Genomic DNA, 70,457 nt, shown 5'->3' with positions numbered 1-70,457 from the left:
CCCTTCCTGCATTTTTCTTGAATATCTGATACACTTGGAGAGCAGCTGCTGGGACAAGGGCAGATTCACCTGGTGTTCACCCACTTCCTCAGGGAGGTGTTGGGCTGGTGCTGCTCCCTGCCCTGCAAGGTGAACAGGTGGGGGATTGTGAAAAATGCCTATTTTATGATTGGCTTTTTGCAAATATGAAAATGGATATTATATGTGTTGTGTTAGAAAGTGATGCTGTATTAATTCTCTTAAGTAGTGTGTTAAATATAGTTTTAGGTTATAACAAAATGTTAAAATAGAAATTATGCTACGTAGGATACTTTTTTAAAAAGAAAGGACTCGCAGTGAGATAGCAGCCACAGGACACCTGAATCTTTCAGAGAAAGAGAATTTATTGCCCTCTTATCAGAAGAAACGAACTTCTTCCTGCCTTGAAGGTACTGTTAGGATTCAGAGGAAGAAGTTGACACTGACCAGACAGAATCCTGTGTTTGACTGGAATTTATGCATCATGTATGAAATGTATGAATATGCAACAGGCTATTGTTTTTAAGGGTTAATCCTTTGTTAACGTGGGTCCTTTCTCAGGCTCATGCTGCCCAGAAAAGGCACCCGGACTGTCTGTAACTCTTTGTCTTTATTGTCTCATATTGTCCTAATTCAATTTGTCCAAATTGTTATTACTGTAATTGTATTACTATTTTTAATAACCATTTTATTACTATTAAACTTTTAAAATTTTAAAAACAAGTGATTGGCATTTTTCACAGGGATGCTCAGGTGTGTCCACACAAGCTGCAGAGCTTCTCCAGGTGGAGGTTATCTCATCATCCCTCAGTCCTCTGCTTTCCTGGCTTTGCCATCTGCTGTATCTCAGCCTTTAAAGCATCAGTTCTGGATGCACTAAATAACCACAACTCACAGGGCTGCTGAAAGATCAGCTTGGCCAAAGCAGTGCCATTTATTTTGCTCACAAAACCCCTTCCAGGAGGCCAACACACCCCAGGTGTGCTGGCTGCAGCTGGGCCCCTCTCAGCACCGTGGGGGACAGGCCCTTCAGCCAGCAGCAAGGACACATGGCATCCATCCCTGGGCTTGGAGAGCTTCCACCTCTCCTCCCAACAGGACAAACACAGCTGGGAGCCAAGCATGACCAAGTCCAGCTGTGCAAGGACTTGGCACATCAGGTCCGTGCCACAAAATTCACATTTTGTGCAGCCAGGGGAGCCCTGGGGCAAGAGGCAGCAGGTACAGGAGGTGTGCTGCACCATGGAGAGCAGCTACCTGCCCTGGAGTTGATGGCACTGCTCCTCTGGAAGTGTCAGAGCAAGGCCACATGGGGTAGCAGAAGTGAAACTCATTCTCTCTCAAATTGGTCACCTGGAAGTGTCCAGTCCATCCCTTTTATCTCCAGGGAGTAGAGTGAGTGCAGCCCCCTCCTCCCAAGAAATAAAGTCAATCTGAAACAGAATCTGTGTTTCCATCTCCATCCATTCCAGCTCCTCAGGGAGTTTGTTTAGACAATACCCAGCTCTAAAATGGGCATTGCTAAAGGAGAGGATCCACCCAGAAGAGAAGTGGCCCCAGCCTGAGGAGCATCTCCTTGCAAACAAAGAAATTACACACAGGACCATATCCATCCTGGATTCTGCTCTCATAATACCCATGCCTACAACAACCAGCAAGAGCCCTGCAGCACAGCCAGGTGGGACTTTGTTTGCAGGCTTCATTTCCTGTTGGTCTTTGGGCCTGCAGCATTCACACATTTGTTGAAGTGTTGTGAAATAACAGAGGTGCTGAAGGAGGAAAATGTCTTTGTGGGGATGAAACGTGCCTGGCAGGGCAGAGCTGACCTTGGCTCTGGTGATCCTCTTCTGTTCCCACTGAGGTGGTGTTGAGATTTCCCAGGCAATGGCCCTTGCTGCAGTCAGGTTCTCAGGTAAAGTTTCATTATATTCTCATCATGAAGCCTTTTCCACAGCTGCTTCTCCAGGTTGAAGTCATGGTTAATGTAGAAAATCAGCTTTTTCCAGTCCTTGTCATAGTAGTGATCTGAGTACTTCTTGTACCCCTCTGTGATGTAGCCATAGGCACTGACCTGGGGAAGATGCAGGGCTCACTGGGCATGGGATGGAGGGAGCAGGGGAAATACAGGACAGAGATGCCAGCTGGGGTTTCTCTGGTGACCCTGTGTGGGGTCCAGAGGGACCAGACTGTGAGCACTGGCTCCAGAGATCCTGCTGTGCCCTCACTGCCTCCCTGGGAGATGATGTGCTCCAGGTCACAGCAGGCTTCACCACCTCTATGGGAGCTATTTTGGGGCTGTTTCTCATCTTCAGTCTGCTCCCCCACAGCTGACATGAGCCCATATACTCTCCTGTGTCCCCTGTTCCCACTTCCAGACAGCTCTGGGTGCAAGAATCACTGTGCCCTTACCTGGTCACAGAGATGGAGGGCAGTCAGCAGCAGGAAGGCCCCTGTTGTGGGTCTGTACAGCCTCCAGTAGGGCTTTTCCAAATTTTTAGACTTTAAAAACCTGCAGCAGGAGAGAGGAAAGCACTGAGGAGTTGCTGGCTGTGCTGTTTCAAGCAGGGCACACCTTGTGGCTCATGAGGCATCTCCCCTCCTTGCAGCAGTTTGGGGCCACATAGGGCATTTCAGAGAAGCCACAAATGTGCCCAGACCTCTCCACCACCTGCACTGCAACCTAAGCCCAGCTCTGCCCCAGCTCTGTGGAAGTGGTGGGTCTTGAGGCAGTGGGGGTAAAGAGGGGATGGATGAAAGGATCTCAAGGTTAAAGCCCACTTCTCTTAAATCTGCCCTCTGCTTTGCAGTGCAGAGGTGGCTTTGGGGCTCCCTGGTATATCCTGCTCCCCACCCACATCTAGGAGTGAAAGGAGACACAGGGAAGGTGCAGAGGAGTCACAAAACCTGCCAGGAGCTGCACAGTGTCATGCCAGGAGTTGTTAGGAAAGTAGGAGTAAACACTGGGAAAAAATAGCATGGAGTCCTCTTGGTGTTGGAAAGGCCCCAAGTCAGAGGGGGCCCCAAGGCAGAGCAGGCAGGGAGTGCTGGCCATCTGCTCCAGGGAAGGCAGCAGCTCTCAAGGACACTGAAGGGTACAGACAGCCAAAGCAGGGCCCTACAGGAGCCCCTGTGCTCCATCTCTCAGCCATGTGTGGCCCATGATGGGCAGATCTCATGGTGGCCGTGGCCACCAGGCTGTGGAAAGGGCTGGAGAGGCACAGAAGAGCAGCAGCCAGGCCAGGCAAAGGGGATGCTGAAGAAGAGCCTGTCATGCTTGAGGGCACAACCAACCTCCTGAGTCCAGAAGGAATCTCTGGAGAGAAAATCTGTCACAGAGCCTTCCTCCAAGTTGCCAAGCAATGGGGAATGTGAAAGGCTGGTCCTGAACTAGAGATCAACTACTCTGGCACTGCAGCAACATTCTTCCTACACCTAAAGTTGCAACTGGCCCTGGGTCTCTTTTGGATGCAGAAAACCAAACAGTCTGATGGCTGTTGCTTCTCCAGCTCACAGGTTCTGGATGTTCACCCACCACAAGCATCCCACTGCAGCACCACAGAGAGTTTCAGCTTGAGAGGCTGGCATTTCATGAAAGGAATGAAGAAAGTTCTGGGGAAAGGATATCGATAGGAGGGGTGTAGGACTTGGCAGGGAACACCTAGGTAACAAAAAACCAACACTTCGCTAAACTAAATAACAATAAAGGAACAAGTCTAGTTTTAAAAACATAAAATACAAAATGGGTAACCTGTGCTATTCTAAAGGCAGGGAAAAGGACAGCATAAGGAAATTACAAAATTACAAATTAAACAGCAAACATATTAATAAAACTAAAAAGCACACTACAACATCAGGAGAGCTCAGGCTGCTGGTGTGGCTGAGCTGTGCTTACAAGGGAGGGAGCTGGGAGGAAAGGCCAGAGACAGAGAGAGATTGTGCTGGCCAGGAAAAACGAGCCTGTTAGAGCACACAACCTGCAGCTCACCTGTTTTTCATGTATCTGAGGAAATCAGGGTGAGTCACCAGGTATTTGTCCATTGTGAAATCTTTATCGAATTTCTGCCGGGGCTTCTGCCTAAGGACAGGAATGGGGAGACTCAAACAAGCTCCTACACCTCATCACAGCTGGAAAGGATCAGCCCTGATGCACTTGGTGGTCAGAGAAGAACCACAAGCACTGTGAAGATATTCTGTAACGTTTCCCACATTATGACAAAGCCTCCATAGCCTGTGTGCATTGCAGAGGAAGAGAGCAGGGAGGAAAGGCAACAAAAGGAGACAGGAATAGCAAAAGCATGTGTTTGTATAGGCAAAAATTAGTGAAACCAGGCCTTTATCCATGAGCAAGCCACACCAGATCAACCAGCAGCAAGTGTTCATCCCCAAAAGCCACAAAGCTTTCCCTAAGCTCTGGCCACACATCATTGAAATCAGCTGATGTTGGGGAAGATGAAACAGGAAAGCCTTATAAATATGATTGCCTGGCAAAAGATTTTGAGAATATAGAAACTATAAGTGAGATTGAAATGAAAGCAAGCTTTGAGATCCCTTGGTTACTGAACAACTGGAAAACAGTGGTGTGGCTAGCTGAAGGTGATCCCCTTTTGATGGAACAACACCCTCTGCTTGCAGACAGCTCCAAGGGTCAGAGCAGACCCTACAGCTTGGCAGAAGGGGCCCAAAGAGGAGTTTTTAGGGTTTAAAATGTAACACAGTATGGTAATGTAGTGATTCTTATAGGCTGTATGTAAATGCTGTAGGATTTGTATCTTGTACTAGATTGGTTAGTGAGAATTAGAATATTCAACAGAGAAGATTTATTGTATTGTAATGGAAACTTCGCTCTCTTACCCCTTCTACTCTCTTACACTTTTGCTCTCTTGCCTCTCTTACTCTCTCACCCCCTCATCCTCTCTCCCCCTCTCTTCTCTCAGCCTGCTCTGAGCTGTGGCTGGCAGCTCCCAGCAGGGCCCTGCACCCAGGCCCTTTGCAATAAACCCCAAGTTCCAGACCTGGCTGCAGAGATCTCTGGTCTCCATCTGTCCCACCCCCCAACACTCCTACAAGCTTCCTCTGCAAAGGAGGTGTATTGGCTACAGCAGTGCTCAGAGCTGTGCAGGAAATGAGAGATTTCTGCCTGCAAGTCTGCCAGGGGAGGCAGGCTTTACCCTGGCCTGGTCCTCCACAGGGCTGAGCCCTGGCAGAGGCAAAGAGCCCAACAGAGAGCTCATCACTGGGGGGCACAGGGGGCTGGAGTTGGCTTTACCCGCTGAGGTTCAGGAATCCTTTCCTGATGTCCTTGTTGAACAGCAGAGCCTCCAGCCACTCATAGTCTCTTGCTCCCTCCATGAAGTGAATGTATCTGACATGCTAAGAAAACAAGTGAGCATTAGTGAACAGAACTTCCAAAAAAATGCAAGCAGACATCTTGGCTCACTGAGTTTCTTGGGCACACATCTTCAGTCTGCAGCTCTCAACCAGCCACAGTAGCAGAATGGAGAAAACATCTGATGTGCAGCTCCTTCTGCATGCCACAAGGCTGTGGATGTGACAGAGAAAAAGCCAGATAAACTTTCCCAGGAATTGTTCTGGGGAGTTTTGAGAAGGCTGAGAGAAAAAATTAAAATCTTGCAGCTAGTGTTTTGAACAGTTGTTTTCTCATAAGATGTTTACCAAAGGGTGTCTGCCTAATTAGCTAATGGTGTGAAGGGGTGTTAATTAAGTGACCAATCAAGTCCACCTGTATCAGAACGTTGTATAAAAAGAATGGGTTTCTAATAAGTTTGAATTAGCCTGCTGAAGAGAATTAATGTGCTGCCTTCACTCTCATTCCTGACTCAAAGGTGGCACAAGGCTGGGGTGGCATTGACACAACTTGCCCCTGCAAACACTCACTCTGAGCCAAGGCAGAGCAGGTTCCCTCCCTGAGGGTAAAGCTAAAGGGCTGCCTCAGCCCCTCTGCTCCTCGTGGCAGGAGCAGAACTGAAGCACACAGGCAAACAGCATCCTGTTAAAGCTGTGCATGCACACAGCAGTGTGCACTCACTTTATCCCGTGGGATGTTGCTGAACCCTCTGTGTCCCAAGATCTGAAGAGAGGAAACCAGGGAGTAGGCTGTGAATCCATAAAAGGAGGTTTTTGTTCCCACATCTTTTTCATAACCCTTGATTACAGCCCCGCTCAGCCTGGCAAAGGAAATCAAAGAGGAGCAGGGTTAGGTGACCACTGAAACCCCTCCCATGCACATTCCTGATAGGGAGAGAGAGTGTTAGCCTGGAGGAGGGGTAGACTAGCCCCATTCTGAGTGGCACCCTGATCTGCAGGAGAGCCCCTGCTGTGGGGATGGCTCTTTATGGCTCATTTGTGACCACAGGCTTTGGATATTGAGTAACTTTCCAATTATTTTTGGACTTTTTATCTCCTGCCATCCATCATTTTGGCACTTGGGAATGAGTGGGACACTAGAGGAGATGAAGTGATCCAGCCACAGTCAGGGGCTAGCCACAGTGAGCTAGCTGTGCATCTTCTGAGAAGGAAGGCAGCCTTACCTGAAGACATAGTCATGGGAGTCAATCTCCTGGCCCATCCCAGAGTTATTCAGAATTCCTCCATTCCCCACGACAGCACAGCTGATGCATGTGGGCATGCTGCTGTCATGGTTGGCCAGGAGCAGCTGCTGGTGGGGCTTTGGGGGCAGCAGGGATATGACCTCCTTTACCACTGTGAAGCAAACACAGTGGTGAGTTATCAAGAGCCTTTGGGATGGACACAGTGAAACCACCAGAGTTTCCACCATGAGATCCTCCTAGACTGATGCCTTTGATGGGGAGATGCTGCAAACCTCCAGGTTCCTGTTAGGAGTCTGAAAGTCCCATCCTGACAAGCCCTGAGGGACTCACGTGAATAATTCAGGTCCATGAAGCCAAAGGGGGGTATAAAATGCTCCAGGCGGTTCCATTCACTCTCATTGAAGTATCTCCTGTCCATGAAGAGTGTGATGTTGGGCAGGAAAAGATCCCTCAGCCAGGCAGACTTGGCAGCCCTGGCCCTCACTGATTCAGAGCAGGTCTTGAAAAACAAAAAGGAAACAGTAACGACTGATGATGAGCAGAGGTGATAAACCTAACTGAGTGCCAGTGCTTGCGTGCCCGTCTGTGGCAGGACCAAAGGGAAACACAGAAACTCCAGTGGTACCATTTCCCTTGTGATCCCCATCACCAAGAACATGAAGCACAATTTTAGCACTACATCCATACCCAGCTGGTGAAAAGTCACCTACAAGGGAGCCAGGATGACTCCAAGTCTATGAGAGTAAGTCTCTTACTGTTTTAAATATTTTTAATGTTTCACTGTTTAAAATGTTTTACTGGCTTTGGGCCTCATTAGCTGAAGCAAATTAACATTTGTAATGTTAATGTACATTTAGGTCTAACCTAAATGCATCAAATAAAGCTGTAAGCACTAGGAATATGCTGCAATAATAGATGCATGCTAAAATGAGCAGTCCCTGTTGGCAATGCACCTCACAAGGTCCTAAGAGTCCACCCAAGGAAACACTGATGAACAAATGAAATCAGATCAGCATTGCCACTCCCTTTAAGGGTAAGAAAAAATGTGAAACAATTTGCTCAATGTCATAAATAAATCAGTGAAATGTGCAGCTGAGAAGGGAATCCAAGCCAGCTTACCCTACAAGGGAGGTCTCACTGCAGCTGGCAAGAGTGAGGCTGTGTGTGCAGATGGAAAGCGAACAGCTCCACTACACTGAATTTTCTGTTGAGTCAATTTGGGCTCTACTTTCTTAGACACCTTCCCCAGACACCTACTGAAGGACAAAATAGAGACCAAATGGACCCTCATGCCCAGCTCAAATCCCCTGCATTGCGAAAGCTTTGCTGAGTGCTCCGTGGCTGGGCTGGGCTCTCTGCAGAGGATGAGGATGAGAGCCCTGTCACAGCCTGAGGAGACAGCCCTCATTCCTGTCACCACAGGAGCGCACTGAGGACAACACTGTCAGGGGTTTCATGGTGGCATCATTTCACTCACAGCATATGTCACGTCCAGAAACCGGGACATTCCCATCCTGCTCAAGCAGGTACTGTCCAAGGTTTGGTTCTCCTTGTGCCTCCAGAGCCAGACTGGATCAGTACCAGAGGAACAAGGGAAAACTCAGATCATGCAGGAAATTTAAGAAGGGGAGAGTGCTCCTAATGACTCCCTCTCTCTGCAGAATTACAGATCAGGTCTGGGAGTGAGACACAACATGTGAGAAGGTGACCCACCTGTTCCAAGCCTTCCAGAAACAGGAGTGCCAGAGAAAACTGCTCTGGGTAAGCTTTACAGAGACTTACCAGCACAGGATGGGGGACAGAGACAGCTTGAGACACCACAACCTGTCCCTGCTGCTTGCTGAGAACTTTGCTGGAGTTTACTACTTTCCTAAAGGTCCTGTTCCTGGGCATTAGTAATTAAGAGATGCTTAAATTTAATTAACCCGAGTCTTCCTGTAAATGCAGATGTTGTATATAGAGGTCTTCCTGTCTGGGTCCCACCAGCATCTGCATATACCAGTGAGTGACCTACCAGCTCTGAAATCATCCCCAGCTGTCACAGACATCTTTTATGAAAAATCCTTTCCTTAGGATTTTTCCTCCTGAGAAGCTGAGAGGCCTCAGGAACAAAATGTAAACAATTATTATCTGCTGCTGTGGAATGCAACAAGTGGATCTGTGATTGGTCTCATGTGGTTGTTTCTAATTAATGGCCAATCACAGTCAGCTCTCTTGGACAGAGAGTCTGAGCCACAAGCCTTTGTTATCATTCCTTCTTTTTCTATTCTTAGCTAGCCTTCTGATGAAATCCTTTCTTCTGTTCTTTTAGTATAGTTTTAATATAATATATATCATAAAATAATAAATCAAGCCTTCTGAAACATGGAGTCAGATCCTCGTCCCTTCCCTCATCCTCAGACCCCTGTGAACACCGTCACACCCCCATGGGCAGCAGACAAGGAGCTCAGTGGGGAGGCACCATTCTTGGTGACCATCTGCACCATCCACCTACCGAGGCTGGGGATGAGCTATCCAGCAGGTACTCGTCCTCAAAATCCCACCATGGCTCAGATGTGAAGTTAGCAGAGCTCAGTTTCCTCTTCTGTGTCACAGCAGCAGCCTGAGGAGTAGGTGGTACAGTTTTCATTGATGCAGGAGGTTTTGCTTGCTCTGGGGATGTGTTGTTCTCATGTGCTCCCTTCACCACAGAGGATGGTTTCACTGTTGCCTTCTCCTTGCCTCCCTTCTCCCAGGGAAGTGGTTCCACTGTTGTCTTTTCCTTGGCTTCTTCCACCCATGGAGCTGGTCTCACTGTTGTTTTCCCCTTGTTTTCCTGCACCGCAGGGGTTGTTTTCACTGTTGTCTCCTTGATTCCCTCCAAATGGGGTGTTGGTGTCACAGCCATGTTCCCCTTTGCTTCCTTAACACTCATAACTGGTTTCATTGTTTCCTTCTGCTCCTCCTTTCCTTTCCATCTTGGTGTCTTCTCCATCACATCATTGAGTCTTGTGATGTGTCCTCCCAAAGTCACCTTTAAAATGCTCCTGGAGCTCCCATTATCAGAATAGTTTAAACCCTGTTGCTCCTCGGGGTCCACTTGTTGTGTCTCTAGGGCATGTTGGAAAATGTTCAATTTCCTGAATACAATCAAACGAAAAGCAGATACATCACACACACTTAACACTGAACACTCTTCAGCTCATTTCTAGTGCTCTTGACTCTGAGCCTCTCTCTGTGCTTTAGAGCAATTTCATTTTAAACGTTGCCAAAATGTTATTCAACTTCCTGCACCATTCTAGCCTGTATATTGCTTATCTCCCCACTAGGCAAATCCCAGAGGCACAATTCTCTCCTCAGCTCTTGGCACATGAAACATTCACTCTGGCAGTAGCTGCCAACCAGTACAGCCCAGCTCTGCCACGCACTGGGCACTGGGCAGGTCCCCTGGCACTGTCCCCAGAGCACTGCAGGGTTGGTTTGGAGATCCTGGGCTCAGGACATGGCCCCACCATGGAGGCAGCCATCTGCCTCTCCCCTCTGCCAGCAGAGCCCTGTGCCTCAGCAGCAGTGCATGAAGATCTTCCAGAATTCAGGAAGGGAAGTCTGAGAAGAAGCGAAATATTGTAAATTCAGGCAACCCTGATGAGGGGGGAGATGATGCATCTGACTCCATTGATATCAGAAGGATGATTTATTACTTTATTGTACTATATTATATTAAAGAACACTAAACTATACTAAAGAATAGAGAAAAGATACTTCCTGAATGCTAAAAATATAGTAATGAAAACTCGTGACTCTTTCCAGAGTCCTGACACAGCTTGGCCATTGAGTGAAAACAATTCACAGCAGAATCCAATGAAACAATCACCCGTGGGTAAACAATCTCCAAACACATTCCACATGAGCACAACACAGGAGAAGCAAATGAGATAAGAATTGTTTTTCTTTTCTCTGAGGCCTCTCGCTGCCTTTCAGCTTCCCAGGAGAAAAACCCTGGGTGAAGGAATCGTGTTCAGGGAATGTGAATGCCACAGTGAAACTCACTTCTTTACCCTACATCACCTCTTGAGCTTTTGGGGCCACAGGGCACTTCCTTCTCCCCTCCTCTGCCTGGTCAGGTAATGCAAGGGCATCACACAGCACTCCCCAGGCATTTGTGTCTGGAGGCAGACACTGTGAAGCTGTTAAAATACAAAATCTCTACATTTTTAGCACTTGCCTCTAATATTGCAGCTGCCCTGTTGCCTGATTCAGAGGCACAGGCAGGTACAAGGTCCTCACAGGAGGACACATCTGCTGACAGCAGAAGAGCCACCTGCAACACAACCGTGCTGAAACCCAGAAAAAAAATCAAGGCAGAAGTGGCAGAGTTTTGTCCTAAACATTCTCTCTTCTCTGCACATGGCTGGAGGGTAGAACAGGAAAAAGGAAGGTGAACAGTATCCACAGCTGAGCTTTTGTGTGCAGCAAAGCTGTTCAGGACAAACCATGGCTGTGGCACTCTGATCCCACCCTCGTGTTCAGCCGTTGCATGACACACTCGTTTGGGAACGCTGTGGATTGCTTCCGAAGTGAAAAATGGGACAAAAAGCACTTCTGCAGATAACAGGCTGCAGATAGCAGCTCAGTTACTGCTGAAATTTGATGGGTGTTATACCACTCTGAAAGTGCTCAGGAAATTATCAGCTAAGGAGGCTTTTAAAAATCGTTTTGTATCAGATAAATGTGTGAACCTTTGCAAGGCTAGAAAAGAGAGCTTGTAGCACATGGCCTATCAGCTCTGCCTCTCTCATAATCATTAGCCAGTTTCAACCAAGTGTGCAGCATGTGCTTTCTGTCACAGGCTTTCATGTATAAACTTACTGTCACTGTTTACTGCCCAACAGGAGGAAAGATTTTATATGGACACTCTAAATAAAGAGAAATTTGGTAAGATAGCTCAGGCAGATCTTAAATCTCTTGGTGAATTTCTGTTGTATTTTTAAGATTATGTTTAAAACTTTGAAATAAAGTGCAGAGAACAAATGAAAAGGAGTTTCAATATGAGAAACCATCCCCCACTCCAGGCTTTCCCTATTGCTGTCTTGCAGGGCAGATTCCACCTCAGTCTGTTCCACTTCAAATCCTGTGCCAGAGACCAAAATATAAAAGCAAGGACTCTTCACATCCCCAGCCTTGCTCCCTGCAGTCAGGCCCACATGGCCAGGCACTGGTGCTTACACAGGACCCTGCTCTCCTGACCAGCATTTTAAACGCAGACAAATTGTCAAAGCAGCACGGTGGATTTCAGGCTCCAGAGTCCAGCTGGCAAACAACTGCAGAAGCTCAATGACATTTCCTGTCATTTTCCTCCCCTTTTACAAAGCCCAAGGACAAATAGAGGATAAAGCCATGAAAATGCTGCTTTGTGTATTCTGCGTGACATGCAAGGTACAGAAATAGAACTGCCACACAGACAACCACACACAGCTCATATCTTGTTGTGTTTTACTTAAGTTGTATAAATACAGGCATTTCCATTCTCTGAAACTACAGGAGAAGGAAATGGCTTCAAGCAGCTAAATATGGAGAGCCACTTCTTGTTCCAGCTCTGCCACTGATGGGCTCTGGGATCAAGGAGAACTCACTCCTCTATGCCTCCTCCTTCTCTCCTTTCCCTCCCACCTCCTTTGTGCAGGTTCCAACCTCTCCACATTTGACAGCTGTCCTCAAAGCATGGTCTCAAGCTGCTAGAGCTGAGCTGAACTCAAGTCACCTCCAGAAGAGCTGCAGATGTTCCCAGCCTCACTTCTCCTGCCTGCACCCATAGCACCAGCCCAAACATTCAGCTGAGAGCCAACCCAACCCAGCCAAACCATTTGAGCTTTCTTGGAGAGCTGGGACCAGGTGAGGGTGGTGGGGAGGCTGGGGAGTGGTGCTTGCTGTACACAGCACCAACACATCCACGAGCCATACCTGCGCTGGGAAAGGCTCAGGTGTCTGCAAGGGCTCATGCAAGGAGCAGTGCTCCCTGCCAGTGATGCTGGAGACATTTCACTGCAATTCCCTTCACACTCATCCCTGTAGGATTTGCTTGACCATTTATATAAAATAGATATCAAGATATCATATCTACATGACATTGGTGTGCCAGGATGCACCATATTTTGTGTTAGGAATCAGCTGCTGAACTTGCCATAAATTCAAAGCCATCCCACCAAATTCACTGTCCACCAATGCAATCTGGATTAGAGCTGAACAAGGTCCTTCTGGGAGCCAACAGGAAAAGCAAATACTATGTAGTGCCAAAGTATGAAAACACGTAGCATTAGTGAAACAAAAGCTGCTTTAGACATCTACAAAAGGAAGCCCTGGAAAATAGTAAACCAAGAGAGGCAGGTTTTTGACTGTGGATCTTTCAACACCATGCTCTGCTAAAGTAAAGTGGTCACCCAACTCAGATCAGAAGTGCAAGTTTCAGGGTAAAAAGACAGACAGACAGAAAGTGAGCACAAGCACCCACACCAGGCAGTGCATGCCATGAAGGAACAGGTCCCTTACCTGAAAATCTTTGCCAAGTCAAACAAGGAGCTGGAATTGCCAAGGAAGAGGCAGAACTGTATTACAACAACAAGGCAAATCAGGGCTTTGGCAATTTTTGGGAGCCTTATCCTGGAGCAGCGCATGGTGAGGAACACCTGAGTGGCAGAGGCGCTCGCAGGCACTGCCTCACCAAGGGGTGTGGAAGGACTGGGCTGGTTTTCCCTCTGGATTTCCCACAATAATGTGCACACCCTGTCTCCCAGCATTCCCAGACACTGCACACAGATCCAATTTCTCAGGAAGGCATCAGTTTTGTACTGTTCCTGTTTATCACCAGAAGCTTATTTAACAAAGAGCGGGGAAAGGAAAGCGTTTTACTGCAGACAGTGGAAGTTTCTTGTGTTTTTCTTAATGGCATTGTTCTGCCCAAAAAAGGAAACCTTTTATCTCTAACCTGGAAAAGGCATCACTGGGAATGCATGCAAAGTGTGGAAGTGACCATAGTTACAATCCAGGAAGCTTTCGGAGCACCACCTGCCCAAGGTTTTAGACATGGCCATAAACAAATATTCTTCATGCAGTAATTGCTTGCAGCTCCAATCCAGAAGCAATCCCTGCCCCACAAATGCTGATGGCTAGATACACATCCATTTTACCTTGTGGCTGGGAAGCAACCCAACAAATCAAAGTAAGGCTTGGTGCAAATCCAGCACAGAAAAGAGTTTGTGTTATGAAAATCTCCAGTCAGTGTGAAATCAATCTTTGGCAGTCCAGGGTACATCACCCCACCAGCAGAGGGAAAGATTTGCAAAGATGGACACCACAGCCAGAGAAATGTTTATTTCTACCAGGGATGTAGTTTTACACAAAGGGCTATTTTAACTTTTTAAGTTGTTAAACATTAACCCTGAAATTTCAAGGGGAGATAGCCATATTGCTTCTTATGCATGGGCTGCTTTTGCACAGCTCTTATAAAAAAATGAAGCTCAGATATAAAAAAAGCTTTTGCTGAGAGTATCTCAAATCTCAGAAGCACTCACACTGTTACTGAATACCCAGAGAACTGAAGGTGCCTGTTTTATATCACAGCAAAGCCAGTCAACAGGTTTCAGAACTACAAGACTTTTTTTGTTAACAGGGGTCCCCAGGGGAAGTTCTGGAGGCAGGAATCGTTTTCCTTCAATCTCCTCCATGTAACATTACTGCAAAACCAAGAGCCACAAGGGATAGAAAAATTCCTACAAGCAGAAAAATACAGATTTCTTTGGTTTTAAGGATCTGTGCTGGTGATTGTGGAGAACTTGTCTGTAGCACTGTCTGTTCAGGAGGGATTGTGATTGTGCTTGTGGGAATATCCAAATCTCTGGCAAGCACATTAGCCAAAAGCAGGCTTGGTATTTGCAAAATAGGGCTTTTCACCTTCTTGGTGTAAGAAAACCTAACCCCCTCCTTGTCAGAGTACAGACTTTCTCGGAGCATCATTTCCTCACCATCCACCCCCACTGCTGACATCAGTCAGTCAGAACAGAGGCATCAGGCTGGTTTGCTCAAACATGTGGTCAGACTGGGAAATGGGGATGTACTGGAACTCTCCAGGGATGACCTGGTGAAAACTGAGGTCAAGAGCAGAGCTAGTCTCTTAAACAGCTCTGTAAGAAGTGAGATTCTTGGGATACACAGGGCTCCCAGCCCATGGGCAGGAAAGTACAAAGCAGACAGTGCAAGTGCACAGGGCCTGGCCTCTCAAGGGCCACAGCATCCTTTTCCAAATGCATGTTTCTCTGCAGTCCTACCTGCAGTCCCAGCTGCAGTCTCAGGAGATGCTGCTTCATTTATGGTGTGGACTGGACTGGTGTGTCCAGTCTCAACATCAATGCCCATAGCAGAATTTCTTCCATCCTTCAGTACTGTAAAAACAAGATGACTTCTTTATTTAAACAAACTCCACCTGGGATCATTGAGTGAAGATGGTTTTCTGTCAGCCCTTTTCATCTCCAATATCCATTTAATTCCACATTTAATTCCTAACCTTAAGCCCTAATCCTTAATTACATCCTGGACATATAAAAGGCAGATTTGTTGGGAGTGGTGTTTGGGGTTTTTTCTGTTTTTTTTGTTTGGTTTTTTTTTTTTAATTCATAAACAAACCTGATTGTCATTAAATCCTACACTGTGTGTGTTGAGGGTGTCAGCTGGCAAGCTGGCATTTGAACTGTGCCATAAACTTTTCTGTGTGCACGTTCTTCACCGGGCTGTGCACCAAACCTTGTTTACTTGCCTGTGCCTTGTGTGCTTTCCACTCTCCCATGTCTCTGGTCTACAGAACAGAACATCACGAGATGTGCTCAAGAACAGAACTGTTCAATGATCAAGATCATTGTTCAAGATCAATGACTCTTAGCTGCAGGATAAACTTGTCTTTCAGTGATGTCTATAACCTACCAAAACCAATGTTTGATTGGAAGCCAGTGGAATAAAGCTGCTAAAGAAGCTGGGGGTGTTTGGATATGTTCACAGCATTATTTGATGATATAAGAACTGAGTTATAAGTGGGGGAGAAAAAGAACGACATTGTCTGCAGCATGCAGCTGCTCAGTGGTCATGCCTTGGGGCTAGCAAAGGCTTGGCAACCTTAGGTTCTTGTTTTTCCCTCCCTGTTCAGCAGTCATCTTCAGAACCAAATGCTTTCAGGCTGGGAATCTGGAGGGGAAGAAATTACAAGAGCAAACTCTGCACAGCTGTTTGTCTTGCTTTTACCAAATGAAATTGATAGCCCAAAAACTCCCAAGCTTGCCATAATTCCACACTCACTGGCCATTTTCCAGCTAGTTCCTTCCCTTCTGCATCAAACCTTCTCTCAAAAACTAAACAAGCAGCCAGAGACAACAGCATTTGTTGAAGCAAATGCCCCCACATCTTATACAGTGGCACTTTCAAGAATGCCCAGAGTTCTGTCACAGAGCAAAGCCCCAGTGAATTGTGCCAGGAGTGAGGGAGCAGCTTTGTGAGCCAACTGGTCTGTCCTCTCCATGGGGTGAAATGCTCCAGCAGGGAAAGACACTGTGGTTTTCATGGTGGAATGAGCAAGTGGCTGCTCAGTGCCCACAGAGCAGAGCTGTAGAGATTGCAAACCTTGTCAGCTTTTCATTAGTGCTGATTTGTGTGCTTGGTGTCCAGCCCAGTCAGCTCATGCCCCTATAAAGAAACTGCCTTGGATGTGTGTAGGGCCAGCAGATGACACAGGTCCAAACCAGATTATTTCCCCCTCTCCCACTTGGTGATGGGGCCAGGGGCAGGTTCCTCCAGCACACCCCCCTCCTGCCCACACCCCATGGAATGTCCTTGCCTGGAGCAATCACTGGGAGGTGGGGGGAAAGTGCTCTGGATCTGGCCCTGTTACAGGCTCTGGATGCTGGAATCTGTTTTAGTTCTTTCTGTAAGCACAGTGAGGACTTGGCTTTTGAACTGTTCCCTATGGCCACAGCTGTGAGTGATAATTAACCTCCTTGAACAGAGAGGAGCAGACCAAGTCTGCCATCACACAGCCTTTTCTGCTCCCCAAGCTCTTCACATTCACCCTATCCCACTGAAATGCTCTGCTCCCAGCATTCCTTCCTCAGACACACAATGCTGAGAAGACTGATGAGCCTCTTCATTTGTGAGAATTTTAAAAAAAACACAGAAAAATACACTCCCAGCAACAATGGCTGGAAACATCATCTGGAGTTACACAGGCTGGAAAGAAGCAGGAATCCTTTATCCAAATGCCTCCCTCAGCAGCCTTTTGTCTGTGCCATCCCAGCAGGAAGCCTAGCACATCACCCCAGAGCTGACAGACAGAGGGACAAACTGACACCACTTCTGGGCTAAGATGTGTTGAGGAATTTTTCCCCCCTTTTAAAATCTGTTTGATGGAAAGGAAGAAAAAATTCTGTTCCTTGGCTGGGAATCTCTCAGAGAGCTGGTCCTCCAAGGAGCAGGGCAGCACTGCAGACAGGTGAAGAGGTAATTTATTAAACTGGTTGACCTCCCATCAGAAAAGCAGCTTCTCCAGCTCCTGTCTCTGACAGCTGCCAGGAATAGGAGCATTCAAGGACTCTCCACTGCTCCAGAGGAAGAAACACAAGAATCATAAAGCCCAAATTCCTCTCCATACCCCTGGCAAAAAAAAAGTTGCAGGCATATTATCTCAGCACGTCACATCTGGCAGCAAAACTCAGGCCCTGCAGAGAAATGAATTACAGAATCACATCTCCATGGGGATCCACTAATTTTAGAGCCAGGAGTGAAATATTTCTTGGTAGAGGTCTTTCCCATACTCTTCCCACTGCCTTAACATCAGAAACCATTGCTCTTGACATTTCTGGCAGGACAAATGTGCCATTTGGCATCCTTTGGGGTGAAAAGTGCTGCAGGGAATGCAAGACATAAGCCTGCTTCTTGATTGGTATAAATCATCCTGTTCCTGTCTTACACTTGGGAAAATGTGGCCTCATAGTGTTTTCCTCTCTGCTCCTGACTGACTGGAGAGTGAAGTCAGAGGAGATCAGAGAAGTGCAGTCCCATTTTTAGCTGCAGGAGTGGGACAACCACAGGGTCCTGAGAAGAGCTGCTGAAAATCATGTGCTTCTCTTCCCTTCTCTCCCTTCTGTGTATTGTCTCCTGTGTAACAGTTCTTCTCCTGCTTTATTTAGGTACATACCTGGTGCTACTTATCTCCATCCTTCTCCTGTTAACTTGACAGAGCCTTTTGTTAGCCATGGAGAAAAGGGAAACCTTTGCCATAGCAGATACACAGCACCTACCAACCTCCTACTTGGAAATGCCCAGGCAAAGGAATTGCTGGGCAGGAGAGCAGCACCATGCTGTTGTAGTGGAAATGTGAGATCCTGATGCTCAGGAAGGGCCACACATCCTCTCCTGATTCCCCAGGAGCTCTTTAGTATCTGTTCAATCCAGGTTTGTCTCAAAGATTCCAAGAAGGACACTTCTGTGGCAGTCTCAGCCAGAGCCAAGAGCACGAGCCAGCCTGTTTGACTGATGATGTACAGTGACATTCATCATCTCCTCCATGAGCTGCACTTCCAAAACCTGCCATGGAGAAGTCAGCTTGCACCTCAAGCCTTGGGTCTCCATTTGCAGTTACCAACTGAGAATGATCAGGCCTACAACAGAAATATTGCTGTTTACACACCATGGCAAATGTGGGTGCTGTCCGGCCCTTGTGTTAATCTCCAAAATTACCAACCCCGTGCTTCCAAGCAGATGTTAGCTGGGTCCTGTCTATCCTTCAGTGCCTCCTGAGCTTTCCCTCCCTCTCCCTAAGCAATCCCCACCACTGCATCACACTCAGCTGATCCCCTTTGCTCCACCCCACATGGAAGCTTGCTCAGTATCTAAGTTCATATTCACCCTCTGGTATTGTAACCATAAGTAAAAACAAGCTCAATTAACTAAAATAACATCTTAAATGCATAAAACAATCGAGAGCAAGAAGACACATTGCTCTGTATTAAAATGAGAACTATGAAAAGTTATTTTGCTGGTTGGTTAACTGTGTGTGCTGTCTGTGAAACCATATGGTAAAGTGCTCTGAGAATCACTGAGAAATAACAAGCCCTTGGGTTGACAAACTTTGTGTCATTTACCCTAAAGCACTTGCAAATTACCTTACTGTGGGTCCTTCAGCTGATGTTGAAAGGCACTCCTGGCTGCCAGGAGGATAAGGAGCCATCCCATAGCACCCCACACTTCTCCAGACAGAAGATCTCTGAAATAAATAGAAATGAGACAGAGCAGTAAAGGCAGTTAATCACATCAGAATTTAACCAGGATAGTGCCAACAGTTCTGTTCTACCCAAAACTACATGGGTATCTTTTTGCTTTCAGCTTTATCTGTCAGCTTTTATCTTTCATGGCTCCACCACAACATCCTTGGAGCCCTGATGGCTGAAGCCCCCAGGCTCCAGCAGCCCAAGTCAAAGTTGGTTATCTGTTTTGCCACAGTCAAAACATCTCACCATTGTTCAGGAGACCAATCTATTAAAAACATGTTGATATGTCAAGCACCCCACAAACACATTAAAATAACTGCACAGTTTGATGGATGGAAGTTAATATACAATTTTATTTGAGAATTAGCTTTACCTGAGATCTACAAAATGCACATTTGCCTCTTCCTCCTTGAGGATAAATAGGTGGCATCTTACTTGTGGAATTTCACGTGGTTTGCTATCTCATCTAACCAGAAATAAAAACTTCCTGTCCTGTCACGTGGTAAGTCTTTGGGTTTTGTGTTATCCTGTGAAACAATTCCTTGTCTGGGGATTGCAGCTGAATTGAAGGTCAGTTTTCCCACAAGGCCACTTTCTTGAGTTGTTTAGTGTTCCCTGTACAATACTGTATTCAAGCCAGCTTTGTGCTTCTGTTAACACCACAATTTGATTAGGTCTGACCTTACAACTTCAAGTAACCCAGAAGCCTGCAGCTCTATTTATCCATCTATTGTAAATGGATCCATGGATCCATTTATCCGTGCACCAACACTGTCAGGGCTGCCTGCAGGCCAAACTGAGACACATTCATGCCTGCAGACACTTGGGCCCCAGTTTTATTAACCTGGTTTGAGTCAGAGCAGAGCCAAGGTGATCAAATTTTGTTTCAACGCTGCAGCTGGCAGATGGAATCCATGAAAAGAGGAGAGGAGAGGAGAGGAGAGGAGAGGAGAGGAGAGGAGAGGAGAGGAGAGGAGAGGAGAGGAGAGGAGAGGAGAGGAGAGGAGAGGAGAGGAGAGGAGAGGAGAGGAGAGGAGAGGAGAGGAGAGGAGAGGAGAGGAGAGGAGAGGAGAGGAGAGGAGAGGAGAGGAGAGGAGAGGAGAGAGAGGAGAGGGAGAGGAGAGGAGAGGAGAGGAGAGGAGAGGGAGGAGAGGAGAGGAGAGGAGAGGAGAGGAGAGGAGAGGAGAGGAGAGGAGAGGAGAGGAGAGAAGAGAAGAGAAGAGAAGAGAAGAGAAGAGAAGAGAAGAGAAGAGAAGAGAAGAGAAGAGAAGAGAAGAGAAGAGAAGAGAAGAGAAGAGAAGAGAAGAGAAGAGAAGAGAAGAGAAGAGAAGAGAAGAGAAGAGAAGAGAAGAGAAGAGAAGAGAAGAGGAGAGGAGAGGAGAGGAGAGGAGAGGAGAGGAGAGGAGAGGAGAGAAGAGGAGAGGAGAGGAGAGGAGAGAAGAGGAGAGAAGAGAAGAGAGAAGAGAAGAGAGAAGAGAAGAGAGAAGAGAGAAGAGAAGAGAGAAGAGAAGAGAGAAGAGATCACCCTTACACCATCCCTTCCTACATGTGCTGTAAATAACCATGGTAAGTAAGTGACTGTGGATACTCAGCACCCCAGCCAACTTTTTCTCCACAAGTATGTACATATGGATAATTTTGTCCTATTTTGCACTCACAAAGAAAGAAAAAGATCTCCTGTCTTCTGGTAGGCTTGTTTAAAGAAAGGTTTGTACAAGGGGTCTTGGATAACTCCACCTGCTGATGACCCCAAGGTTGCTGGGACAGAGCCCTGCCATTCCATCACCCCATGCTCTCCTACCTTGCTGGTTTTCCCAGCTTTTACAGAGATGGGGCAACTGAGAGATGTTTTAAAAGATTTTATTCCATTATCAGTCTTGATGAAGGCTGAGACATAAGAGATGTAAAACTCAGTGTCATTCCATCAGAAGCCAACCTATTTCCTGCTTACAATACCTTACAAATATTTTTCAGCCCATTAGCTTTTGCCCCACAATGCTGCTGTTACCTCTAACACCAACCACCTCTATTTTTTCCCCACATGGTCCTGGTACAATGCATCTCTCACAGTTCTAATTCTCTAAAAGATCTGGTCTTTTTGCAAAGCCATATTTTGAAATTTATTAAAATTTATTTCTAGTTCAATCTCTCTCTCAACAATGTCTATTCCATGGCCTTCCTAAGTCAGCACACCTTATGTCAGAGTCTGCATACAGATGTACAAGACTGTGTGAGCTTTCTGTCAGATTTTGAGAATTCCTTACAAATCCATTTCCCACACTACCTCACAACAACATGCTGGCTGAGTTCTGGACCCCCAGATCCCAGCCCCAAGGGTCTGCATGTCTGTACCCCCAAAGACATTGCAACAATCACTTTTCATCAGCTGAGTTAGCCTCCGTGAGTGCAGAGAGCAGGAAAAAGCTCACACTATTCTGAGGCTCTCTGCCTCATTTCTTGTTGCAGAAAGGTGAGCAGGGACATCAGCCCCACCATCACAGGCTTGTCAGTACAAATATCACCAAACTGTCATGCACGATGGAGATCACTCCTGGGTGCAGTATATCCATGTACAAACAAGGGTAATCCACCCTTTAGGAAGAAACCATTTGCCACAAAAGGCCACAGGAGGAGCTGGCTGGCAAGGACAGGCTTTTGTTATGAAACAGCCTGAGAATGGAGGGACCAGCCAAGACAGCACTGCTGCTGGACACCTACATAAAGAATACAGGCACTGCATGCAGGCCCAACATCTCTGCCTGGGCACTCAGACGTTTTACAAACAGGCTGCTCTAGAGTGGATCCCCCACAAGGTCACCTGCTCCCCCATGGGCTCCTCTCACCACAGGTCCCTGCTCCAGCTCAGCCTTGCCAGGGGTTCACAGCCTCTTTCAGGCATCCCCCTGCTCCAGCGTGGGCTCCTGCAGGAGCTGCAGGTGGATCTGCACCCACAGGAACCTCCATGGCTGGTGGATCTGCACCCACAGGAACCTCCATGGGCTGGTGGATCTGCACCCGCAGGAACCTCCATGGGCTGGTGGATCTGCACCCACAGGAACCTCCATGGGCTGGTGGATCTGCACCCACAGGAACCCCCATGGCTGGTGGATCTGCACCCACAGGAACCTCCATGGGCTGGTGGATCTGCACCCACATGAACCTCCATGGGCTGGTGGATCTGCACCCACAGGAACCTCCTGCAGATGGATCTGCACCCACAGGAACCTCCTGCAGGTGGATCTGCACCCACAGGAACCTCCATGGGCTGCAGGGGCACAGCTGCTTCACCATGCTCTGCACCACATGCTGCAGGGGAACCTCACCCTGGTGCCTGGAGTGCATCCTCCCCCTCCTTCCCCACTGACCTTGCTGTTTGCAGGCTTGTTTCTCTCACATATTCTGACTCCTCTCTTCTCTCTGAGTGCAATTACCTCTGTGCAATAACTTTTTATTCCTTCTTAAATATTTCATCACAGAGGTGTTACTGCCATCACTGACTGGTTGGCACTGGACAGTGGCAGGTCCACCCTGAAGCCAGCTGAAGTTGGCTCTGCTGGACATGGAAGAAACTTCTGGCAGCTCCTCACAGCAGCCATCCCTGCAGCCACCCTGCTACCAAAACCTGGCCATGCAAACCCAAAAGGATCATCAAGTGCAACTGGACAGGACAGCTCCAGAAATCCCAGCCTGTGCCTGAAATCATTGTCCAAACACTGCTTGAGCTCTGGCAGCCTTGGGGCTGTGACCACTTCCCCCAGGAGCCTTTTCCCATCTCAGCTGTGCTGCCAGCAGTTTTTAAAAAGTAAAGGAGATGTGTAGGATAGAGTGCCATTTCCTCAGGAAATTTAGGGAACCATCCCATCAACCCACTCAGAGCACTGCCAATTTAAGAGTGCCACTGTAGGGCTACTGAAACCGTCATGGTCTACACACAAAATGAGGCCCAACACTCTTGGCTGTTCATGGGCAGCTTGAAAACAGGGAGAAGATAACCTTCCCCCTAAAAACAAGTTTTCAGAATGCCTCTGCTCCTATCTCAAGGTCACTGGGTTCAGACACAGTGGCACTCCCCTTCTTCACTAAGGTCATACAGCACAAGAACAGCACATGAGGCACAGGAATCCTTTACTACAGGACAAACACAGCCCACAGGGGAGAAAGAACTGGCAAACCCAACCTAAAATTTTCATGTTGTGCTGCCTGAAATAGAAGTTTTCTTGCTCATGCCAGAAGTCAAACTTCACCACTGCAAAGTTGATTTAAAGTGTGTGGGTGTGAAAATTTCAGCGTAGTCTGTACAGAGGAAAGCTGGGGTTTCTATTTTCTCCATTTGGTTTATTCTGGTGTTTCTACTGCTGCCATGCAGTAACTCATCTGCTGGCTTCACATCACAGTGGGAAAACAAACAGGACAAAGAATGGAAGAGGAATGGACAATATCTGGTCAGACCCTTCGAACCTGAAGTATGTAAGCACACAGAGAGGAGAGCCTCTGACAAAAAGACAAAACAACCAGAAAGTTCAGAAATCAGCAGGTGTGAGTCTCCTTCCCAGCCATTCTGACCACATCTTGGAAGTATCCAGAAACTATAAGTCTTCCATTTTAGCTCTAACTTTTGGTGAAGAGTCAGATGCTGGGACAAACCTGAGCAGTCAGTCATTCCATCTCCTTGCAAATCTGTTTTCCCAGGCAGTCTGGTTTATCCCTCCAGTCCTATCTTCACTATGTGCCTCTTCCCACCAAAGGTCACAGCCATCTCCACGAGCTGCTGGGCTGTTTCTCCTCCAAAGTTGAACTGCTGGATTTTTCAGTGGCCCTTGCTGGCATGAAAGGACATGCTCCACATAAACAGAGTGGCAGCTAAAGGGAATTCAGGGTGACAGGAGGGATTTAAAAGATTCTGTGCTTCAGTGGGGAGCCACTACTGTGGTCAGACAGGTTACAGTAAAATGAGAATTTAAAGCATGAGTCTGATCCTGTTTTTCACCTGAAGTCAGGACTTTCTTCAGGTATGAACCACTGGCATCTCAGAGTCAGGCACTCCCTCTGCTGACCTCTGCTTTGCCAGTCTCTGGTTAGGCACACCCTGCACACATCCTGCACACCAGTTCTTGCCCAGCTCACCACAGCTGCTGCAGGGACCTGGCAAGGACACAAACCTGGCCAGGGACACCAGACACAGCTCTGAGCTGTCACACAGGGGGTTCTCCCTGTACCCCATGGACTTGCAGTGGTCATCAGTAACAGCTACAGCCAGCAGAGTGCAGCTTTCTCTGCAGTGCTCTGCTACCACAGTTTGGGGTACCTGCAAAGGAAGAAGCTGACAGGCAGTTCTCTGATTTTGGAAGGCACTACAGTCAAAGCACCACCTTTCAGGGGAGTTACTGAGCCAGTGAGACCTTCCTTACTCACCACAATCTAAACACTTCCCACCACTCCTTTACCACCCTCCCATTTCCATAAAAAAAGCATTCTGAGTAAATTTCTACCTCCATCAGTTATCAGGAGTAGAAGTGAGTCACAGGCAGTCACAAAACAATATCTTACACCACACAGGCTGCTGGTTTTCTCTCTGATAAAAGGGTTATAGCAGCGTTGACAAGGAAGACAAATGACAGAGGCAATGATCCACAACATCCTTTCCTCCAAAAGGATTGCAGTTATATCTTTATGACACAGTTATAAAACAAAACAATAAAGTTCCGAGACCATTAGAAAAAGGTCACACACATTACAGTAGGAAATACCTATTTCAGATCTTATCTGGAGCTGTGAAGACAAACAACGTTCAAACATCAGAGTTCTGGCCTCTGGAACTTTGGCTTCCTCACAGGCATGTGCCTTCCCTACCCCCACAGAGAAGTTTAATCAAGACTGAAAGCTTTTTTTTCCCCCCTGTAACTCCAGGCCAGCTCAGTGCACTCCCTCAAGCCAACAAATACTCATCCCACAGGTGAAGCAGAGCTTAACTCTCGGCGGCTGGGAGAATGGGAGAAGTTTTAAATAAGATGCTAAAAAAACCTCCTGGTCCTGATCAGGAGGAATTGCTCAGAAAAGATGAGTTTTCTCATCAGTGGTCATTAGCTAAGTTTAGCAAGTCTCAGGAAAGCTAGAGAACAGGTGGATCACAACATAAGGGATTTGTGAGAGCTTTGTGAATAGAAAAGGACTGAGCACATCCTTTACCCTCCCGGGAGCAAACAGCACCTGAACAATTCAGCCGGAGTTCTTCACACCCTCTCTGCTGTTCGTACAACACAACAGCACCATCCAGAGGATAAACTCTGCTGGCTCCACCTTCCCTTTGCCCACATTTGCAGGATGTCAGCTTTATTCCGACTGGGAGCACTGCAGGGCTGCGTTCAAGTTATCTTTGGGTAAGCAAACGTGAGCCATTGCAGCAGGGCAGTGACGGGGATCTCCAGAAAAAACCCACTTTCCATAGCCAGGCAGCACCTCTTCTCTCGTTCCTGCAGGGCTGCAATCTCTTCAGCAGTGTAAAGGAGGAAAAACTGCCTGCCCTGTGAGGACTCATCATCCCTCACTTTGATTTCTCACAGGCACAGCCCGTGGTGGTGCAGTGAGTCCCCAGGGAATTTCCCTGCATAATTAAATTAGACACAGTAGGTCATGTACATAGAGCCAAGGATGTCTGATTCCTGAGGTTCAGAAGATGCCTTGGGAAGGTGAAGAACCCACTGTTCTCATGCATCCATTGGGGATGATCCCATAAATGTGTGCAGGCTGCACAGTTGTGTGTCCCCAGGGTGCCCTGGGAGAGGCTCATAGCCTCCCTGCCCCCTGGCCCAGTCCCACTGCCGATTTTGGCCATGTGCTGGGGCTGTTTGTGCTTCCCCAGGGTGATGTCAGCTGCCTGGCTCCTCTCTCCTGCAGCAGCATCCCTAACGACCTGCTTCAACGCCTGAAAAATCACAATCCCCACAGCAGGTCTGGCAGCAGCTTTTCATGGAAAACAAAATCAATTATCCCTTTCCTTTGAGACAAATTAAGATGAAACAAACTATAAAATACTTCCACTTTGTGTTTATTGTTCCCAGTGCAATTTAGCATTCCCAACAGCTGAGCACACCGTGACTCAGGACAGCACAAACCTCAATGGCTGCATTCCTGACCTACCTTGGGAATTAAGAAAGAATTTCAGACAGGAGAATTTCCCCTTTAGGTTAAAAAGAAGAAGAAAAAAAAAACTATCTTACAGCTATTCCAGAAGTGTTGGCTGGGATCCAGTGACTGGATGAGCTGAATAAGATTTATTCAAAATTAAAAAATAAAAAAAGAAACAACAAAACAAAACAGAGGGTCTTCCATGTTTTGCTCTGTCCCTGTCCTAGCACAAAGTCAGATTCAAATCCATGGCACTGGCACTGCATCCCCATCTCCTGAGCTTATCTTTAGGAATTCTTATCATCTACTGCTTCTTCCAGAACTTGTAACCTCTGCTGCTTCATTTGACATTTTGAGAGGACTCACAAGAAAAATTATTCCTATGAACATTCAATTTTATGAGAAAAATTTTGGTCATATTATGGAGAAAGAATTAAAAAACCAAAATACCACTCAGTTGCCACAAGCAGAAGGTAGAAGGCACCACTGTACATTTTTCACCACCTCTGAGGTTGTGTTGGTCAGAAAACTTCCAGAGAAATGCAGGCAGAAAAGGCTTCAGTGCTGAGGGGGTTACTTTTTATACAGCCCTTATATCAAAATGTGATTCACCAAAAGCAAAGGCAGGAAAGGTGAAACTGCTTTTTTAAAATAGGAGCTGCTTGTGTGCCCCACACTCACTGAATTACTGCCCAAATTCCCCATAGGCAGCAGGTAAAAAAACCTTCAGGACAAGTTATTTCACCTTCCAGGGGAAATTATATCATCTAAACCAGATTGTTACCCACATGATTTTTGAACTTTGCTCCTTTGCTCTTATTGGGCTAAAGCCCAACTATTTTAAATTAATTCCCTGCCTGGCAACAGTGGTTAAGAGACATGAGGGACTGGAAGGGTGAGGCAGGAAGGAACTAGTGGGGTGTTTGTTAGTGTTCTGACTTCAAAGCTCCTCTGGAAACTCCTGCTTGCTCTCCTCTGGCAGGTATTAGTGAAGAATTTTGCCTTTGGTTCATTCTGAGAAATACCCCTGAGGAATTTATTTGAAATATTTGACATAGTTTGCAAAGAATCCCAGAATTCCCCTGAACAGCACAGGAGGCAATACAGGTGGAAAATAATTTTATAGATGGAAAAAGCACAGGGTTCATGGTGTGGGGGAGGGCAGACTCTTTCTCATCTATAACTATTCTCATTTTTTTCCAAGAAAAGGACAGAGCAAATCCAACTCTTGTCTTGCAGAGACTTTAACAGCAAGGATGTGCTGGGACAAGCCCAACTCCCTGAACTGACACCAGCTCCAGAGGGGGAAACACCTGCAGGCACATCATGGAGCACAGGGGTCACCAATTCCAGCAGCAACCCCTGCAAAAACCTCATTTTAACAATCTGTAAAGAAATCTCAGATCTCCATCAAAGCTACCTGCACAGCCAGAAGGGAATTCTGCTCATTTTTATCTTCCCCTTCCTTCACCTCCCTCACCTATTAAAGTTCCTTTATCAACTCATTCCAGATTGTTTTTAAATCTGGATCTCTGATGGATGTGGATGATGTCTTCAAGCTGAATTATCTGTGCCCAGGCTGAATTTTCTCACCTTTTGTAAACATAACTGATGTCATCAGGTAACCTCTGATAATTTCTACAACAGAAGATGCTCAGTGAGGAAAAGCCAAACTTTTGCTTCTTGTCCTCTAAGATTCACCCAAAGAAAGCAAGCATTGAGTAAAATTCCATCACACAAATAAACAAGGATTAGGTAGGAAGCAAATATTAATTAGGTGGGTGGTTCACATGAATTTTACTGCAAAGAGGGAACTTTTTGCCCCTCAGTTTGTGGAGATCCCCACCTCACACCCTGTGCACAATAAACAGTGTCTCCTTGATATTCAAATTGGATTATCTGTCCCCAGGCTGGATTTTCTCACTTTTTGTAAATCTGACTGATGCCATCAGACAAATTCTACAACAGAATGAACAAAAGAACTTTTGTGTTCCACAATCAACCACCCAAATTTAAAATTCAGTTAACATGTTAACTCTGTTAACATGTGTCCTTTTTCGGGCTTATTTATCCAGAAAGAGGTACCTGGACCTCTGTAACTCTTTGTTTCTATTGTCTCATATTGTCCTAATCCTAATTGTCCACATTTTTATTACTCTAATTATATTGCTCTTTTTATAACCATTTTATTACTATTAAACTTTTAAAATTTTAAAAACAAGTAATTGGCATTTTTCACAGTCCTAATCCTAATTGTCCAAATTTTTATTGCTCTAATTATATCGCTCTTTTTATAACCATTTTATTACTATTACACTTTTAAAATTTAAAAAAAAAGTGGTTGGCATTTTTCACAGTTGTAAAAGCAAATATCTTTTTCCATCCATCACTCAGTGGAATCCTCCCCATTATTTCTTTTATCCCTCAGTGTCAGTTTTACGTACCAGCAGACCCACAGTTGTTTGTGAGGACAAACCCATCGCTGCTCTCAGTTCTGAGCTTTGGCTCACAGGCCCAAAGTTCTGAGAGTTCCTCGTGTGAAATCCAAAGCTGTGTTTAGTGCCAGTTACATACAGGCAATGTGTGCTTTTGTGATTGTGATATGTGTGGAAACCGACCATGGCACAGTTATAAAAACGAATTCTAATAAGAACTGAGGAAAGTAAAGCATGGAAGAAGCTATCTTTCGTTCACAATAACCTTAGTTGATTTAGGAGCATTTGAATTAAAGCATTAAGGATGTTGCTCTTTGCTTGTAGTTAAGCCTTAAAGAGTTTTGCAGTAATAACCTTTTGAAGTATAATTTTAGAATGTTGCTTGTATCCTTGAAACTATAGCTTTGGAATGTATATAAAGGAATCATGCTTATCTCACACCTTAACAAAACAGAGAAAAGCAGCTTGAGAAAGGAAGACGAACATCACCTCAAGGATTTATAGTTTCGACCAAGCTGGACATCACTGTTATGAGATTTATAGTCCTTGCAATTAAAAGGTGGGCCCACGCCTGGGGAGCTGGACTTCACCAGATGGGATTCTTCTTCCTTCTTTTGGAAACCAGACCACCTCCATCTGGGGATACTCCTTTTGGGATACATCCTGAGAGAAACTAAACCACAACGGTGTATAGAATTGTGATGTAAAAACTGGGAACAGAAACTGCTCAGAAAGCTGATGAGTACCCCTATAAATACCTGTGAGCCTCAACTATGGGTGTGCAGTTGGAGGGAAATCTTCCCCCACTGTACGCAGTATTGCTCATACTTTACCATATTAATTAATAAATTGATTGCTGTTTGAATATTGGCCTAGTCAAGCTTCTTATTTCTAACACTCGCGCTCCGGACTCCGCCGCCATCGCCGTGAGGGCGGAGCGGCCTCGCCTCAGGCAGCACTTGCGTGACGTCACCGGAGAGGCCTGACGTCACCCGCAGCGCCTGACGTCACTCGCTGCGCACGCGCGCTGCCGGTAACGACCGTCAGAGCGCGTCTCTAGTCAGCCCCGCCCCTGGCGTGGCGTGATACGAAGTGCGTGCAGGGACAATCCAAGCCCGCTCCGCGTTGCTGTACGGGAGCCCAGTGGGGACATGTCAGTCCAATGGCGATCGTCACTTGTTGCCATGGCAGCGCGGCCCGCAGCCGTGGGGAGCCCGCATTGTCGCTGTCCCCTCACCCCTCTCAAGGGGACCCCGCAGTACTGTTGGAAATCACACCAGTTTAAAAATTTATGTATAACTTTAATCAAGGGGTTTTGTTCGCCTTTGCCCCGGGAAAAAAGAATTTTAAGTTTCTTTCCAGGGCATTGTTCCACCAGGTGGGGTGTGATGAACTCAGCACACCAACAGCCTGGGAACGCCCAAAAGATAAAGGGACATCAGCGCCATCTACAACATCTGCCCCAGACCTGGCAGAGTTGGAGACATCTCCAGAAAAACTGGTAAGAAAATCAAGGAATGAAGATCTAATTCACATCAGAAGCAAAGAAATCCAGATCCAATAGGAGATCAAATACCAACAACTACCTGGGACCAATGAACACTGACCCAATTCGTTTCTATGAGTTTTGACTGTATAAAAGATCTGAAAAATCTAGTTAAAGCCACGTGCCATGAAATGATTCTCTGTACACCCGGGCTATGTGTGGCTGAGATGATTTCTGTGGTACATCCTGACCAGAACAACATCCTGGCCAGAAAATAAAGCAACGCCTTGACTGTCTAGCTTTAAAAATGTTGTTGGAGAGTTTTTGTTTTTTCTGGAGTTGATGACAGATGACAGTGCTGCCATCCCCTCATGGGGACACTGAGTGCAGCCACCACATCATGGGGATCCCTAGTGTCACTGTCCCCTCATGAGGACCCCTCGTGAGGACCCCTCACTGCCATTATTCTGTCATGGGGACCCTCCAGTACCACCACCCCCTCATGAGGGCACCTTGCTGCCATTATCCTGTCATGGGGACCCCCAGTGCCACTGTCCCCTCATGAGGGACCCCCAGTGTCGCTGTTCCCTCATGAAGACCCCTCATTGCCATTGTCCTGTCATGGGGACCCCCAGTGTCATTATCCCTTCATAAGGACCCCTCACTGCCATATCCTGTCATGGGGACCCCAGTGTCATTATCCCTTCATGAGGACCCCTCACTGCCATATCCTGTCATGGGGGCCCCCAGTACTGCCATCCCCTCATGAGGGACCCCAAGTGTCCCTGTCCCCTCATGAGGACCCCTCACTGCCATTATCCTGTCATGGGGACCCCCAGTGTTGCTGTCCCCTCATGAGGGACCCCGAGTGCTGCCATCCTGTCCTGGGGACCCCCAGTGCCTTTGCCCCTGACAAGGATCCCCCAGTGCCACCATCCCCTTTTGGGGTGGAATTAGGTGACCTCTAAGGTCACTTCAACACAGATGAGTCTGCAATGGGTTCTGTGATTCTGCAGTTATTTAGAGGATGATCCCAGAAGGGGAGGTGCTGCTGCAGCAGCTGGTGACATTTCCTGTATGAAGGGAAACCCTGCAACAGCCACTGATGACATTCCCTGTATGAAGGGAAACCCCACCACAGCCACTGGTGACATTTCCTGTATGAAGGGAAACCCTGCCATAGCCACTGGTGACATTCCCTGTATGAAGGGAAACCCTGCAACAGCCACTGATGACATTCCCTGTATGAAGGGAAACCCTGCCACAGCCACTGGTGACATTTCCTGTATGAAGGGAAACCCTGCAACAGCCACTGGTGACATTTCCTGTGTAAATATTGATGAGTCCAGCAGGAGAAGTGCCTCAGAAGCTGCCCAGCCAAAGCAGGACACACCCCATGGCTGCAGATCCCTCCCCACCACCTCGATGGGCCCACAAGGATGGGTCCAGCAGGATTCTCTTCATTACAGCCTTGCCAATGCTCATGGAGAAATGCTCTGCTCAAAACTTGTGGGTTTCACATCTTGACACCCCTTCCTTTCATGTCTTGGGCAAAGAGAGGCTTTTTTATTTATCTTTTTCTATTTCTCTTCATTTCTTTCTTAAATCTGAGCCTAGTAAATAGCAGGTTTTTCACCACTGTCCTGTTATCAGCAGCATCTGAACATTTTGGTGATGTGCTGGGAGCTGGTGTGGACAGGACAGGGTTACTTCCAGCTGCTGTCCCTTGTGTTATCATTGCTGCCATTCTCTGAAGCTGAAGGGTTTGAGGATTTTTTTTTCTGCCCCAGAAGTGTTCCTATTCAGAGAAGAACCAACCATAACATAGGGAATATAAAAATATCTTGGAAATAAACTGTGAAGTCTGCAAGACAAAGACTAAAAATCAACTACACCTTATCTCTCCCTTGCTTGCTTTCATGAAGAGATTTTGGAAAAGATCCTGATTTCAGTTTTGAGCTAGGGACATGTCCCAAATACAATTTTTCTACATTTCTCCCTTTGCACAGCTTGAAACTGTGTCCTAGGGACACAGCAAGCTAGAGTGATATTTCACATCATGGGACTACTTTTCCCACTTAATTCATTCATGTTGAATAGGAAGAGGTAAGTTTCAGACATTACATTTAAATTAAGTCATGATTAAAAAAGTAGTAAAACCAGCTTGATCTCATTATAAATATGCCTTGGCCTAAGTGAAAACAATTAGAAGATAAAATGGTTCTTAAAAGTCTAAGTGTCTGATGTTCTAGAACACATAGTACTGGGAGACAGCAACCAGATAATGAGATATTAGGTTTCTTGGACTGAAGAGGATTACACAAAATAAAACAAAACTCATTTTTTAGATGATCATTCCCTAAAACTGGGGCAGAAAATGTTGCCTCCCTTTGTGAGCAGTTACTAAAACCAAGAAAATCCTTCCTGATAAGAAAGTATTTAACAGGATTTCATAGGAGAGATAAGCACACCAGAAGACATTTAGCTCATTGATTTACTCTATTCAAACCACCAAGGGCTGCTCAAGACTGTTCAAAATACTTGGTAAAATCACAGAAATTTCCTAAGATTGTAGTTTCCCACATAATTTTGTATGAGAAGAGCAGGATCTGAGGTGGACACAACCATCCTTGTGATAAACCCAGCAGCCTTTCTGTGCTCCTTGCACCAGTGTCAGGAGATGTTTGTGTTTCCAGGTTGGAGTTTGCTGCTGCTTCCTCAGGCGTGAGGATGATCTCAGTGAGGTCAGCCAGAACCAGCTTGGGTTGGTTTCAAAAGCCAGCCTGAAGGAGGATGAAGTGTTCCTTCCAGGGAGATGAGGGGCAGCATGCCCCTATCGGAGCACTGATGTTTGTTTGGTTTTGGTGTTTGTTTTCTAACTGTAGGGCTGGAAGCCTCCCGGCCAAGAGAGGGAGGCAGTCTCCATCTTTGGAGCTTTTCAAGACCCAACAGGATAAAGCCCTGAGTAACCCACCTTGGTCTTACAACTTTTAGCAGGAAGTTGGACTACAGGACCCTTCAACCTGAGTTATTCTATTATTTTAATCCATTTTACACCTATCATCTTTGGCTTTCTTCAGATGTCAAACTGAGAAAGATTAGGCTTGAAAGTTCATTTGCACAAAGCACAGCCAGAAAAAAAGTGAGTTTAACTGCTTTGTAGGACTGAGACATGTGATCCAGCCAGAAAGAGGTAAAAAAATCTCTGTACGAGATGATAGCTCTACAAAGAAAAATTATTAAAAGGCTGAGGAATTACAAGTCTTTTGAAATACATATCACAGGCCTATATGTGTTTGCAAAACAATCTGGAACTGCAAAATTACTACTGAGACATTTTTAAAGCACTACAGCCTCCAGTGTCCTGCAGAACAAGGGCCAAGATGGCTTTTGGGCACAACCTCCCCTGGCTGCAGGGTTAGATATCGTACAGTCTGAGCTGCTCCTTCATGTCCCCTTCTGACATCTCTCCAAAGGTGTCACTTTTTTCCTTCATCAGTCTGAAGATGGCAGCCAGCTGCTCTCTCTGAACCCTGTTGAGAAGAAAGGAGAAGTAGGAATAGCCAGTCCAGGAGCAAGGACATCACTGTCAAATGAAAAACAAGAGCCAAAGGCAGGTCACTGTGCAAACCTTACTGGCTGCAGGAAATCTGTCTGTGTGAGATAAGGCAGAGATAGCCTCTGGTTCTCCTTCCTCCCCCTTCCCATCTATCCCATCATCCTGCACTTCTCTCTGCAGCTCCCTAAACGTGGAGATAAACCAGTCTGCTATAACACTGGCTTTGGAGCTCCTTAGGGTTTATCTACGCTCAAACTTTCAAGATAACTTGACATATGGAATTTTATAAGACCAACATGTCCCAGTTTAGCAGACTCCATAACAAACCTGGATTAAGATTCAACAGCCCAGTGTGCTTTCCTTCTGTAATGAGAGGATGTAGATACAGAATAATTAAATTTTAGATGCATAGCCTAACTTAAACCTAGACAGCAGACTACCTCCCAGTGTGGACATGATTTTAATCAGCCACTGGAAGATAAGATCAGAGATAGGAATTTGCTTTGATTCAAGGTTGTCTGCCAATGTCCAATGGTGAGATGGACCCAGGTAGCCAGTCCAGCAGTGAAGTGGTCCCTGTGTAGGCAGAGGCTGACCAGTGGAACACCTAGCTCAGACTTTTTAATCCCCAGGCAGTCCCATAGTAGATGATTAACATCCTTCTCCCCTGACAGAAAATCTCTTGATTTTTCCCTACCCTGCACCAGTTAACCATTGCACATCCCATGAAGATTGGTATCTGTGACAGGGCTTTATTTGTAGGAGGATTTATACTGCTCATCTCTGGGGGGTACAGGAGGTGGGCAGCACAGGAGTGCCATTTGTTGGCAGGTAGCTCATGAACTGATGTAACTGCACAAAATTCCCTTCTGATGCAAGATTAATGTGCACATGGCTCTGGGCAGGGCTGGCTGAGGGATGGAATGTTCCCACTGCCAGACTCCTACCTGCTGGGGATCAGGCTGCTCCATTGCCTAGCACATCTCATTCCTGACTCTCCTGTGGCAGATAGAAAGAACTAATGAGGATGTGGTGCTTTATGGCTGTGACAAGGCAGATGAAGTTCCTGTTACTTCAAGGCTCATTTTGTCCCTGCATGAGCGTGAGGCCAGAACTCAGTGACAGCTCAGAGCACAGACCTGCCACAATCCCAGCTCCTCCTGCTTGCTCAGCACCTCCCATGGGCTAAAAACACAGAATCTGCCTTTTACTCCCACGTAGTCACCCTGTCAAGAGTCCTCTTTCGTGCCACAACCAGCTTCCCACACAGGACTTGAAACCATTTAATTAATCCATTTAAATGCACGCCACTGGATAACCTGGGGTAGTCTTCCTGCAAGGCCTGTGTGGACAAGCTGTCATCTGTCCCAGCAACAGGAGGGGCAGTAATAACTATTGACAGGCAAAACCAGGGCACAATCTTTGCTTGAAAGGACAGCATCAACACACCAGCAGCCACCACACCAGGAATAAGATCAGAGGAAGACAGGAATGAGCAGAGGAACTTTCTACATGTGTTCCTGAGCTCCTGCTCCGCATTTTCCCCTCTCCTGGGCTAAGCCCCAGCAGCAGCAGGAACAGCAGCCTGTCCTCTCAGCGCTGCTGAAGCAAACAGGGTAGGAAAAAAGCAGATCCTGGTTAAAGCAAGCTCATTTGCCAGTTCTTTTCCATTGCAATTAAAATACAACGATCCCGTGGCCAAACAAATGCTGATAATGGTGTGGGATCTTTTGTTTATGGAAGCCTGGATTTGTTTGCCTCTTCTGTAATGTTTTGTGCTCACAGGAAGAGCATCCAGCTGCCCTTTCCAGATGAGAGGAAGGGAAGCAGGGTCATGAGTAATCAATATTTTATTTTAGATCACCACTGGGCACCACAGGGCACGTTGCCAGTCTGGTGTGGAGAAATTCAATACACAGCTTGGCCTCCTGTGTCTGCAGTGCATCCCAGCTGGGAATGCTCACACAGGTCTGCATCCCTCACTCCTTATTTCACAGACACCAGTGCTGCTGAAACCTCTCCAAAGGCTCATTTCCTTGTCTCCAAAATCAGGATCACAGACTAATATTCACTCTCTTTTTTTGAAGCACAACATCAATGCATTTTGGCTCACCCCTCAACTTTAAATATCATGACTGTGCATTTGAAAACTAGAAAAAAGAGCTGTTACTGCTGTTACTTCTCTGCACTACACAATCTACTACAAAGGGACAGAAAAACAAAGATAAAGAAAGAAGAGAGCCTGGGAAGGAAGAGTAAAGCACCACAAACATGAAAGTGTCTTTGAAGAGGAGCTTCTCCTATCAGAGGTGACCTTGAAAAACAGCCTTGTAGTGATCCAGCTTGGTTTGCTTTTGGATATTTTTTTGGATGAGTTCAGATCAAACATACCCCATTCACAAATAAAATCATTCTCTCTTCTCATAAATGCTGTCCTCAAAACGACTTGGATTCAGGAGGTCAAACAGGATTTTACTCATTGCTAACAAAACAGATTAATTAAGGGTTTTGAAGCAGCCTAATTCTTCTTCATAGGCAATTACATTTGCATACTTAGCTCCCTTAGGCTCTTTTTAGACATTTCAGTCCAAGACTTTTACAGTTAGCTGGAGGTTTGGGGCAGTGAGCCATAGGTATGTAAGAGATCTGGGGTTTAGGAACTGCAAAGCACCCGTGTCCACAGCAGCTGAAATCCTGGGCAGAGCTCTGCATTGGGAATGTTGTTCATGGCTCTGCAGCCAAACAAGAGCAGGAATGGAACACTGCATTGCTTCAGCAGAAAAAGGGGGATATCCCTGATTTTCCCTCTGATCATTTATGGAAATGTAAATTTCTGGGATAAAAGTCATAGTAGGGCAGAATGTACTTCTAACCTAAAATCCAGATTTCCAACACAAATCTCTTGAGGAAGAAGTTACAAGCTGCTGGAGGTAGGGAGAACAAGCACAAACCAAATAAACTATTCAAAGGTTTATTGGACCAAACAAAGGCAATTTTTACAGATTCAAGCCACTAGAATTACAGTCCTTTGTATAAGAGCCACCATCAGATACAAAACAAACAAAACCAAACAAAAGTAAAAAATACCCAGACAGCCATTTGAGTTGAAGAAAGAGTTTGACTTGCTGCCACTAGCAAAAATCTGGACTGAACTACCGACTTTGCTGGATGCACATATTGCCATGTAACTTAAACACAACGGATATAAGGCATTCTTTGCATAGTTGGGTGCTTGGGACACAGTCAGCCAGCCAGTACCGAGGAGAGACAGCGGCTGCACCAGCGGGATGTTGAAACAGAGGGTCCAGATGTGCCTAAATTCATATGCAAACCACTGAACACGCTTGCAGTTGTCGGCTGGGAGGGGAGCAGCCCAGCCTCTTCTAAAGCTGAAGCCTCCTGCTGTTCTTTAAACGAGCCCGTTTAGGAAGAGTTTGCCAACCCCAGGTGCTGGAAAGGACAACTGTGTACAAGGTTTCAAGTATTGTCTGCATAGGAATTAAAAAGAAAAAAAAAAAAAAGCAGCCTGTTGGGTTCCTGATATGTTTGCAGTGTTAGCCACGAGGCAGTGACAGTGGAGCTTTGGAGGACACATCCCCACCCAGCCTGGTGTTTCTACAACATCACTAAAGGACTTGGACCCTCTTCTCTCTCTCAAAAACCAGCTGGGTTTGATTGAAAACCGAGTATGTGCCCAGCCAAATTCATCTGCTCTGTGTGACAGAGCTGAGGGGCAACGCTGAGCTCTGGCTCCCATGGAGCAGCAAGAGAAGAGGGCACTGGAACAGCCAGCAGGCAGAGGAAGGGGAGTGGGCCTCTCCCAGGACCTCCACTATCTCATCCCGAGCCAGAGGGAGCCCCTGATGCCATGGCTGCCTCCTTGGGTCTCTCCTCTTGGGAGCTGGAGTAGGGGAAATGAGGATGCAAATAACAGCAGCCAAAGTGTGGCCTCTCCACCACAAGCAGAACAGCTAAACGATCAAACTTCATCACTTCTTGAGTATCCTGTGTAGCTACAGAATCAGCTCTCTGCTAAAATAACTACAGAAGCAAGATTTGAGTCAGCCCAGCCATCGTCTGCCATCCCTCACATGGACCCCACTTTGTCCCTCCAGCCCTCAGAGTAAAGCAGCTTTGTACAACACTGGAAATCACAGGCAGTTACCAGCCCCCAGCAACAAAGAGGAGTTTGACCCCAGGACAAAACAACTTGGGATTGTGGTACAAGGTCCCAGCTGGTCTGAGAGCAGAGCTATGGTTTGCCCACCCCAGGAAAGGAACAACATGGATTTCGTGGCCTAATATATGAAGCCAACGCAACTAATAGACTTGTTGCATATTTAGTGTTCACTTTGGGTTTTGCTTGGGGGAGAGGGAGGAAGGTTCTTCCCAGTCCCACAAACATAACTCAGGTCACTGCTTGGGCCCAGCCCCAGCCCGTGGAGCCACACAATAGGATATCCTCAAACTTGACAGGAGTTTTTGAAGAACTCAACTTCAGACCAAGAGGGGATCCCAAGTTTTGAGGGTTTATGGGTTTCTCTTATGGGTGTGTTTTGTTGGTTTTGGTATTTCTCTCAAGCCTTTAATGATGCCAAGGGATGCCTTTAGGAGGAGGCTAGGGACAACTTCATATAGTCTTCAGGTCTGCAAAGAGAAACAGGGAGAGAAATCATTTCAGTCATTTCACTCCTCAGGTTGGTTCATTATTATTCACACAAACGAGCAGGGAGAGCCCTTGGTGTGTGTGTTGGGGGGAAGGCAAAGGCAGCTTCCCCCTCAGGGCAGGACAAGCTGCTGTTTGCAAACCTCATGCCTCTAAGAAGGACTTTGCTTCATCAACTGCAGCAGGATAGTCGAAACCCAATCGGAAATGCAAATCCTCTTGTCTGGCACCAAGCTAAGTTACAACCCTTCTGAGCTACTAATAAGAACTGGAGAAGCCAAACTAATTAACTCCAGGGGTTATTGCCTCGCTATCCTGTGCAGAGCCTCCTGGGGCTGCTGGCACCCTTGACCAGCCCAGATTCCTCTTCCCACCTGTAGCCAGATGAGCCAGGAACAAGTGCTGATTTCACAGGATGGTGTGCCTGAACTGCTCGACCTTTCTCAGTCTTTATACAGATAAGTCTGTTCAAGAGAAGGAGGTAAAATCCCCAGAGTCCCTGCAGGTCACTTCCTTTTGATGGGAAGCTCTCCCACTGTCCTGGGGAAGGAGGGTGAGATGTGTTTAATGTGTGGGGACATCCAGGCACTCCCTTCATGTAGCAGAGCCAGGGTCTGAAAAATGTGGTCCCTTGCTCTCAGCCAGAATCTTCCAGACACTCTGGCCTTACTCTCATGGGTGAACTATCCACATCAGGAAACAGCTGGCCCAAGGCTGGAGAGCAGCCCATGGACACAGACACCTGCACTGGGGTAGACGGGAGCTACAACACACATCACCTACCCTACAAACACATTCAGACACACCCCAGCCTCATTATTCCTGGATTCAATCGGGTTCATGGTCCGTAACACCTGAGCCATGTTTGGAAGTCTCCTACTCCTGCCAGCCATGGTGTGAGGGTGAGGAACAGCCTCATTCCTTCCTCACTCTTCTGCAAAATCTTGCTTGTCCAGCAGCCTTGTGACATGGCCAGTGACCTGGATCCTGGATGGGAGATCATCCCCTGGCACTGGGGTTACTGGATCCTGGATGGGAGATCACCCTGGGGCACTGGGGTTACTGGAGCCTGGGTGGGAGATCATCCCATGGCACTGGGGGTACTGGATCCTGGATGGGAGATCATCCCCTGGCACTGGGGGTACTGCAGCCCTGATGGGAGATCATCCCCTGGCACTGGGGGTACTGGATCCTGGTGGGAGATCATCCCCTGGCACTGGCGGTACTGGAGCCCTGATGGGAGATCATCCCCTGGCACTGGGGTTACTGGATCCTGGATGGGAGATCACCCTGGGGCACTGGGGTTACTGGAGCCTGGATGGGAGATCATCCTGTGGCACTGGGGGTACTGAATTCCAGATGGGAGATCATCCCCTGGCACTGGGGGTACTGGAGCCTGGGTGGGAGATCATCCCATGGCTCTGGGGTTACTGGATCCTGGATGGGAGATCATCCTGTGCACTGGGGTTACTGGAACCTGGGTGGGAGATCATCCCCTGGCACTGGGGGTACTGGAGCCTGGGTGGGAGATCATCCCATGGCTCTGGGGTTACTGGATCCTCGATGGGAGATCATCCTGTGCACTGGGGTTACTGGAACCTGGGTGGGAGATCATCCCATGGCACTGGGGGTACTGGAGCCCAGATGGGAGATTATCCCCTGGCACTGGGGGTACTGGAGCCCTGATGGGAGATCATCCTGTGGCACTGGGGGTACTGGAGCCTGGATAGATCATCCCGTGGCACTGGGGTTACTGGAGCCCCAATGGGAGATCATCCCCTGGCACTGGGGGTACTGGAGCGCCGTTGCCAAGGCTCGGTGGCCATCCCGTCAGGACAAAGAAAGGAAATTTCCCGGGGTGGATAATCGCTCTGCGGGATCCGTGGCACTGGGGATGGATCATCCCGCCCAAGTCACGCAAGCATAATCAGATTTCACGTGGCAGGACACAAGCTCGTTGCCACGGGGGCCCAGGAGGGGAGGTCCCCTCCAGAGTGCCACAGGTGGAGCAGGGAGGGATGGGGGACATCAGAGAGGGTGGATGAGTCCCTCACAAGGATACTCATCTCCACAGGGCCAGGCTGACAGCTGGGCTGAGAAAATCTCAAAACAAGCATGGCCCTAATGGAGGATGAACATCAGAGCCAGAAATTCCCATCTGCACAACAGGGATACTCCTTCCTAGTCCTGGAGCAAGCTGTGAAGGGAGTTGGACTAAAGAGCAGGAGGCAGTCTCTCTCTGGGACACTGGGGCCATGTAACCCCCCAGGCTGAGAAGCTCTGCCATTTCAGCCATGGAAACTGGAAATGTTAATTAGCTTGGGATGGAGGCCCAGAGATTTGAGCCACTGCCTATCCTTGGCTCTTCCCTCCTTTCCATTCTCCTTGGATCAGCATGCTTGCCCCTAGCAGCTCATCAATCAAACCAGGTTAGGGTCATCTTTTGCCAGAAGCTGTATCCTTTCTTCATATAAAGAATATCCAGATATCTCTGCTCTTGCCCAAGCCAACGGCCAAGTCACTGAATCATATGATTTGTCAGCTGGATATGGTTCTGTGCAAGGAAAAGCTGGAGACAAGGAGCCCAGACAAAAGCAGGTCCTGGAATAGGAGGGCAGCTCAGGGACTGCAGGTCTCAGAGAAGCATGGAAACTGCATGTCCTGGTGGCCTCAGGAGCATTCCCTTCACTCCAGCTCACCCACAGCACTGACACAAGGCTTCTTGCTTTTGAGAGAAGACAGCACCTCAGCTCTGAAAAACAGGGGTTACTGGTGGCATTGCCATGTGCATCATCATGTGTGCAAAAACCCACAGCAGGTCAGGAGATCTGTAGCACATTCATAGACTTCAGCTTTCCAAAGGAGTCCTGACTCACTCTAAGGAGAGCCCTCTGTAACCATGTCTGGTAATTGCTTGTGCCCTTTTAAGGAATAGTTTCACGCAAAAAAGATTATTTTCAGAAGCACGGAGCATTCCCAGCTCCTTTCCCTGGCTCAGGACCTTGTCAGGACCATCAGTCCTCTGCTCTGAAATCCTGGCAAGGAAGGTGAACAGCAACCTGGCTCCAGGGTCTTCTCACTCCAAACCAGGATTAACCCTTGAGGAGGAAGAGCAGGGAATAAAAGCCCTTAGTGCTGGGCAGACCTGCAATGGGTGGTTGAGGTCTCCCCAGGGAGTCACCTCCCATCTCACTGCTGGGCATGGTCCCATCACCATTGTCCCCAGTTCTTTACCATGGGGGCAGCTACCATCTCTGGTGGATAACCAAGTTTTGAGGTATTGCAGGAAGATTATAAGGAATGACACACTGAATTAAGCTTTCCTGGTGGTCCCAAAAATGTGAGCCAGTTGCTTCAGCCAATCAGCAAAATACAGAGAGGACTTAAATGCAGAACAGGGAGACAGTGCTTAGAAAAGAGAGAAGGGATTGAGTGAGAGGTACCAAAAGGAGCTTCATCAACACAGATCTGAAATTCCTCCACTGGGACAGAGAAGCTGAAAGGTGCTCTGGGCTTTGGGAAACACCTGCTGTGCCTCAAGGCTGCCACGAGCACTGTGAGCAGGGAGCACAGGTCTCACTGGCTTTAGGACAGGGGCTGGTGAGGAGCCAGTGGGATCAGGGGCTCTATCACCCCCAGCAGACCTTGCCCACATTGCCCAGCCAGAGCAGCAACAGCTGAAAAGGCCAGAGCACAGCCAGGGAGGTGGCTTGGGCTCCTGATCAGCTCATCCATCACCTGTGTGCCCATTCCCTTGCCACACTCCTGACCTCCCCATCCAACACCACAGCAGTGGGAAAAGCCAGGGGCAGGCTGGGCTGTGCTTTCCTCCATCACTCAGTGTTTGTTCTCCAGCTCACTGGACACCAGTTTGCTCCCAGCCTGGCAAGATATCCCAATTCCTGCATCCCTGGGTCTGTCCCAGCTGCAGGGGAGCCCGGGACAGGCAGAGCAGGGCTCCCAGGGAGTTAGCAGGCAGACAACAGCCAGCTGCCCATGCTGCACAAGGTTAAGCAGAAGCAGATGAAGACAAGTCATGAGCGCTGGGTGAGGGAGACACAGAGAAGCAGCGACAAGCCAGGACAATTCAGGACCTGAGCCAAAAAACCAAAAAAACCAGGAGCTCAAGCAGAGTTGCTGTCTGAACTAAAGTCTCATGCCAAGGCAGGGTCAGAGACTCACACCCTGCAAAGGCTACGGGGGAGTTTGCAAGGGTTTCCTCTCTGGGATGGGAGAGGAGGAGATGGGAAGGGGCTTCCTGGCCTCCCGTTCCCTGGCTTTCTGAGGGAGGCATCCTGAGTTACTGTTTTTAAAGCTTTTGGGGATTCATGACTCAATCATGACTATAAATAGGGCCAGGGCTCCAGTCCACTGACATCTCATAGGTCAGAGGAGGTTTTCCCTGGGGATATGGAGGCAGGGAACAGCACCAGGCCACCAGCAGACTTCCTCCTCATCCAAGTGGACTTGGGCACCTACAGAGTGAGCATGAGGGGCAGCTCAGCAGGGAAACCTAAACTCTTGCCCTTTTCTACAAGAGGCTGGGAAGCAAACACTCCTCATGCCCTGGGTGTTGGGCAGCTGAAAGCAACCTTGCCCATGGCTGGTGCCATCCCTGTGGCTGGTGGCTGCAGTAAAGCTGTGCCCACCCTGCCCTGCAGAGTGCCATGGCCCTGGGCTCTGCCTCCCCTGCTGCTCCTCCTCCTCCCTCAGCCCAGGGCGACTATCGTGCTGCAGAAGATGAGAAGCAAACAAATAATAACCCTCAGCCCCCCCAAAAGCCCAAACTTACCAGCTTCCCTCATCCAAAAGAAGCACCATGCTGGACAGGACAGGACAGGACAGGACAGACAGCAAAGCCACTGGGTGGGGGGAAGGTTAGCAAAAGAGAGGGAGGAGAAAAGCCCAGTCCCCATGCTGTACAGAGAGGGGAGCGAGCAGGCAGGCCAGGGTTATGTGATGGCAATGCAGGGGGTGGGCAGGGACAGATGCCAATGGACAGCTCTCCCAAAATGCAACCTCCCCTAGCCCTGTCCACCCACCTGTTTCTGGAGGGCTACTAGTGGAGATGTTTGGAATAGGTCAAGGTCTGTCAACACAGCCATTAAACCTCTGCAGCTGCTTCCTGCCCTTGTGTGCCCCAGGGTTGTCATCACCAGCATTGTCTCATTCAAATTTCAAACTTCAGCACAGTTGGCCCTCAAGCCACAGCTGCATCTCACTTTCATTCAGGATGCCTTGTAGAGCACAGAAAGGTCTCTCCTCTCTGACATTCCCTAGAACCAGGGTCTACCCTGCCTTGCTGAAATTCCAGGGTCCAAGCCCAGTTTTTTTCAGTGCCCCATAACCAAGAGGCACTCTGAACCCAGCTGGGGAGGTGGCAGGTTTCCAGTGCTCAATCACCACTAAGAAAAGGGCTGAGCTTGATATTTACAGCCATCCAATTCCCCTTGCATGAATTCCAATTTGCAGTTGAGCCCGAGGCTTAAACCCAGCATTCAAACAGTGTCACCTCAACCCATCTGTGGCTGGCCAGCAGGTGAGAGGAGAGGATTGAGAGTCAGGAGGAGAGTTTGCTCCTTGGATGGGTCCCCTGGATGTGGGAACTGAGCCCATTAGCCAGGGAAACTGGGCAGCCATCCCCATGTTCCCTGCAGTGGTCTGGGGGATCTCCTGCTCCATCCAGGAGTGCCCGTGCCAGGAGCAGATTGGTGCCATTCATCAGACCCTGTTCAATGGGTCTGCCATGGGGCAGCTTCTGGCTCTTCACCCCCACCTCTTCCTCAATCCCAGAGGACAGAGAGGAGAGACCTTTCTAGAGCCTGTCAGATGGGATCTGCTCTCCTTTGTCCCACCAACACTCCTAGCCAAGAGTGACAAGGAGAGAGCACAGAGAGCTCCACCCCTTGACAGCACTGAGGCCAACCAAGGCTTGGCTGGGACCTGCTTTGCCTCATGGAAAGAGAGAACTGAAAGCAGAGACCCAAGGGGGCCATTTCTCCCATTGTTTTCTCTTTTATAAGGAGTGGAGCCTTGCTGCAGCTGCCAACACTCAGCAGAGTCCTGACCATACTCATTTCTAACAGAAAAAATCCCCACTAACCTCTTTCAGCCTTAAGGGAGGTTTGAAGCACATCTGGCAGAGACCACTCCATGACAGCCAGGCCCTGCAGGCACTGGGGAGCTCTTCCTCCCTCCTGCACAGGAGAGGGACAGCAGCACCTCTCAGGCAGCCTGACTGTGTGTCACACCCACACAGCTCAGCCCTGCCTGAGCAGGGGCAGCTGCACCAGCAGGACTCACATTTCCTGAGCTCCAGCTGGCAACAGATGGCCAAAAGCCTCAGGTGCAGAGGACAAGGATTTGGGAATAAGCTGTGCTGGCTGGACCGAGGGCTGCATCCTTCCCCTGCACTCTTCCCCTTCCTGCCCAGACTGTTTTTCTCCCCCAGGGGGGCAAAGGCTACGTGCTGCTGTTCCAGAAGGACTGGTGACCCACCAGGTGTGATCAGGCACAGCCACCACCCCAGCAGAAGTCTTTGCCAAAAGGATTTACTGTCCTCCTCCCTCAGTGAGCACTCTAATATTTAAGGCTGAAGTCACCAAAAGCAGGAAGTTGCATCACTCAGTGAAGGTCACATTCCTTCCCCTTTTAGTCCAGATTTAGCACCAGTTGGAAGCCACAAGACTCAAGTGAATTGTAGGCAGGACAACCACAGCTTCTGCAGGGATGCAGGTTAGAACAGAAGTGAGTTTTTGCTTCAATAACCAAATCTATTGCATGCCTGTACTCTCCTGTTTGAAGTCCTACAGCTCCTCCTGGAACAGGCAAGGAATATTTTCAATGGCATCTCCAAAATCAAGGAGTCCCAAAATTCAAAGTTGTGAACTACACAGCAAGCAGCCTCTGAGAACCCACTTTTGGGTCCTCCCAAAAAAGCATTTTTGGGATGTTTCTTCTTTCTGCTGCTTCACATGGGAACCTGTTGGTTCACAGGAAAGCTGGAGGAGTGACAGGGCTAAAAGTGCACACTAAAGCTGTCTTTGATAACACACCCTAGGACTCTGCAGCAGCCCCAGTTTCCCAAATCAGTACAAAGTGGCTGTGGGATGTCCAGCTTCAGGCATCCAAGCTGGAAGAGGTGAGCATCCAAATGTGAGAGCCCCCATTTGCCCTGGAGTGCTCATGGAAAGTGAGATGGAGGCAGAGGGGGTGGACTCATTAATCTGTTATGAGGAGGGAAGGGGAAGGAGGTGGGGAGGGAGGTGGGACAGGCAACCAACTGCAGCTCCAAACAACCCCTCCCCTGGAAAATCAAAGCAAAATCACCCAAGACACGAGCAGGTGTTACCAGTGGTACCACTACCTCTAAGCAGCAGCGTGTCCTTACCAAAAAGATTTGCAAGAATGTTTGTGGCCGAGGACCTAAGGTACTTGCTACAGAGATGTGAGATCAGAGGTCAGCTCAATCCTGCAACATAAAGGTGGCAAACCCGGGTCACAGCAGGTCAGCAGCACTGTCAGGGCTCGTGGACAGGGGGAGAGGGGTGGAAGGGCAAGGAGAAGGATGCAGGACAAGGCTGAGCTGCTGTGCTCAGCTCTCCCAGCTTACCTGGCAGCAGCCCTGCCCCCTTGCACCACCTGCGAGGCCTGCAATGAAAAGCTGCTGATGCCGCGGTGAAGATTTGAGGGGGGGGAAAGTAAGCCAGCAACAAAGCAAGACAAAAAAAAAAAAAATTCACCAAGCTGCCTTAAAGAAATGAACAACACAAATATGGAAGAGAAGAAAATAAAGGAGCAGTAGGAAAAACAAGTCTGGCAGTGGCCCTCAGTGGGGAGAGCTGCTCAGAGCCTCCAAGGGACATGAAACCCATCAGTTCTAGGTGCACTGTGCTGCCCTGGGACTGCTCCACACAGACAAGAGCAGCCTGAGGTGCCTGAGCTGTGCCATGTGCCCAGGACAGCTCCATCACCCCTGGAGCCTGTTCTGAGTCCTGACAAAACTCCCATCCCGCTGCTGTCCTTAGGCAATGTCCCCTCAGTGTGCCCAGGTGACAACAAGGCATTTTTATGCCACACAGGAACCTGCAAGGCCCTGCAGGACTCCTGGCCCTGCAAAGCTGAGCAGTGATTGCTCAGCTGGTTTGGATGGAGCTGCTGGTGCAAAGGGTTGGAATTTGCCAGCTGCAGGTAGATTTTTGCAGAATCCTGAAAAGCAAATCCCATCTAGCCCCATGGGTGTCCCTGACATTCACCTGGCTCATCCCCCCACCACCCTCCCCAGGTGAGAAACACAGTGACACTCACAGCCCTGCTCAGCAGTTACAGGGTGGGGGCCTCAGGCACAACAGACACATGGAAGAGAAGAAAGCAAACATTTTTGCCAATGCAGAATCAACCCCGTGCCAGAGGAAACCAGAGCTCATTTCTGTTGCTGACCCCAGAGCAGGGCAGGTCTCTGGATTTACTCTGCCTATCACAGTGCCCTGCTTGCCTCACACAGATAAACCTCAGCCAGCATCACAAAGATGCTGCCAAGAGCCCCAAGGCAGGGTTTGCCAGCAGGAGATGCCTGAGCTGGGGGTGAGCTGTGATCCCCCATCCCTGCCTTCCTTGCTGTGCTCAAGTTTCTGCTTGGTTCTTCACACCAGGCCAGCTGTGGTGGTATTTAGACCATGATTTGAGAGGCAAGGGGTGAAAAATGCCCCTAAATCACCCTCTGCAGACCTCTGGGTGGAGAATTGGGTCCCACAGCCCTTGGGACAGCAGTGGGGACAGCACCACCTCCCAGGCTTGTTGAGCCACCCCTGGGAAATCAGTTCCTTGGAGCTCATCCTCCGGTAAGGGGTGTGAGCTGCAGACACCTGTGAGGGAGCAGCCTGCCACAGAGCCCTCAGCTGTGGGTTATTCCTTCTACAGGCTGGGCAATCTCGAGCCAGAAAGCTTGTTTGAAGTGACAGGACAGGTCTGACCTCTCTTCATGCAGGGCTCAGGGGATACTTCAGCAAAAAGTGCAAGATGGACAATTCTTCATCTCCACCAGGCCCAATTCTTGGTAAATCCCCACCACATCCAGCTGAGGAGACAGCCCTGGGGATGGACACTTGCAGTGTCAGCCCCATCTCAGTGAGCTCTAGAACCCCACACTGCTTCACTTTGCCCCAGTGTTTCTGAGCTGTGCCCATGCCCTTGGCTGGGATGCCATCCCCAGCCCCAAGGGAGGGGAAGGAACCAAAGATCAGGTCCTCAGGAGATACCTGTCAGCACAGAACTAATGGGATCAGGGAAATACACCAGGAAAATTTGGTCTAAGCATCCAGAGGAGCTCCAAAGGTATTTAGGGTCACAGTGGCTCCATCTCCTAAATCAGTGTGGCTTTATTTGTTCTCATATGTTCCTATGTGGGAGAGGTCTGGAGCTCCAAAGCAGTGAGACACTGAGGGCAGTGTGGGGAGAGAGCCTGAGCACACCCAGCCTGCTCCAAGGGCACATCAGCCAGCTGGGCTTGGGCAAGAAGAAAAAGGAAGCTCAACTTACCTTTGTTCTTCCTCTAGTTCTTCTTTGGACATCATTGACTTGTACTGGTTTCCCCTTAGCTTCCCAGGACTGTATTTAAAAGAAAACGTCTCCTCTGCAGCTGGAGAGGGGAGACAAAAAAAGAGCAAGAAATCTGTGAACCAGAGACCTCCTGAGAGCCACAACCCACAGCAGAGGGGTTGTTCCTTTGGGTGCTCTCTGCTCTGCTCCTGCACCCCAAATGCTCTGGCCACTCCAGCACCTTCCCTGAGTCAGCTCCAATCTGCAGGAAGGCTGGGCACTGCCAGGGAGGATCCCAGAGCAGAGCCAGGGGATGGCAGGAGCCTGGGCATTGCCAAGCAGGATCCCAGAGCAGAGCCAGGGGATGGCAGGAGCCTGGGCACTGCCAGGGAGGCAGTGTGGATCCCAGAGCAGAGCCAAGGTGCTGCTGGCCAGAGGATGGCAGGAGCCTGTGCAAAGCCAGCACTGCAAACAGTGAGGACTGCTGTGAGTGAGCAGCCTGCTGGAAGCAGATCCAAGGAAATCCTACAGCCCAGGAACCATATGCCATTGTTCTCCCTGGATTCAAAGCCTTGCAGGCCCATCTTGGCTTATCAAGACATGCTAATCCTGCCCTGATTAACTCGCAGCATTTTCCGCTGCTCCTCTCCAGACTTGCATTCCTCCTCCTCCCTCCCTCTCCTCATCCAGGGGCCCTTTCCCCAGCTTGGGGCTCATGGATGGTGCCACAGGCAGAGCTGTCCCAGCTCACCTGCAGCCCTTGCCAAAGCTTGTGAAAAGAAGATGCCACATGGCAAATGCCAGGGCTGCAAACAGCCCCAGGAGCACCAGCACAGCCCCTCTGTCACCAGCCCTGAGGAGGAAGCCAAGGTTCCTTCTCTGGGTGCTCTCTCCAGCCTCAGCCTGTGCTAATTAGAGCACCAAAGCTCAGACTCTGAGCCAAAGCCGATCCTTTTCCAATCGGATTTTGTTCGAGCACTATTTGCTCTTAAAAACCTCTCCCGTGCTTCATCTCCCTCCAGAGAGCAGAAAACAACAGGAGGGGAGGTCACTCCAGGAGGAGCTGCTGCTGTGCATATGTGTTATCTGTGGGCTGCTTATCTGAGAGCCTTTATCTCCCAAGGACTGCAGGACTGGGCTGCTTCAGTCCAACCATCCAGCACTGGGCTTTGCACATTCCCAGAAATATTTGCTGCTTCCCCCGACCCCCGGAGCCCTGGGGATGCTTCCAAGGGGGGCACAAAGGGAAGATGTCCCTTCATTATCTGCATGGTCCTGAAAAAACTGCACATTATCCACAAATCAGTATCCAGGATGACAGCAGCAGGACCCCTAAAGGGCTCCTGCACCCTAAAGGGGTGAAACTCCCCGGGCAGGAGAGAAACCCCAACTTGTGCACAGCTCATGGATGCATCCTCTGCTCCCAGAACACAGGGAGCCCCTTCCCATACTCTCCACTGCAATTGTGGCCATATCCATGATTGTGTGTCCTCCTCCACCTGCCCAAATGCAAAACCCCTCACTGCCCCTCCCTTCCTCACACACAGGATTCAGCACCAGCTTCCTTCTATTTTCTGATCAATACTGCCCTTAAGGATTTCTCTCCTTGTGTCCTCCAGTACCTTGATTTTGGGATTGCTCCAACCCCAAGCTCGTGCCCACATTCAGCTGCTGCCAGACCTTGGGGACCTCCATGTAAAAAGTCAGAGCCTGATTTTGTAGGTGGGGAAACCACAGATCTCAGAAACAAGCAGTGCAAGGCTTGTTTCAATAATAATAAATACAATAACTATATATAATAAATATAATAAATAATAATAAATAATATTTATATAATGAATATAATAAACAATATAATAAAATAACTATAAATACAATATAATAAAATACAATATAACTATAAATACAATAATAATAAAAAATAACTTTTACCAATTTCCATGCCAAAAGTGTTATTTACGAATAAAATTTGGTGAGTTATTGTAAAAAAAAAAACACCGCAAAACAATAAAAACTCCACTTGAATCTACTTTCTGGAAGAACCACTTCAGATATTCTCTCCCAAATTTGCCCTAAACCAGGACACAGTGCCTGGAGCAATAGGAATAGGAATTTCCCAGAGACCTTCCCCCTGCTAATGCCCACATTTCCTTACTTCTTTACATCTCCTGGTCTTGGGGAGCTTCCCTGGGCAGTCCTGGTGGATTACTTCTCCATTACTGGGGTGTTTCTCTAATCCCTAAATGCCATTGGGGCTCCCAGGGGATGCAAACCCTTTATCCAGCTTGGTCACAAATGCCTGAACACAAGCAGCCCCAAACATTCAGCTGGGCCATATTCCACTTCCCAGGGAGGGAAACCCTCCCCATGGGCAAGCAAACAAACAAAACCTGGCTAGCTGGAAACAAGCAGCAATGCTGCAGCTTATCAGCACCTTGGGCGACCATAAAAGTGCATGGAAAGAAAATTCAGCTGGCTGCTGCTTTGGGAGATATTAGGAGAAAAAAAAAAAAAGTAAAAGGGTGTAACATCCTGTTCCTTATGCTGGTGCAGAGCAGGAGCTGCTCATTACCTTTGTAAAGCTCCAGTGATTTCAAGGACAATCAAGATTGTTTCCCTCACATGGTTTTCTGCCAAATCAAGTGAGATTTGGGATTTAGACTGCCCCAAAAGGAGCAGTTTGGTTGCCACTTCCCCAGCAAATAATAAGGGAGGAGGGAGGCAAGGAAGGTCCCCATCTCCCTGCCCACACTGTGAGATTATAAAAAGGAGGCAGTGTGTGGCTTTGGAAACCTCTGGCTGCTTTTTAAGCTCAGGAACTTTCTCTGCAGATGGAAAACAAACTTCAGGAAACACCAGAAAAGGGGAGGCTGGGTTTTCATGTAGACAGGGAAAACACTACAGCAATAGGAGGTGACCTACTTACTGAGAGCCTCCATGAGTTCACATTAAAGAAAACATTTGTCCTTCATCTCTCTGCCCTCACATTGCCAGTGCTGTGACCCTGAGCTGGCAGGGTGAGAGCAGCTCTCCCCTGAACAGGCTCTGGTGTGATCCCCATGTTCTCCCTGCCCACAGTGGGGGCAAGGCTGCTCTGGTGGCTTTGGTCACAGGGCTGGGGGCTCTCCACATGCCCCAGGGGAATCTCTGTGGGCTGAGTGGGGCCAGGACCCACAGGAGGCAGTGGAGGAGGAGCAGGGCTGGTCCCAGGGCACTGCTGGTGCTCCCAGCTCCATCCCTCAGCCCAGGCCACGGATTTGCCCAGCCCCATTGGAAAATAGTTCAGAAACAATGGGAATAATTCAGGAGAGGAGCCAGGGGCTGCCTGCAGGAGGTGCTTAGGGAGGACTCACAGCCAGGGGACATCACCTTCCCCCCCAATTTGTAAGGTGCCAGGGCAGCCCTGAAACAGAGCTGGACCTGCAGAAACAGACACAGAGGCAGAGCAGCAATGCTGAGCAGGATATACCCATCAATCCTCAAACCAGACCTCCCACAGCCCCCCACAGTGACATCCCCAGCCACCAGTGCTGTGAGGAAGCCCAGCAGGGTGGAAGGAGTGTATTTTGGGAGCCCTGTCTCCAAAGGAGCTTCCCCTGCCTCGCAGGAATGGCACCAGGATTAAAATTTGATTCTCTGTGGCATTAGGCATAATCCTCCCGAGCTGGGGATTGCCACACAGCCCCTTCAAAGAGCCAGGCAGAAAGTGGGGCAGGGAAGGGGGAAGCCCCCAAGGCCTCCTGCTGCCCCAGCTGTCCCCAGCCACCCCAAGCCAGGACTCCTGGGCACATCCCAGCATCTCCAGGGCTGCTCAGCAGAGCAGAGACCCCTTCAGACACACATTCAGGCACCATCTGTTCCATTTGCTTAGGACTGCAGCAGTTGTCACCCCAATTAGTCAATTAATCATTTTCCAATCAACTAATTGGCTAATCAGTTAAACGTGGCCCTGACTAAAGCCCCTGGAGATTGTCCTGGATGAGCAAGGAGCTTTGGGAGCAGCTGCATCACAAAGCTGCCCCATGGCAAACAGCCCAAGGGCATCTGGGCAAGGGGTGGGAGTTTCCTGGAGGAAGGAGAGCATCCCCAAGCACTCAGGGCTCCAGAGCTGTCCATGATCTCCCTGCAGAGTTGTGGCTTGCTTGGCACTCACCATCCTCATCCTCCGGCTCTCTCACCACCAGCTTCTCGTTTTCTGAGTCCACCTCTTCCTCCTGGAGGAGTGAGAAACAGAACAGCCATGAGGAGAAGGTGCTGTGCTGAATAACCCACCTTTGGCTGGGGCAGGGCTGGGGTGCAGAGCAGGAGCCCCAGTGACAGGGCTGGGCACCCCTTCCCTGCCTCCTCCAAGGCACAGGACAAAGGGATGCTCGCTAATGAGTGAGGTTCATTAGTCTGCTTCCCTCTCACTTGTCAGTCCCAGTGATCTGGCCCACCCAAAGGCTGTGAAATGCAAGAAATCAGAGAGATATTAAGGTTTATAATCAAAGAGATACTGAGGTTTATAATCAAAGAGATATTAAGGTTTATAATCAAATGGATACTAACTAAGGTTTATAATCAAAGAGATATTAAGGTTTATAATCAAAGAGATACTGAGGTTTATAATCAAAGAGATATTGAGGTTTATAATCAAATAGATACTAAGGTTTATAATCAAAGAGATATTGAGGTTTTTAAGAAGAACTTTGTGCCTGAGCACTTTCCTCCCAGCTGCACCCCTGCCACCCCTCCTGCCCAGGGCCAGGCAGGGGACTGAGCCAAGAGCCACAGGGACTTCTGTGTGCCCCAGGCCAGGCTTGGACAGGCTGTCCTGGCAGGAGGAAAAGGTGGATCCCCAGCCAGAGCCACCTGGCAGCCATGGGCCAAGGAGCTGCTCTAAAGCACAGGGACATTCAGCAGTCATGGGAGTCAAAGGCAGCACTGGGGGGCTGTGCTGGGACCCCTCCAGGAGCTAAGCAGAGGTGGGAGCAGCAATATCACATTTTGGGTTTTTTTTTTTTAAGGCAAAGCAATTTTGGAAGTTTTGGGGCTCCCTTCTACAAGATACAACAAATTTCATCAAGCCCAGAATCCTTGTCCTGTGCAGAAACTCCAAGCAGGGAGACAGGGGAGCACCCCAGCTCTGGAGATAAGACAAGGACACGTGGCAGAGCCCCTGCATGAGAGAGTTCCTCGTGCACAGCCCTGTGCTCCAGCTGCAAACCCCTGTGAGCCGAGCCCAGGGGTCACCAGCACCCAGGGGTGTCTCCTGCAGCCTCCTGGCAAAAGGACAGAGCTGCTGAGAGAGGGAGCAGCATGGGGGAGGCTGCCAAGCCCCTCATTATCAAGGGAAAAGCTGGGGGGAAGGAGACCCAGGGGGAAGGACACTGAGCCAAGGCAGAGCTGAGTGCTGGCTGTGCAGGGCAGAGCTGGGAGGAGCACAGCCCCGGCCCAGGGCTGGGTGAGTTTGTCATGGGGCAGGAATGTGCATTATTCACAGCCACTTGGCCTCCCCTGGCCACCCTGCTCCCCAGAAGGAGATGCCACCAGGACCCCCACGCGCTGCAGCCACGGCTATTTTGGGCCACGCTTCCAAACATGGGCACTTCCCGCTGGACACCCAGGATGGCTGGGGAGGCACCCAAAGGGAGGGCACAAGCCCAGGGCAGCAGCTCCCCATCACATCCATCTCCCCTGGGAGACCCAGCCCTCCAGGAGCAGCCACAAGGAGGGAGATTTCAGCCTCTTCCTCGCCTGGGCATGAGGAACTGAGCTTTTAACAATGAGAGCGAGCAGGAAACTTGGGTGGCAAACCTCCAAGGAAGGAAAATAGATCTGCTCCAACACAGAGGAAGAGACACTTGACAGGAGCAGAGAGGGAGCAGGCAGGGATGCCAGGCTGGCAGGCGGCAGCAGCGTGCCAGGGCTGGCTGGGCAGCCCTGCTCGTGCCAGCCAGGAGCTCCCTACAGCACAGCACTTTTCTGCTTGGATGGCTTGGAGGAAGATGCCAGCACCTCCCTTCCCCCTTCCTCCACATCCCTGTCCCTCTGTCCCTCTGTCCCTCTGCCCTCCTGGGGCTGCTCCCTCTCCTGCTGCCTCAGAGGGACCCACCTGACCCCATCCCTGGGGCATGGCAAACCTGCACCTGGAACACCATTTCTTTCTGTTTTAAATGGGCTGAGCCAAGAGGCCACCCAGCCTCACCAGGGGAGAACAGCAGGGAAGCTTTGCCCCCCTCCCCAGGCCACGGCCACCCTGGACAATGTCCCACCCGTGCAGGGACACTGGCACACTGTGGGCTGTGCCACCCTCCCCAGGCTGGCCCTGCCTCCCACACACCTCTGCATGGCTGGAAAGTGCTTCGTGGCCCCTTGTGTCCTCTGCTTGTCCTGTGTGCCCGAGGCCGGATCCAGGCGAGGCACCCAGTGGTGGTATCTGGAAAAGGACAAAAGCTTTGAGCACAAACACCCCTGAGCCCTCCCTGTGCTCAACCAACCAGCCCTGGCAGCTCCTGCACACGTGGACAAATGCTGAAGGTGGCCAATAGCTCACCTTGCCCCATGCCTGGGCTGTGTGCCAAGCCAGGAATGGCTGCTGGAGTGGGGAACCCCAGAGACCTCCAGTGCCCGGCCTTGTAGCCAGGGTTGGAGCTCAGGAGCTGCTCCATGTGGAGCTCAGATCTCTCCTGTGGAGCTGCTCCCTGTGGAGCTCAGGAGCTCTCCCTGTGGAGCTGCTCCCTGTGGAGCTCAGGAGATGCTCCCTGTGGAGCTCAGGAGCTGCTCCCTGTGGAGCTCAGGAGATGCTCCCTGTGGAGCTGCTCCCTGTGGAGCTGCTCCCTGTGGAGCTCAGGAGATGCTCCCTGTGGAGCTCAGGAGCTGCTCCATGTGGAGCTCAGATCTCTCCTGTGGAGCTCAGGAGCTGCTCCATGTGGAGCTCAGGAGCTGCTCCTGTGGAGCTCAGGAGCTCCCCCTGTGGAGCTGCTCCCTGTGGAGCTCAGGAGCTGCTCCCTGTGGAGCTCAGGAGCTCTCCCTGTGGAGCTCAGGAGCTGCTCCCTGTGGAGCTCAGGAGCTGCTCCATGTGGAGCTCAGGAGCTCTCCCTGTGGAGCTCAGGAGCTGCTCCCTGTGGAGCTCAGGAGCTCTCCCTGTGGAGCTGCTCCCTGTGGAGCTGCTCCCTGTGGAGCTCAGGAGCTGCTCCCTGTGGAGCTCAGGAGCTGCTCCCTGTGGAGCTCAGGAGCTCTCCCTGTGGAGCTGCTCCCTGTGGCAGCCCCAGCCCGTGGGGTGGGACCAGGGCAAGGAGCCACCAGTGAGGGGCACACTGTGTGTCTGGGCTGGGCTGTCCGTGTGTCCTGGCAGGGCTCAGGCAGCTGCCTGGGATGCTGATGCAGCAGAAGGGAGGGGACATGTTTGGTTTGTTAATGCTCTGCCAGCTGCCTTCTCCATCACAGGCAAACACCCCCTGGAGACCTCCCCATCCCACCCTGCCCTCCTGGGGCTGGGCTTTCCCAGCTCTCAGCCCCACAGCAGCTGGGGGGCCTGGACCCCCATGCACAGCCAGCTTTCCCTGCCCAAAACCTTCATGTGGAGGTTTCCCTGCTGAGCCTGGAGGGCTGTGGAGGAGGATTTGTGTGGGCAGGGAGCAGGGACACCGTGTCCCTTGGCCTTGCAGTGAAATCCCAGCGTGGGGCTGACAGCAGCTCTGGGCTGGCTGGAAATGCCAGCAGGGACAAAGCCCCACCTGGAGCGTGGCTGTGCCCACAGCCCCTGGGAGCCAGGGAGAGGGGAGAGCCCTCTCTGCCTGGAGCAGCCCCAAATTTCAGAATTTCAGCTCTGCCCAGGCCAGTGCGTGCTGCTGTCCTGAAATACTGAAATACTGAAAACCCAGTCAGAGTAAATCCTGATCTTTACATAAAACACAGTAGAATAGCAGAACACTATGAAGATGCTTTGATTACAGTTTTTGTAACTATCAAAAAGTTCTCTGTAACTTTGCTGGCAAAAGACCTGAATTCACAGGCCAACATTATTCCTCCAACTAAGACCTGATGTAGCACTATTGTAAGTCACAAACAATTCTTAAAAATTAAATCTCAACTTCCCAAACTGTCCTAGAACTCTAAAGGGAGCCTTCTCTTTTACCAGAATCTCTTCTCACTCCAGTCAATCCACAAATGAAGTGACTCTGCCCCAGGAACAACCCTGGACCAAAGCCTTTCCATGCCGAACGCTTCTCCAAGGGGGAACCACTTCAGAGGAAAAACAGGTCCCATTTAGGAACCTTAACCTGCTCCACATGCACACCTGCTCCTTTGTGAATGACAAGGTGAAAACCAGCACCTGCAAAGCATCCTGCAAAGCAGGGAGGGGGAAGATGTTGGGACAGCACTGGGAGACTTGGAGGACACCAAGGAAGCCAGATGCTGCTCTTCTGTAGGAAGCACAGCCCAGGGAGAATGCAGGGAGAGTTTGGAGCTGCTGGGAGTGAGGAAGGAACAACTGGAGAAGAAAGGAGTGGAGTGCTCTGTCCAAGAGCCCACAAATCAGCGTCTCTCTGGTGCCATGAAAACTTCCCCGTAGGAAAAAAAAAAAAAAAAAAAAAAAAAAACAACAAAAAAAGGCGAGAAGCAGCACTGCAGGGAGCCGTGCACGTCATTATCCGGGAGCATCTGGAGGAGACTTGACACGGGCCGCCCCAGCAGCTGCTGCGGCAAACAAAGATCTCATTGCCGAGCCAGGGACGCGCTGGGCGGCAGCTGCCGGGCCCGGGGCTGGGAGCGCCCCAGGAACACAACGGGAACCCTCGGGGAATGCTGCGGGAACGCTCCGGGAACGCAACGGGAATGCTCAGGAACAGGGAATGCTCAAGAAACGGGAACCCTCGGGGAATGCTGCAGCGGGAATGCTCAGGGAACGCAACGGGAACACTCGGGGAATGCTCTGGGAGCGCTCCGGGAAAGCTCCAGGAATTCAAGTACTGGAATCATCTACCCAGGGAGGTGGTGGAGTCACCATCCCTCGATGTGTTTAAAAAAAGACTGGATCTGGCACTTGGTGCCATGATCTAGTTGAGGTGTTAGAAGATGGGTTGGACTCGATGATCTTAAAGGTCTCTTCCAACCCAGAAATTCTGTGATTCTGGGAATGCGCCGGGAACGCTCGGAACACCGGGAACGCTCTGGGAACGCTCCGGGAATGCTCCGGGAACGCTCCGGGAATGCTCTGGGAACGCTCCGGGAATGCTCCAGGAACGCTCCGGGAAAGCAACAGAAATGCTCGGGAACACTCGGGGAATGCTCGGGGACGCTCGGGAATGCTCTGGAACGCTCCAGGAAAGCTCCGTGCCCACTCCTGCCCGCGGGCATCACCGAGCCAGCCCAGGCACAGCACAGCCCGTGCCCTGGTACCTCTGAATCACACCTGGGCACAGCTCAATGGGCTCCGGAAAGGCCAGGGTTAAAATGCAGCAAGTCATCCACCTCCAATAACAAGGCAGCGATCCATCTGATCCATCTGCCTCGGCGGCTCCTGGCTGCAGAGCCAAGCATTTGTTGGATCATCACAAACGTGCTGCTGCCCTTCAGCTCCATGGCCACGACAGTCGTGCGTGGAGCTGACTCTGGCAGAGGGGTTTGGAGCAAAGCAGGGCGAGGACAGGGACATCTTGGACACAACCAGCACTGAGCATGGACAACCTGGGTCTCCCTGGGGAGGATGGCTCAGACAGAGGAGCTTGGCATCATGACCATCATGACCCCAAAATGCCCCCTCAAGGCTCTGCCAGCACTGAACCCTCTCCCAGCCTATGGGAGATGGGAGCCAGGCTTCCCCCTGCAGCATCATCTGGTTTTCAGCTCATTTCTGGCCATTTCCTCCCCACTTCCTCCATCCCTGCTGCAAACCTGGGCTTCTTTCTCAGAAAGGACAAGAGGACACTTTGGGGGTGGTGTGTCCCTCACCCTTTCTTCAGGGACAGCCCTGGCCCTTATGGGCAGGCTGGGGACAAATAAGTGCCCTGCTCCAGCTTCAGGAAAAGGCAAGATCCCAGGCTGCAAAGCAAGAGGAGAAAATTATCTTGGATTAAACTCCTGGGTCCTGTGTGTTGCCATTTATGGCTGCACTTTCTGCTCCAAGCCTGATGCAAGACATTGCAAGAGGGAAGAAAAGCAGACAGGAGAGCGCTAGCCAGAAAGAGAAAAGCCAGGAGAAAAGGGGAAGGAAGAAACCTTAAAAAAAAAAATACTAATAAAAATGTTGGGCAGAGTTTAGCAGAGCAAAGCAGCTGCTGCGTCAGCAGCTCCCCTTCACCCACCACTGGGGCTCTCCGTCCTCGCCCTGCCCAGAGGAGCAGCTGCACAGCAAGAGCAGTTTTCCAGCCCTGGTGATGTCCTGCCAGCTCTGGGGTGCCTGGAGAGGATGTCCCTCATGTGGAGATGGAGTTTTGCAGGTCTGAGCCCCCCAAAGCGTGGGACCATCTGCTCCTGCCACTTCCCCTGTCACTGCTACAGGCAAGGACAGGCCACAGAGTGGGCAGAGCATTTCTGAAGCTCCAGGACCACCCAGCCCTTGATGAGGACCAGGCAGTGCCAGGAGAGCTCTGGTGTGTCCCACAGCAGGGTGAGGAGCCCAGCTGGGCATCTCCCATCCCTGCAGGCACCACCACATCCAGCTCCTTCCCTGTTTGCTACAGCAAACACCCCACACCAGGATGTCCTTGCTGCCCAGGTGAGCTGCATGGCATCCTTGGCAGCAGGCAAAGCTGGCCCTCACCTGGCAGCTTCACAAAAGTGGGCACTTCAGGAGGCAGAGAATCCAGTGGCCTCTGCTTCACCCAGCCCACAAGGACCTGTGGGAGCCCAACCTCCTCGACCCATGTAGGGGACACAACACAGACCCCAATGCCTCCTGTCCCTCACCACGTCCCAGCAGAGCCCCATGGTGGGATTCAAGGTGGGCAGGACACGTGCACAGGTCCCTGGGGGTCACACACGTCCTGTGTCACTTCCCAGTTTCCATTCTCTGCAGGAGATGATGAATTTGTCCCTGGCACAGGCTGCTCTGGTGAGAGCTGGGCACAGCTGAGCACTCGGGGATCTGGGTGGGGAGCCCTGCATTCCCTGGCTGTGCTGCTGCCAGGGCTGTGACGGGAGGAGCACATCACCACATCCCCCCCAGTGCCCTGTGGGACACTGGAGCTCCTGTCCCAGCCCTCTGGCAGTGCAGACACGGCCTGAACAGCTGCCAATTACAGCCAGACTTAATTAGACACCCTCTCCCCTGCGGCACGGGGAGGGCAGGCAGGAGGCATCAGAGGGGGAAATGATGACTTTGTAAATGTGAACAGGGCTCCTGGGGGGAGCTGGGTGGTTTGGGCTGCCTGGTGTGTCCAGAGGTGCCAGGAGCCCCCAGGGAGGCACAGCCTGGGGTGGGAGGCACCGGGAAAATGCACCAGGAGCTTGGCAGAAGGGACAGATGAAGCCTTTGTGCCCCTGCTGTCCAGGCTGCCCTGCCCAGGCAGGGTTTGTGTGTCCCCTCTCCCCCTGTCACCCACTCACCCCTGCTCTGTTTGAAGCTCTCAGCTGCAATTAACCCTTGGCAAACTGGCACTGGCACTGCCCACTCACCCTCCCCATCTCCAGAACATTTTGGCCAGGATGGCATCCCGGAGGTGGCTCTGGTCCAACACTGAAAACCCTGCCCGGTCCCTGCCACCTGTCACTTCAGGACAGAATGGCTCATTAGGGAGTTGAAGTTTCTGACCGTTTCTCACAAGAACCACGCTCCACAGCCCCAGATTCGCTGCTGTTCCCACCCAGTTCCCACCCAGCAGCTTTTCATTATGGGATTGCTTTGACAGCACTGCCTCATCCATTAACGAGCTGGGGATGGGGATGAGAACAGACAATGACAGACTAATTAAGTTTTGTTTTTTTTTCAGTGATGGGAGCCAACAGAGACAAGGGGAAGCACTACCAGCAGTTAAGGGAAACAAGGACTCCTGGGCTCCTTTCCCTGCTCTGCCACTGGGTCATTTTATAGCCCTGAGCATGATGCTGCAATGAACTGGTCACTGCAGACAGGGGCAGGGAGCCTTCAGTGTGCGATTTTACCAGCCTTGCAGGAGATGGAAACAGGAGGGAGGCTGAGACACGCAGCTGCCCCAGCAGATCCCAGTTTGCACAGGCAGGGAGCAGGGAGGGAGGAGGCAGAGGGATGCACGGCTCCAGCCCGTCATTAACACACCGAGGCTGCTCTCCCTGGGCGGGTTCATCCATCAGCATTTTGGTCGAGTGGTTAATGGCTGCAGGCAATGCGAGCCAGCCTGGCACAGTGCGTGCTAAGCAAACGGGGGAAAGAAAATAAGGAAAGAAAATAAATAAGGAGAGAAAATAAATAAGGAGAGAAAGCTCTCTGAGTGCCTGCTGATGTACTGAGGAGCCCTGAGCCTGCAGGAGCCAGCAGCCGGACAGGGTCTGGGAGCCTCTGCTGAGTCACATCAGGGGACTGCAGCCCTCACCGAGCCAAGACAGGCTGCAAAGGGAACGATTCCATCAGCAGCCTCCTGCCAAGCACTCCCTGCTCTGCTCAGAGCCTGTCCCATCGCTGCCTGTAACATCTTCAGGGCTTGGGTCTGGGTGGTGCTGGAGGAGGGGAAGGATGAAGCAACTTTGAGGATGTTCATAGGGAGCAAAACCAGGGAATCAGGGAGATCCTGCAGAGCTGTGGATGGTCTCTCCCACTCTTGGATCAGCAGGCTGGGCACTGCCACACGTGTGTGGTGCCTGCTGGAAGGGCATGTAGTCCCTCGTGGTCCCTTGGCCAGCTGTGCCACCCGGCCCCGGGGCCGGCAGCGCTGGCAGCTGTGGGATCATGTGCTGGCCACGGCTCCCAAACACACAGTCAGGACTGCTCCCCCTCCCACTGCTCCCCACACCACCCACACCACGCAGGCCTGCTCCCTGACCCTCCCAAAGGGATGCTGCTCAGGCCCAGGGTGAGCAGCATCCTTGTCCTGCCCTGCTTACACAGTGAGGGAACAATTCCCAGGAGGAAAAGCTGGGCAGGACCCTGTGCTGCTCCTTTGCTGTAAGAGGGGCTGAGGGCAGTGAGGAGCCCCAGTCCCACAGAGCCCAGCCAGGCTCCTGGAGGACACAGAACCCCCCATTTCTTGAGTAAGAACTCATTCCAGGCACACAAAACCCTGGTACTGCACCCGTGCTGAGTGGGGACAAAGGAGCTGAACCCTTCTCTGAAGGCAACAAGCATTGCAGCAGTGCCTGATCAAAGAAATCAGGGCTGAAGAGCTGCCAGAGGGGAGGAAAACATTCCCAAGATGTGAGCTAGCAGCAGAGGAACCTGTGGGCTCTGGCAGCCCTGGATCTGTCCATCTGCCCCAACGCACCTCACCAGAGAGCAGCTCCAGCCAAGTGGCCAACTTTGGTGCTGAGCCGGCCCAGCCAGGACCCAGCTGGCCAACGGTGGCCCAGGAGCTCTCCAGAGATCCTGGTACTCACAGGCACTGATAAATCACACGAGGGAGAAACAGATGTGGTTTCCAGGATGCTGTACAAGGCACGGGGTTGCTCAAGTGCTGTATCCAAGGGCAAGGGGCACTGGGAAGGGGACAGGGAGAGCTCTGGGGCTCAAAAACCACCAAGGGAGGTGCGAGGAGCACAGGGAGGCAGAGCCACAGCCCAGCCCCGAGCAGGTGCCCCGTGGGTGTTGCAGAGCATCGCGGCACAGAGCAGGGTGTGCGAGCCCCCGGGACCTGCCCAAGGCTATCCGGTGAGTCACTGGAGATGCTTTCCAAGGCGAGGGCTGAGTGTGCACTGCCCGGCAGCCTGGAAACAGTTGCTGAGGATTACAAATGCTGCTAATAATAGCCAGGAGGCGACTGGGCCCCAGCCCTGTGCCCCGGCCCAAACACGCTGCCGGCACACGGCGACGCTCCCGCATTCCCGAGCCGCCCCAGCGCTCCCTTCCCGCCCTTTGGACAAGGAGCCACATGGGAGAAAGCCACCGAGACAGGGAGTTCGGGTGCCTCAGGCTGTCACCGAGTCCCATCCAGGCTGGGCAAGAGCAGAACAAGATCTTCCCGTGGGCACTGGGTCGCTCTTGTATTTTTAAACAAGATCCGGTGGAGGAGGAGGATTTACCGGGCGTTTATTGGCATCGCTGCCGCCCCCAGCCCCCCCAGTTCAGCCAGGGGTCAGAGCTTGGGGCCAGCATCCTGCTGGGGCTGAGGAGTGGGGCGGTCCCTTCCCCGGGGCAGGCAGGGACAGCGCAAGGAATCCGGGCACAGTTTCTGTAATCCACAGAAAAGGGATGCGGACGGGAAGAATAAACACAAGCACATACCCCAGCACCTGGATAAGCTCTTGGAGAAAGGAAAAGACTCCCGGGGGTTAGATGTGCACACAGGAGAGGCTCACACTGACACACGCTTCTCTTCCCTTAAATCTTCACTTTCTTGATTATTTCTAGGAGCATTCCTTGGCGGACCGGGGAGGGAAGGAGCCAGAAACACCCCCAAACCGCTGCCTCCCCTGGGACAATGAGCTTGTTCCCACCCGAAGACAAAACACGGGCTTTGCCGGGACCTCTCTTATTTTAGAGAAAAACCCGAAGCGCTGCTCCCTCCGCGCCACGCGCAGGGACAGAGGGATGGAGAAGGGACACCACGGGGGGACCTCGGCTGTGGGGACCCAGGGGAGCCGGCCTTACCTTGCTCTCCGCATCCTCCCGGTGTCCGGGCTGCCGGGGCTCCTCGGGCGGCTGCCGGGGCTCCTCGGGCGGCTGCCGGGGCTCCTCCGGGGGCTGCCGGGGCTCCTCGGGCGGCTGCCGGGGCTCCTCCGGGGGCTGCCGGGGCTCCTCGGGCGGCTGCCGGGGCTCCTCGGGCGGCTGCCTGGGGATGCTCTCGGCCGCCGCGGGGCCGGGCTCGGCAGCGGGGCCCGGCTCCGCCGCCGCCACCCGCTGCTCGGTGACCGCTTCCTTCCCTCGCCGCCCACTCCGACCTCCTCCACCGGCACCCGGCTCCCTTCGTCCTCCGGCCCCTCGGCCGGTGCCGCTGCCGCCGCTTCGCCGCCGGGGCCGCCCTCCCGAGCCGGCTCCGCCGCGGGCTCCCGCGGCCGCTCCGCCGCCCGCTCGCCGCCGCCTCCCCGCAGCCGGAGGAAGACGGAGGCGAGGACGAGGGCCAGGACGGTGAAGAGCAGCGGCACGGCCAGGTACAAGTCCACGGGCAGGTCCATGCTGCGCTGCCGCCGGAGCCCGCCCGAGCCGAGTGCGCGGCCGCGGGGGTGCGCGGGCAGCGCTCGGCCGGCGGCGGGGCTGGGCCGGCTCTCGGCCGGCTTTACCGGCGTCATCCGCCGGCCCTGCCCACCGCCCCGGCCCCCCGGCCCGGCACCCACCGCCCCCTCCGAGCCGGCAGCCGCAGCCCGGCCCCGCTCCCCGCCCGCCCGGGATGCGCGCCCGCATCCACCCGCACCCACCCGCAGCCAGGGTGGGATTTGGGAAGGGGCGACCGCGAGAGGAAGGCTTGGGCTGCTCTGCTTGATGCGAGAGTCCGGCTTGGGACAAGGGGATCTTTCATTAGACACTGCCTTACATCCACAAAATCATTCCCAAACTGCTCGGCAGTGCCTTGCATCGTCCAATCCAAGAATCATTTACACTCTAAGATGATAACTCCTGTCAGTGAAGAGATTGTTCTTAATACTCAATCTAAACCTCCCCTGGCGCATCTTGAGGACATTTCCTCTTGTCCTGTCACTCGTCAACGGATCCCATTCCAACAATGGGAAGGTTTCAGTCTCCCGGGATGCTCCCTGAGCTGGCGCCCAGGGCTCGCTGAGCTCGGACACGCTGGGGTGTCGCCTGGCCTCCGGGAAATGTTTAATGAGCATTTGCACCTTGTTAGCCCTTGGCTGGGTAGCGGAGGGGCTGGCAGGGCCAGGAAGGCTGTCCTGACTCCCCTGGGTGAGCAGCATCTGGCAGCACATCCATGCCAAGCTCCAGAGCATCACTCCACCTTCCCCAGGAGCTGTAGGGGATATCGGTGCCATAAACTGCTCTGATATCCACCAGGTAAAGTTGGTGCCGAGAGCAGCTGTGCTGCCAGAGCCTCCCCTCGAGCATTTTTCTTCTGTGAGGTCTGAAAAACAGGAGACTCAAAAACCAGGATGTGTCCAAAAGCCATCACAAACTGGCAAGCAGAGTGGCCGAGGAGTTGTCAGGTTCCTCCAGGATCTGCCACTGAGGATTTCCTGCCTCTCGAGACTGCTGGGAGGATTAGCCAACCTTTTACAAAGCAGGCTGAAATTAGAAGGCCTAAACTATTCCTGCCAGGGTGAAACCAGCACGGAGCAGGATGCACACGAGGGGAGCAGACATGGAATTCACCCCGGAAAGTTTCTCCTAGGGAAAAGGCTCCGGAGATACCACCCGGAGCAGAGGTTTTTTATTGACTGATCAAAGACAAAATTCAAACAAAGACGGGATTAAATCCCCGGGTGGGAGGAAGGAAGTGAAGCCATGATCCTCACTGCGTTTGTCTTTATTGGTAATCCTATCAGGCAGGCAATCGTTAGTATGGATAATTGTATTCTTAGCAACAACCAAGCACGGTACTTAGCTCCCCTTCTCCCGCAGAGCTTTGCATTTCCTGGGTCTCGATCGTCAGAGCTGCTCTAGAGCTCAGCCAAATCACCCGGAGATTGGCAGCTTTGGTTCAGCAGCTTTTCCATGTGTGTTTGGTCCCCTCTGCCCCCTACTTGCCCTAATCCCAGGAGCTATGAAGGCACCATCCCGAGTCCAGGGCCTCTCTTGCTTTCAGAGGCTCCCTCTGAGCCCTGGAAATGGCTCATGGCCAGAGAACCAGGGTGGGGAAGTTCCAGGGTCTGGGTCCTTGCTGCTGTGCTCACGTGGACTGTCAGTTTGGGGCACAAAGAGGAATTTTGGGTGAGACTGAGAGAAACTGGCCACTGGGAGCTGCTAATAGGGTGACACGGGGTGCTTAGGTGTTACATTTCCAGCTGTCACAGCGCCCTTGATTACTGCCAACACCCAGGACGCCTCCTGCTCTTTCTCCTGGCAGTATAAATTTTCCACAGCTCTTGGTTGGAAGTGTGTTGGAGGGTGTTTGCCCGCTCAGGAATGCAGCAGCATGTGGCTCGCATTAACCCAGCACAGAGACAGAGCACTTCAGCCAGCACCCTCCAGAGCAGGATTTATCACTGCCTTAAAATAAGAGAAGCTGGTCCTGACAGCTTCTCCAGGGGTTGGAATCCCTGACAAGGGAATCAACAGGAGCTTCAGAGGTGCTCAGCAGCAGCAGCAGCCCCTGGCTCTGGATCTGCAGCAATTCCCCGCAGCACTCACAGGAGTTGTGAGAGATGCCAGGTTTGGATGTCTGTGAAAAACAACACCCCTGGTCTTGAGAGCAACAGGCAGGAGCAGCAAGGACGTGTCTGCCAGAAGAGCTGCTCTAACTGAGCCAAACTCCTGCAGTAACGAGGTGACAGGATCAGCAACAGAGCTCAGCTCCCCGTGTCCACACTTGGGGTGAGAGCTCCTGCAGAATGTGATCTGATGGGGATGATCCCCTGAGCAGAATTCGGGCTCAGCAGGTCCTGTCTGATGCCAACCTGTCCCCTCCATGGCTCTCCAGAGGGAACTGATGGAGTAAACTCGGCCTGGTCACTGTCCAGAGCTCCTGCTGGGAGGCACAGAGGGATCTCTGGGCCTCTCCTATCAACTTACAAGACACGATTGATGCTTCATCTTGCACGGGAGGGGACGGGTTCACGCTTCGGCTCAGCCAGGCAGGCTCCCAGCCAGGGACCCCCGCCCTGGACGTGCCCGCAGCCCCAGGACAGACGAGCTCGGGGTCTGCTGGCAGGGGGGGCTCAGGGAGGGGGTCCCTGGGCACGGCACCCCCGGCCCGGCCCCAGCCCAGGCTTGGGCTGAGCCCGGAGCGCGGCAGCGGCAGCAGCTGGAGCGCGCTGCCCTCTCTCGGGAGGAGAACCGCCCTGCAGCGCCCGGGACAGCCGGGGATGGCTGGGGACAGTCCCCGAGAGCCCGGGCGGACAGGGGACAGTCCCCGGCAGAGCAGGGTTTAGACCCCGAGAGCCCAGGACGAGTAGGAGGGGATGGCCGGGAACGGTCCCCGAGAGCTTCGGGCGGGCAGGGAATGGTCCCCAGGAGTCCCGGGAGGGCAGGGCAGGGAGGCTGGGAAGGGCTTCCCCAGAGCCCAGTCTGGGCAGGGGACAGGGGATGGCTGGAAACTGAGCCCCGAGAGCAGGGACAGTCCCCGAGAGCCTCGAGCAGGCAGGGGACAGTCCCCGAGAGCCCCGGACTGGTTGGGTACGGTCCCCAGAGCCCCGGACAGGGACAGGGGACAGTCCCCAGAGCCCCGGGCAGGCAGGGGCTGGCAGGGTCCGGTCCCCAGAGCCCCGGCCCCGCACAGAAGCCGCTTTCACACGGCTGCCAGCTCCGGGCCGAGCGGGGGAGCCAAGGGCGGCAGCAGCTGAGGAGCTTTGCCAACAAAGGGGGATTCAGGAGAGCCGCGGTGACAGCTGCTCCGGGAACAGCCCCGGCACGGAAAATGCTGCGCTGCGAATCCGCCTGCGGGACGGACTGAGCCGGGCTGAGGCGGGCTGGCTCCTGCTGCCCGGGCACTGTGGGACCACATCCACACCCCAGGATGCAGGAATGGGCTGTGGCACCGTCGGGAGAGCCTTCCACAGGCACAAAAAAGATCTGATCTAACACAGCACACATTCTCAGTGTCCTGTACACCTGGGAGCTGTACAGGCAGGTGCTGTTCAGAGCTCCTCTGTGTCCCTCCCACCCAAAGCCAGGAGGTCACTGAGCTCCAATACCCACCTGTGCATCCCAGCCACAACCCAAGTGTGGCTCCACAAGGCCCTGGGCAGTGAGGTGTGCAGATACATGCTGGTTTCCAAGGGGAAAAGTCAGGATTTTATGTCCCCAGATCATCCCAGAACCCATTTTCCATCACATAAAGTTTGAGCACAGACCAGTCTTATAACTGCTCCAAACTCAGATTATTTCTGCAAGCCCCAGTCAGGCTCCCAGTCATGGATGCCACTTTTTCCTTGCCAAGAACACATCCCTCTCCATTCTGATGCCAGAAATGAGAAACTATCCCAAGAAATACCCCTGTACTCACTGTTCTTCAGGCTTGGAGATCATTCCCCTACCTGGCTGGCTTCTCATTTGCCTTTTGTACATCTGGCTGTGTTCTGGCTCAGGGATATTTGGGTTCAATCCACAAACAGCAGAGCTCAGCCCAGGGGTGGGGATGGCTGTACCTTGTTTCCACCAAAAGAAATTATCCAACCCAAGAGTTCTCCTGGAAGTATTTGTTTTAGACCTCCTCCCTAAGCTCCTGTCACTACCCCCTCTGCTTGTGAGGCCTCTGCTCTCACCCATGCAGCTTTTCCAACCACTTAATTCATTTTACAATTGAATCCCTGACCCAGGGCAGGCTCTGAGTTGTTTCTGAGGGTCTGCAAAGTCTTCAAGCAGTACAAGTGGCCTTGCCCTTGACAGAACAGTGACACAAGCTGATATTCCAGAAGCTCCTGGATACTGGCAGCCATTCCAGCCCCAGCTGCAGTGCAGCAGCTGAGCAATGACACAGCCTTGGGTCTAAACAAGGCAGTGCTGCAGCAGAAAAGCCCAGTCCACCTCTCCTGTCAGCACAGCTGGGACAGGCAGGACACTGCTCCAGCTGCCCTGCTCCTCCTCGGGCCCTGGGCAGGCTGCAGGATTTGTTCCAGGATTTGTTCCAGGGGCAGCCCCAGTTCCAGGGCAGGACACAGTCACAGGCATCACACACAGGTGGGAGCCACCAGAAAGGACATGGAATGGTCATTTCCCTCTGAACACATTCCCAACCAGCTCTACCTGCCTTGATCCACACTTCTCCAGAACCACAGGAGGTGAAGCCCCACAGAGGAGTCTTTATGTGCCTTGAAGGAAAAAATGTGCTGCAAGCCTGTTCATTCAACCTCAAACCAGTCTTAAAGCATGCAGCAGCTCAGTGCCATGCCTGGCACTGCAGAGGGACACAGCCCTCTCCATGACTTGCTTTCCAAATGCCACAAAAGAAAAAGCAGGAGTTATTTGTTTCTGCACCAGGCTGGAGGGAAGGAGCAGAACACTGGCAAAGGTGCAGCACAGGCTCCCCAGCAGGAATTAAAGTATCAGTGTGTCATCCTCCTTGTTGAAATGAAATTGCAGCTGTCACAAAAAGAAAGATGTGTAGATAAATCAAGAGGAATAAAAATAAATCAAGTCCTGATTGTAAGGCCACAGAGGGACTGCAGGAGGTACCAGCAATACCTACAAATGAGGAAGAATGGTGAGGTTGTCTCTAAATTGCCTCTCCAGACTGAAAATCAAGAGAAATCAATTATGAAAGCATTTCTACAGTGGCTGTACAGTTTTTAGCCACCATTAACTTGCAGCATTTTCTGGAATTGGGGTTTGTTAAATGCCAGGCATGGGCACACCCAGACCATCCACAAGGAGAGGAGGGGCTCATTTGCTAATTGTGCATCGAGCAGGGGAGGTGAGCTGGGCATGGGGAGAGCTGCTGAAGGACAACTGGAAAGGAGAAGAAAAAAGCTTTACAGGTGACACTAAAGAAGAAGAATGTCTCCAGCAGCGTCTGGGAAGGGGAGGACAGAGGTTTATGTGGAAATGAGTGAATTGCCTGTCTGCTGCCACAAAGCCATTTACTCTTCAAGGTGTTTCATTCTACAATATATTGCTATAAATATTTCAAAAGCCTCAAGGCTGCTGTCCCACACTCTGTTCCAGCTTATTTACCTACAGTTACTGCTTTCAACAACTCTCACTGACAAAATATACAAGTTTTCCCATCTTCCCAGTCCTTGTTCCACCTCACAGCCAGGGTCCTTGAGGTAGCTCTGCCCCAAGCCCCTCTGCTGGGAGTGCAGCCCTTCCACAGAATGTCTCTGCACTGTGGGGCTTATTTAGAATCATGGAATCACAGAATGGGTTGGGTTGGGAGGGACCTTAAAGCTCATCCTGTACCACCCCTGCCATGGGCAGAGACACCTCCCATGATCCCAGGCTGCTCCAAGCCCCTTCCACCCTGGCCTGGGACATTTCCAGAGATGGGGCAGCCACAGCTTCTGTGGGCAACCTGTGCCAGGGCCCCACCACCCTCACAGGGAAGAATTTCATCCTAATATCAAGCTAAACCTACTCCCTGTCAGTTTGAAGCCAGTGCCCCTTGTCCTGTCACTCCAGGCCCTTGTAAAATATCTCTCCATCTTTCCTGTAGGTTCTCTCCAGGGAGCAGAAAACTACAATTAGATCACCCTGGAGGCTTCTCTTCTCCAGGCTGGACAATCCCATTTCTCTCTGCCTTTCCTCATGGGCGAAGTGTTCCATCCCTCTGATCACCATGGTGGCCATCCCAAAGTAGCACAGGACACCTGAAGATGAAACCCTCTCCGGGCAGTGTGAGGTGGCACCAGAAACACAACACAGAAACCTCTTGTGACACACACTGGGGAGGCCAGGGCAGGGCCAAAGAGCAGTGGGACAGTCTGTAACAAACCTACCAACACAACTCACCTCCCAGAGCCAGTGCAACCCCAGCAGCTTCCAAACCACACCCAGCACAGATGGGCAAACCCTCAAGCATCCCCAGAGCTGTTCCCAGCACATTTAGCACTTTAGGAAACAGAGGTGCACACCTGTAAGGTTTTTTCACATCATCTCAGTATGAAAGAAAGTGACAGGATAATGCAAAATAATTGATTTTATTTAAAATAAAAAGCAAAACCACAATCATCCGAACAAGACAAGTATCCCAGCTCTGCTGGATGGGTGATAAAAGCAGCTAAGGGCAGTGGCAGGGTTTGGAGCTGACAGTGGGACTGTCACACAAATGGGTAACACTTTCCTTCCCCCCTCTGCAAGGGGGATGCCAAAAACCTCCCAGTTACAATGTGCCCACAGAGGCTTTCCAGACTGGATTCAGCCAACAGTCTCACCTCCCAGCCCACAATGGCTGGGGACTCAGGGAGGAGAGCAGAGGTTAACTGTGAAAGAGGCTGCTGTCTTTCCTTGAAGCATTTGGAGAGGTTTGATGTAACTGAGAAGACAAACTGGAGCCAGCACACAGCAGCTTGAAAGGGGAGGAAGCTCTGCCAGAGGCTCCTCGGTGTCACCTGCTCCCACAGCACTTGTGCAGGAACAGGTGCTGGCACTGGTGCCTCTTACCCACATTTGTGGTTCTGATGGAGTGCTGGAGCATTTCCTCCTGAACTCTCCCAGCCTGTGGCTGTCACCAGGCTCTAAAGCACAGGCAGAGCTCCCAAATCTCATCACCTTTCCTGGAGCAGGCAGGACTGTGACAATGACACCCAGCCCGAGGCTCTCTGCCATCCTTGGGGAACAGAGAAGTGAGGCAGAGCTGTGCTGCTGCTCTGGGGCTCCAGGAAATGAGGAAATTTCCTCAAGGAAATGAGGGATGCACAGGGTGTTGGACCAGCTGCATGCAGGGCCTCCAGAGTACAAAAGCAGCAGGGTTGGAACAAGAGACAAAGATGTCCCAAGAAGCACAAGCCTGGAGAAATAAGAGCACAGAGCCCACTGTCCCCAGCCAGCTTCCCACAAGCACAGAGTGAGGCACAAAGGGAGCACAGTTTTTAACTGTTCCTCCCTCACCCAGCCTGGGAAGCACCAGCTCCCCCCACTCGTGTAAGGCCAGAGAAGCTGACTCCCTGATGAGAAAATTGCA

The 70,457-nt window shown here is 50.7% G+C and overlaps 3 protein-coding genes across 3 annotated transcripts in view; all 3 read right to left on the bottom strand.

The window, feature by feature from the left end:
• Window positions 1-953: 953 nt before the first annotated feature.
• ST6GALNAC1 (ST6 N-acetylgalactosaminide alpha-2,6-sialyltransferase 1) lies at window positions 954-13,287 on the bottom strand. The gene is made up of 9 exons (XM_030962153.1): window positions 13,113-13,287; window positions 9,082-9,706; window positions 6,918-7,086; window positions 6,567-6,738; window positions 6,065-6,203; window positions 5,285-5,388; window positions 4,004-4,093; window positions 2,428-2,527; window positions 954-2,089 (listed from the first exon to the last, which is right to left on the bottom strand). The coding sequence occupies exons 1-9, from the start codon at window positions 13,235-13,237 to the stop codon at window positions 1,919-1,921; spliced, it is 1,695 nt and encodes a 564-aa protein (XP_030818013.1). The 5' UTR covers window positions 13,238-13,287; the 3' UTR covers window positions 954-1,918.
• An 18,924-nt stretch (window positions 13,288-32,211) lies between these two features.
• Window positions 32,212-62,977, bottom strand: MXRA7 (matrix remodeling associated 7). The gene is given in 6 exon segments (XM_030962310.1): window positions 32,212-33,447; window positions 47,677-47,776; window positions 51,830-51,890; window positions 53,999-54,094; window positions 62,378-62,655; window positions 62,658-62,977. Coding segments are annotated over 6 exon segments (894 nt in total). The 5' UTR covers window positions 62,902-62,977; the 3' UTR covers window positions 32,212-33,332.
• Window positions 62,978-69,455: 6,478 nt separating this feature from the next.
• Window positions 69,456-70,457, bottom strand: part of JMJD6 (jumonji domain containing 6, arginine demethylase and lysine hydroxylase) — a 14,725-nt gene continuing 13,723 nt past the window's right edge. Inside the window, exon 7 of the mRNA XM_030962201.1 lies at window positions 69,456-70,457. This exon is cut by the window's right edge and continues 4,620 nt beyond it. The gene's annotated coding sequence lies outside the window, so the exon portion shown is untranslated.

This window comes from Camarhynchus parvulus, chromosome 18, assembly GCF_901933205.1.
Source record: "Camarhynchus parvulus chromosome 18, STF_HiC, whole genome shotgun sequence".
NCBI classification, from domain to species: Eukaryota; Metazoa; Chordata; class Aves; order Passeriformes; family Thraupidae; genus Camarhynchus; species Camarhynchus parvulus.
Note: the sequence above shows the minus strand (reverse complement) of the source record. Positions and strands in the feature narration are given on the sequence as shown.

Coding starts and splice junctions, on each gene's coding strand:
- ST6GALNAC1 (XM_030962153.1), bottom strand. CDS start 13,237: ATGCGCTGCTCCAGGATAAGGCTCCCAAAAATTGCCAAAGCCCTGATT. Junction 9,707..13,112: donor GACTTGGCAAAGATTTTCAG/GTAAGGGACCTG, acceptor GATTGTATTCAG/GAAATTGAACATTTTCCAAC. Junction 5,389..6,064: donor GCAACATCCCACGGGATAAA/GTGAGTGCACAC, acceptor TTGTTTTCTTAG/CATGTCAGATACATTCACTT.